Source organism: Amaranthus tricolor, chromosome 16, assembly GCF_026212465.1.
Source record: "Amaranthus tricolor cultivar Red isolate AtriRed21 chromosome 16, ASM2621246v1, whole genome shotgun sequence".
NCBI classification, from domain to species: domain Eukaryota; kingdom Viridiplantae; phylum Streptophyta; class Magnoliopsida; order Caryophyllales; family Amaranthaceae; genus Amaranthus; species Amaranthus tricolor.
In genome coordinates, this window is record NC_080062.1 from 10232603 (window position 1) to 10296237 (window position 63635).

General features: G+C 34.5%; 3 protein-coding genes across 3 annotated transcripts; 2 read left to right on the forward strand and 1 right to left on the reverse strand.

The window, feature by feature from the left end:
• Positions 1–12906: 12906 nt before the first annotated feature.
• Positions 12907–19173, reverse strand: LOC130803266 (probable potassium transporter 13). Its single transcript, XM_057667468.1, has 10 exons — positions 18718–19173; positions 16624–16855; positions 16288–16536; positions 16145–16195; positions 15640–15900; positions 15498–15550; positions 15213–15327; positions 14821–15075; positions 14225–14747; positions 12907–13613 (listed from the first exon to the last, which is right to left on the reverse strand). The coding sequence occupies exons 1-10, from the start codon at positions 18745–18747 to the stop codon at positions 13187–13189; spliced, it is 2196 nt and encodes a 731-aa protein (XP_057523451.1). The 5' UTR covers positions 18748–19173; the 3' UTR covers positions 12907–13186.
• Positions 19174–44076: 24903 nt separating this feature from the next.
• On the forward strand, positions 44077–47208 carry LOC130802527 (uncharacterized). The gene is made up of 8 exons (XM_057666541.1): positions 44077–44131; positions 44466–45115; positions 45198–45317; positions 45362–45518; positions 45669–45818; positions 45912–46102; positions 46175–47004; positions 47190–47208. The coding sequence occupies exons 1-8, from the start codon at positions 44077–44079 to the stop codon at positions 47206–47208; spliced, it is 2172 nt and encodes a 723-aa protein (XP_057522524.1).
• A 111-nt stretch (positions 47209–47319) lies between these two features.
• LOC130802529 (secreted RxLR effector protein 161-like) lies at positions 47320–48082 on the forward strand. Its single transcript, XM_057666542.1, has one exon. The coding sequence runs from the start codon at positions 47324–47326 to the stop codon at positions 48080–48082; it is 759 nt and encodes a 252-aa protein (XP_057522525.1). The 5' UTR covers positions 47320–47323.
• Positions 48083–63635: the final 15553 nt, after the last annotated feature.

A 63635-nucleotide genomic window follows, 5' to 3' on the forward strand; every position in this document is an offset into this window, starting at 1 on the left:
ACCAGCCAGTCCAAGAATTGAGGACAATTCTTTCCCAAGGGGGAGGAGTTGATGCAAAGGCATCAAAGAGCAAGAATTCAACAAAGGAGCAAAACAGTGCTAGTAAATGTTTATCTACGCCAAATAACCATGACGTAAGAAAAACTAGCAAGGACACATTGGACATGACCAGAGGGGACCTACAAATGCTCAAAAAGAAACTGAGGAAAGCCAAAACATCGCAAAAACCCACATTGAGAACACAAACAGAACCACAGAATGCCAGAACAGAGCAACAGATAATTCTGATGACCAGCTGACCTTGTTGACGTTACTGAACTCAGACCAGAAGCACCTGAACCAAGAGGAAGGCGGGAACACCATCTCTCTACATGGACCAAGGGATAGAGGCCCTAGGGTTGTGCTAACAAACCACCAGGAAGACCCTAGGACAAGCTGAAGTAGGCCTGGTCAGAAGAACAAGGAAATCAGGATTTTAACTAAGTGTTGGCTTTTGTTTAAGTTTCTGTTTTGTTAGCTTGGACACGTGTATTAGTAAAGCCTTGTAACGGCTAGCTTGAGATGTAGAAACTCTATAAATACCTAGGACACTCATGTAATTGAATTCACGTTTTGATATTGATAAAAATCAGAGTTGAGTAATTTCAGACAAAGTTTTTGTTTCTTAAGTTTGTTTGCAAACTTGTTCAAGGAGGGTTCCTCTTTGGCCGGAGAATTCATAGGTTTTCAGGCAAGCCTATATTCTCAGGGAACCATTCAAGTCAGGGATTCATCATCCTTGTTTTTGAGTCGGTAGAAACGTGCAAAGGAGTGGAACAAACGCCCACTAGTTCAGACATCAGAAAATCAAGAAACACCTTCTTGGTTGTTCTGAGCGTTCTGAGCGTTCTGAACACCTTTGCATTGATTGATCTAGGATTGTGCGTGAGTAATTGGACCAGGTATTGATTCCACATTGATATTTGCATAACGAAGGCCACATTCAGTCCTTGTTTTGCATCAACTTGGTATCAGAGCCAATTCACGTAAGGGACAAAGGTTGGTATAACAGAAGGATATTCAAGAACTTGTCATTTGTTCTGGGTTGTTCTGAGGAAAGTTTCTGAAGGCGATTTGCAAGGCGATAGGACTGGAGATTTGTGCATTTCCATTTCTACATCGTTCAGGGAGTCTCTTCCTTTACTTTGAGTTCATTATTAATTGTCATTACAGATTTCTTAATTCACTGCATTATTCATTTTACATCCAGACACGATTTGTTCTTTGCGATTGCGATTTTTTTTTATTTGATTGTTCTGTCTTTGAAAAAATTCTTGGGATATTTTCTGTGCTGGTTATCTAGCTGTGTGACTTAGAGACCATGGACCATGAGGAAAGGTTTGGAGCATTAGAAGATAAGCTGGAAAGATTGATGATGCATCTAGGGTTAGAAAATCAGACCAACAGACCACCAAACCCTAATTTTCGCCCATATGAGGATAGGACCATTAAAATTGATCTTCCTGAATTTGACGGCCTGTCTCATGACCCAGCCAAGTACCTGGAATGGGAAGGGAGGATGGAACAATACTTTGAGTTTAAAGAAACACCCCCAAACCAACAATACAAGATCGCAAAAATAAAACTGACCAAATCGGCTGCAGTTTGGTTAGAGGGCATTCAAAAACAAAGACTTAGAGAAGAGAGGAATAGAATTAACACTTGGGAAAAGCTTAGGAAACATATGAAAAGAAGATATGTCCCAACTACATACAAGCAGCAACAGATTGTGCAGTTACACGCCATGAAACAAGGGACTAGATCTGTGGAGGACTATATGAATGAATGGGAGAGACTATATGTTCTTTGTGACCTTCATGAGGCTGAGGAAATAAAGGTGGGAAGGTTTGTTGCTGAATTAAGGGAAGAAATCAGAGATAGGGTGATGAACACGCCTGACCTCACAGTGCATTTAGCTAGTTCACAGGCTAGGGAGATTGAGAGACAAGCCTACAGAACAGCAAACTCCCAAGTGAGGAACACAAGAGCCTACCCACCTAGGACTACCAATAGTCTAACTGTACCTAGGAAGGAGACACCCACCCCTGGACCCAGACCTACTTACACCAGAACAGAAACCAACACAAAGCTACAGGACATAGTGTGTTTTAAATGCAATGGGAGGGGGCACTATAAGAGAGACTGTCCTAATGCCAGGGCTTTCACAATGAGGGAATGGACTGATATTAGGCAAAATACTAACCCCAAGAGGCTCTTGGTGTTAAAGAATGGGCAGGAAGAAGAGTTAGACCCACCCAGTTTAAGTGATGAGGATGGTACATTCATAAGAGATGAGCAAGGCAGATTGCACACTTTTGAAGGGGATTCTGAGGAGGAGGGAGAGGGAGATCTAGAAAAAATTCCCCCTGAGGAAGAACACCTTAACCTAATCATTAGAAGGAGCTTTCACACCACACCCACGATTAAGAAATTAGATCAAAGAGAAAATATTTTCCAAACCAAATGCAAAATACAGGGGAAGGTTTGTGACTTGATCATTGATAGTGGGAGTGAGGCTAACTGTGTCAGCCAACGTTTGGTTAAGGAGTTACACCTAAAGACTAAACCTCACCCTAATCCCTACAAAATGAAGTGGTTAGACACCAAATCAAGTGGCATAGTAAACCAACAATGCCCTGTGACTATGACTTTGGGAACATATGAGGATGAAATCTTATGTGATGTTTTAGAGATGGATGCATGTCACCTCTTGCTGGGCAAACCCTGGCAATATGATAAAAAAAACCATGCACAATGGCTATGACAACACATATACTATTAAGCACAATGGGAAGAGGAAAGAGTTCTTACCCCTGCCTCCACACAGAGCCATCCCACCACCACCCACTAAGGTTCATGTGCATTTAATGAACATAAGGGAATGTGAAAGAGAGGTCCAGGAAACAGAAGAGCTATACTTGTTAGTGACTAAGGAAACACAGGAGCCCACACCAATACCACCTGAGGTTACAAGACTAATAGAGCAGTACATGGATGTTTTCCCCACTGACCTGCCTCCTGGATTACCACCATTTAGGGGAGTGGAGCACCAGATTGATTTAATACCTGGGGCCAGCCTACCCAATAAGCCTGATTACCACCATCTAAAATTTGTGTTATAAATGAAAAGATTTTTAGGAAATTTCACGTGGTAACCTTGAGGTTTTGGATTTTTCATGTGGTAATCAAAACTTTTTGAAAATTAGGATCAATTCTTCATTTACAATCAAATTAGGATTCCATTATGCTTAAAAATGATTTTTTTCGAAGTACTTCTTCAAATTTGCTTGGAAGCAACAATGAAGTGGTTTGGATTTGTTAAATTTTCGAATGCAACAACAATTAATTTATGGTTCATTCGAATGCAAATTTGCACATAAATTCGAATGAATTTTCATTTGTTCATTTTTGAATGCAAATACATCATGTCCACCAAAGTTCAAGAAGAAATTACTAACCTTTCTTGTTCTAGAGCTTGATTTTGAGATCCTTGTAGATAGGTTTTATGAACTTCGAAGTCAATTTTGGAGATATAGGGTTAGGACTTTAAGGAAATTGGGGGAATTGAAAGAATGAGAAAAAGAGTTTAGTTGGGGAAATGAAAATTCATCGAATACAATAGATTGGAGCACCAAAAAACGTTTGCTAACGTTTTTGGGGTAAAAAGGTTACGGAGAAGGCATTTGGTAAACCTCAGGGTTACTGATGCAAAGGCATCAAAGAGCAAGAATTCAACAAAGGAGCAAAACAGTGCTAGTAAATGTTTATCTACGCCAAATAACCATGACGTAAGAAAAACTAGCAAGGACACATTGGACATGACCAGAGGGGACCTACAAATGCTCAAAAAGAAACTGAGGAAAGCCAAAACATCGCAAAAACCCACATTGAGAACACAAACAGAACCACAGAATGCCAGAACAGAGCAACAGATAATTCTGATGACCAGCTGACCTTGTTGACGTTACTGAACTCAGACCAGAAGCACCTGAACCAAGAGGAAGGCGGGAACACCATCTCTCTACATGGACCAAGGGATAGAGGCCCTAGGGTTGTGCTAACAAACCACCAGGAAGACCCTAGGACAAGCTGAAGGAGGCCTGGTCAGAAGAACAAGGAAATCAGGATTTTAACTAAGTGTTGGCTTTTGTTTAAGTTTCTGTTTTGTTAGCTTGGACACGTGTATTAGTAAAGCCTTGTAACGACTAGCTTGAGATGTAGAAACTCTATAAATACCTAGGACACTCATGTAATTGAATTCACGTTTTGATATTGATAAAAATCAGAGTTGAGTAATTTCAGACAAAGTTTTTGTTTCTTAAGTTTGTTTGCAAACTTGTTCAAGGAGGGTTCCTCTTTGGCCGGAGAATTCATAGGTTTTCAGGCAAGCCTATATTCTCAGGGAACCATTCAAGTCAGGGATTCATCATCCTTGTTTTTGAGTCGGTAGAAACGTGCAAAGGAGTGGAACAAACGCCCACTAGTTCAGACATCAGAAAATCAAGAAACACCTTCTTGGTTGTTCTGAGCGTTCTGAACACCTTTGCATTGATTGATCTAGGATTGTGCGTGAGTAATTGGACCAGGTATTGATTCCACATTGATATTTGCATAACGAAGGCCACATTCAGTCCTTGTTTTGCATCAGTTACCGCGTGAATTTTTTAAAAGTTTTGGTTACCACATGCAAAACCCAAAACCTCAGGGTTACCACGTGGCATTTCCTAAGATTCTTTATGAGAACAACAATTGGAACACCTCAAAATGACAAATGGAATTTCACTAAGGAATAGAGTGAGTAAATTATTACTTCAAAAATAATTAATAGAATAATATATTAATATTCATATCAAAATAATTTATACTTTCTCGTATTTACTACTATTGTTGTATTTGATTTTTTTTGTACTATCTATCGATTATTTTTAATTTATATTTTATGATTCGTTTCAGTGTAAATTATATTCAACATTTTATAATTTTTATTCAATTAAACACAATGTGAGATATTTATGATTGAATATGTGTATTAGAAAACGTGCAAAAATCATATCATATGAGACAATAATAGCGAATAGAAAGGAATATTATCTTTTAAGATTTATTAAAATGGTCCATATTTTATTTATATTATAATTTTTACAAATTCTTAAAAAAGATGGTCTCATAGTGAGACTATCTGTATTAATTGGCTTAATGTGTATTTATTGTCTTAAAGTGATCAATTACAACCTTAAAGTGATCCCTAATAATTTTAAATTAATTACCTTTTTTAGACTTAAATTGATCACTTATTACCATAAATTGATCACTTTATCTTAAAATGATCAATTAGTTAGTCAAGTGATCAATTAGTTAAAATGATCAATTAAAGAAATAACCAAATTATATGATCCATCTCATGGTAAAACTGTCTCATACAAGACATTCTCAATAATTTTTTTGTTTTTGATTTATCTAAAAGCATATTAGGGGCTGTTTGGTTCGCATAAGGGAATCGAAATGGAATGAGGAAAGGAAATGAAGGAGAACGGAATGGATTCCCCTAAATTGGCCTAGTCGTTTGGCTGTGTTCAGGAAACGGAATGAACTGCTTATTGATTCCCTTTGTGGCTGTTTGGTTCAAGTTAAGGAATCAAATTATATTTTTTCCAAAAATAACTAGTTATTATATGATAAACTTGAAAAACTTATTTTTAAAAAACATAACTCTAAATAAAAACTTTCTAGCTCGATTGATTACATGAAACCACAACATAATTCATGCCAAAAGTAGTAGTTTATGAATAACACCTAATTCAAAATCATTCGTGAAACCACAACATAAGATCTAAGCATTACTATTTCCAATTCCTCCAAGAAAACTCTAAACATAAGCACTTTTCAAAGCTTCGGGACACTTTGAAAATATCATGAGCTTGTTTGGTTGTGCAGTTAGAATGTTAGCCACTTCAAAAACTTGGTTAGGAGTTACACCTTCTAAATTGAAAGAGAGTAGTTCCTCTAGCACTTGCTCAGTCTTTTCAACTATTTTTTGCTCACGATCATCAATGCGTGCCATCACATTTGCCATAGTGGAAAGATGAACATTCATGTCTTTCATGAATGCTTGTAAGCTAGCCAATTCATTAGAACTTCCATCACCACCAATTCTTCTCTTACTTCTTTTAGAAGTTTTTTCAGTCTTCATCTTTTTTGCAGGAGGAGAAGTAACAGTTTGAGTGGCATTACCACTAGCAGCAACTCCCTCATCATCACTTGAATCAAGTGTAACCTGTGGAGGGGCAACATTTTGCAAATTCTTGATTGCTTCAACATAATCTTCAGCTGGTTTTCCAGTAGCATAATCCTTGCCATAAACATTCATGAGTTCATGATAGTGCGGAAATGAAACTCCAAACAAGTTTTTGCAATTCGGATGATTCTGAAAAACCAAAAAATGCTCAAAATGATCAAATATACAACATCATCAGACTATCTCAAACATAATTAAAATGACCTTACAAAGGTTATCATACCTTGCAAAACTCGTTATAAACAGCCCGGTCCACAAAAACCATTTTTTTTCATCATCCCAAACGAATCCACTTGTATTTAACATTTGAGAAATAGCCCTAAACTTGGCTCCAAGTGTCTTAAGTCGAGAATCAATGTGTGCAAAGCCTTCAAACCACAACCAGGAAGAGCCTTACCTATGACCTCCTCTAAGCGAACCATGTAGCCACTTCTGAATCCATTATCACACCTCCAGTGAGGATCAACAGCTAGCTCTGACAATGCTTCCACAAGAACTTTATCTTCTTGAGCAGTCCAAAATCGTTTGTTTTTTCCCCTTCCGCCTCTACTTGCACTACTTTCATCCATCCTCTATAACATTTGAACCATATTGATCATAGTAAAAACAAAATTGCATGTATATAAATTAACCATATTCAATACAAGTACACAAAGGAAAATTTCCTCAAGTCTAATACAAGTAAAAAAAAATCAAGATTGAAATAAACATACAAGTCTCAAGTTCAAATACAAGAAACAATTTTTTTTAATAAAAAAGAATAACATCACAAAGTAAGTCTGCGGTGTCTAGCCCTCCAATCATTGAACATATATTGGGCCATTGTATTTCGAAAATTCGTCCATGGATCGGTTACAGCAATGGAGGTTATGTACTCCACATCATCTTCCTCATTATCATCACCATCATTATCATCACTATCATTTTCCTCAAACAAGTCCTCATCATCAAATTCTGCAAGCATGTATCTTTTTACTAAATCATGTAATAAGGCACAAGCAAGTACAATTCTACCATGTGTGTAACATCCCAGAAAAACTCGGATCGTTAGAAGGGAGATTTTTATATTTTAAAAGATAACCAAGCAGGACCCGAGTTAAACCAAGATGTCATAAAGGCACGAGAAAACAAAATTTTTAAAGTTAAAACTTGCGGATCGAGTTCTACTAGAGTTATTGAGATTAATTAGTGATATCGTAGTCTTAGCAGCGGATAAAAGATATGAAACCAAAAGTCCAATGAGTACATCTCGAGAGCGAAGTCGCCTCTTGAATAAATCCATTTCTAAAAAGCTAATAAAGTTCGAAATTAAAATCCTTCTGTACTCTATCTCTTTTATTCTTCAGATGTAATCCTCACTCCACAGCCTGCAACTTAACTCACTGCTAGTTATTAACCCCGAAAGGAAAAACAACATCATCGCAGGATCGTTAAGATCAAAGGTACACGTCAGCAAAAACATCTCTTATAACATTAACATTATAGCATAAAGCACAATGGCAACTAACCATATGTCGGCTACAGTTCAATATTTACTTTTTAATAAATTTCAAATGATTCATTGAGTTAGTCAGCCATAATGCTGTACTTTTCCGGCCATATTGCCGAACCAAACCCCAAACTTCCAGAGTAAGACAATACATTAGGGGGAGCTAACCCCTAAGCAAGTCTCTATCATAGGCAACGCGCCTTACTTCGGTGCCTATGGTTAAGTATGCATACCCACGCGGTGGCTCATAATGCCCCCACAAACGGCGAGTAAAATCTTTCCACCAATTGACGTCATATTACGTCTACTTTAAAGTTAGTGAGGTCATACTACCTCTACTCATCAAGTTATTGAAATTATATCTCTTGAATAAGAAAGCATAACATCACCTTCACACTTTATTCAATAAATTATTATTATTATTATTATTATTATTATTATTATTATTATTATTATTATTATTATTATTATTATTATTATTATTATTATTATTCCTTTATAACAACCAATCCACGATATATAAAATTTTACTGCGTGTACGTACCTTAAGAAAGCAAAATCAAATCTTAAATGAAACTATCAACTTTCCGTCACGAATCGACTTCCTACACGATTCAATCGTACATACGGGAAAAAGCATATATTCACACTTTCTCAAACCACAACCAAGGTACACACACACACACACACATCTAACATCAAGCCACACTTGCAAACAATTCATGATCACACAACATACTTCATCACAACATAACATCAAATAAAATTCAGATTTAGTATTCTGTCCAGAATAGTATGTTAACACTGCCAAACTGAAATTCCGACTTCACCGTTGCGTCCGAAAGGCGTCAAAACCCCCGGGTACTAATTTTCATAATTCATAATGTACTCTAAATATTTTTAACTTATTTTCAAACCAAAAAGTGTCCCAAAAACATATTTTTTTTACCATTTTTCTAACCCTACGGGATTCACCAAAATTCATCAACAAATGAATTCCAAATGGTACATTGCCTATCAAATATTAATGACCAAATTTATATAATTCTTATGAACCATCTTTGAGTTTAAATTCATTGTTCAACAATAATTTCTTTATACATATTTGTTTTTTTTTTCTCTAGCAAAATTATAAATTTCTCATATTAGCCAATAAAATAAATAACTTTTCCACCAAATATAAAAAGAACACACACACATTTTTTTACATGAACATTCATATTTATATATAAATTTCAAAATCATCCATCACAGAAACCAATCCTATTCTTCACATATATGCATATCTAAAAACTCTAAAAAGATTCATTCTTCATCAATTTAGATAGAAATATACATCCCAAAATCATACATGAAATTTTAAATTCATAAATTAAACATGAATTATAAGATAACACATATAATAATCATAGAATTTTAAATTAAAACTTAAGAATCAACATAGATTAAGAATTACACTTACAATTGTAAAGGAAAACACCAAATGATGATGGGTAATGAAGTTAGGAATGTGAATTAGGAGGAATTTTGAGAGGATATGTTTTTTTTATCCTTGAAAACTTTAGAAATGAAAGGATGTCAAAATGAAAATGATTAAGGAATTAAGAAGGGTTAATTATATGGGATTAATGCCTTGATCCTTCATTACCCTAAGGGAGTTACAAGCTCCACCAAGAGTCCCATAGGACCGGCCACCTTCCCTCCTACTTTTTTTTTAAAAAAATTTTTTTGAAAATAAAAGATGGGCTAAGGAAAAGTTTGGGCCCAAATAATTCTAATTGCCAAAAAGGATTACAAATCTCATGACCAAGCCCAATAATAAATTATATATATATATATATATATATATATATATATATATATATATATATATATATATATATATATATATGTATATATATATATATATATATATATATGTATATATATATATATATATATATATATATATATATATATATATATATATATATGTATATATATATATATATATATATATATATATATATATATATGTATATATATATATATATATATATATATATATATATATATATATATACATATATATATATATATATATATATATATATATATATATATATATATATATATATATATAATATTACTAGTGAATTATTAAATATATCAGAAAGAAAATATCGGGAAAATATCGGGGTGTTACAATGTGTTTGTAAACTAAACCAATAAGGACTTCTAAGAATCCCCCATCTTCCTTTGAGTAACCCAAAGCATCTCTCAATTACATTTCTTGTTTTTGCATGTCTTAAGTTGAAATATTCTTCGGCGGTTTGAGGTTGTTGGGGGTCATTATTCCATTCTCTAAGATGATAAAGATGCCTTCTATATGGTGCAAGGAATCCTTCTCCATTAGTATATCCTCTATCACATAGATAAAAACAACGTTGATAAATTAAAAAAAAAAATATTACTCTCTTACTAAGTTAATCTCAAATAAAATCTATTACGTCAATCAAATTACCTTTTGGAACTTTTAACCCATTAGGCCTAGAAATAGCATCTCGAAGAATCCGACCATCGTGTGCCAATCCCTCCCAACCAGGTAAGACATATATAAATTCCATCTCGGGTGAACATACTCCTAATACATTCATAGCAAGGGTACCTTTTCTAGTCCGATATTTGGATCGATCTTCACAAGGAACATTCACTAGAATCATTGTACCATCAAGGGCACCTAATGAATTCTACAAAACAAACAATATCACTTTAAATTATGTAATAGTCTCTCTATTTTATCTCAAATTAAAGTGTTGGTTTTTATTTACCTTGAAATATTTCCATCTTTCATCGTTGCAATCCTCTTGTATTGTTGTTGGTTTCTTAAGAAGAATAGCATGTAACTTTAAGATTGCTAACAAACAAGCATGAAATTGTCTACTAATAGTTTCACCACTTCTATAAAAATGTGCACCCATCATTCTATTTTCCTTATGGTGAGCTAATGTGTATAAGAAACCCGCAACCATCTCTTCCAAACATGTGTTTCTTATTTCATTTAATCCACCAATATCTCTAACCATCTCTGAAAGTACACCAAATGTGTATCGATTTATACGAAGATAGTTCCTACACAAAGTGTCACTTTCTCTAATCATTCTATTCAAGTTGTGCAATCTCATTTTTCTCCTAGTTTTTTTATCAAGCTTAAGATAATGGGAATCGTATTTAGTTATTCTCATCGAGTACAACATCAAATGTAGAAACACAACACAATTAATCATAGTAATTATGAACCGAATAAAGTCCCAATTTCTCTTCCTTTTCAAAGAAGTACCAATGCGAGCCATTTTCTGTAGAAATGAACATCAATAACACCATATCATTGACTAGTATAACTCATTTTTCATGTAGCAAATCTTTAATCATTAAGAAATCAATGAATCCAATTAGACCCATCAAAATACAATCAAGCAACAATTCATCCCAATTTTTTTTTTAAACCCAAAAATCCAATTAATCCCAGAAATCCAACTTGAACTCAATTAATCCCTCCTCCTTCCTTTAAACCCAGTTTTTTTTTTTTAAACCCAGTTTCAACAATTCTTCGATGGAACAATTCAACAATTCAAATGCTAGTATAAGTCATAAAAACAACAAGAACAGAAATTACAACAAGAACCGAAAACGCAGGCTTTCATCAATGGCGGTAGAACAGAGATTCATCAAGAACTAGATTATGAATTTCAATCCATCAAAAAAGCAGCGGAAATTAGGAAAAAGAGTGAAGAGAAAAGAGATTCAAATCAGTAGTAGTAGAAGAATAACTTACATTTGACAATGGCAGCAGCAAAATCGAGATTGAGAAGAAGAATGCTACGAACAATGGCGGCAGGCGCAGCAACTTGAGGGAGGAGCCGTGACAAAGAGAGGAGAATTTGAGGGGGGAGGCGCAGCAGCAGCGTACGTAGGGTTTGAGAGGAGAGGGTGATGAATGAAGGGGGGAATGGAATAGGAAAGTGTGGGGGGGGGGGGGGGGGGGGGGAATGAGGGTATAACAGTTTGGGGTAACCCAAAACTAAAATGGGGGAATGGGAATGATAGAAAGTGACAAACAAACAGCAACAAAAGGAATTGGATATTTCCATTCCCTTTCCTTTTGATTATTACCCCCAACCAAACGGCCCTTTAGTATTTATTTGAAGAGCAAGTGAGCACGTGGGACTGTGGGGGTACTTTAGGTTAGTGTTGAAGAAGATGTTAGTAGCACAAATAACCAAATTTAATATTTAGATTTAATAATTCTGAGTGATGGGGAGACTAACGAAGATGTAATGCACTGAATTCAAGTCAAGTGGGTTAAAGTAGCCACTAGGTTGTTGCTGTGTGATAAGAGATTTCCCACTGCATTAAAAGAAAAATTCTATCAATTTGTAGTCCTTTGAAAATAGTGTTGATCAGTTAAGAAAATATATGAGGATAAGAAGAAATTAGTAGAGGTGCGAATTTTAAATTGATGTATAAACACACCAAGATGGATAACATTAGAAATTAAGTCTTGAAATAAGACTAAGGTTGCACCTAATTCTATAAAGTTAACCAATAACGCACCTGTACGAAGGATGTAAAACATCAGGGTTGATATTAAGATAAATCAAGATAAGCCTAACAAAACGCGGGAGAAGTAACTTAAAAATGATATAAGCAAGTTCCACGTGTTGGTAACATCTAACTAGCAAGTGTTTGTGTTGACGAGTTTTTAGAAGTTTCTTCTTCCAACCTTAAAAAAATAAACCATTTTCAAAAAATAAATAGACTTTTTTGTGTTTGAGTCCCTGTTATGAAATACTGTTTCTCGATTAAACAACCTTAAATAAAGACCTAAATTCTCATAATATATATGAGACGCACTATTTAACCCATACATAAGACGCATCTCTCGTTGAAACCGTCTCATATAATAATTTGTGTTTATGTTTTGAACACCAACATATGTTTAATTCTTGTACTTTGTAATTTATCATCTTTTATGACATAGTTTCACAGTGTGATGTTGTTCCTTATTTGAAATTTTCTCACATACATGGATTAAATGACTCAATAAACACAAATCTTAGCATAGACTCTTTATTTGAAATTTTCTCATGGAAGACGGTCTCTCACAAGAATAACTCTAACAATATTTCTAATCACATAGAAATGGGATCACCATTCAGTGAAACTTGAAAGGGTCAACTATACTATCTTTCAACCAAGAGAGTTAACCTGTACACATACAAAAACTTTGTGCAACTTACCACATTTATCTCCCCCTTTGCTAATCTCTATTTTGTACATAAAATCATAAAATGTGTAAAAATCAAACTAATGTGTAGTGTTGATCAGATGTAGTATACCATTCCTACTTCAATTAGTGATGTATGTGGAATTCCGAGTGCGACTGCTGGTCGTTGACAGTTCTGCCTTAGGAACCTGTATATCAAGTTTATGGCAAATTTCTTAAGGAAAGATGATTCCTCTCTTGCTACTACACGAGTATTACCGATCATGTACGCCACACCCATTTGCTTTGCTTCCGACAGCCTCTCGACACCCACATTCCGCTCTGGTTCTCTGAACCGAACCCTTCTCCTACCAAGAGCCACAGTACCAGCCTCCGATACTGCATCTGATTCGGTACTATGGCTCACGGAGGAACTTGGTGCCTGGATTTCACCATCTTGGGCCTCATGTTGCAAAAACTCATCAATCCCATCCATCAGCTTCGCCTCAAAGGCATGCGAGTCTTTGCTATCCTTGTACCCGTACCTGTTTTCAGTGATATATGTCGTCTGTCAAGTTCTTTCGGGCCATTTGGTTATTAGTTATATGGCAATAATGGGAATGATGTTTTAGTCTTACTTTATATTTTCCATTACCGCCTAATAGTCTAACACGGTAACACCACATTTCTAAGGGGTAATGATTAGAAATGAATTTTATGAAGAAAAAGAATGATTAGAGTGGGGGTAGAGGTGTACAACGGGCCGGGCCAAAGCCTGTTTAAACCCAATCCACTTTGACCCGTTTTCTAAAATTCATATAAAAGTTTTTTTATTCTACTTTATGGTTCGTTGGGTCAACCCACCTATGTGATAATATTGTTTTCGCAACCAATTTCTATAATTATACGACCCAACAGCCCGATCCATTACACCAAGCATGTTAATGGCCCAACCCGTTATTAAAGCGACCCGCTAATGACCCGTTAAAATTTGACCCAACCCTTGACCCATTAGGTCGACCCGCCCCGTTAAACACCTCTAGAGTAGGACAATCATGATTATAAACATTATCGATAGTTTTTTATACGAAAAATAATCGAAAGGCTGTTTAGTCACTACATGAGCCTATGTCGAAAAAAGAGATAAAATTGATACCTTACAGTACAGCGAAGAATATGAAGTTCTGGAAGACCAACCCGGCTAATCTCAAGACGCTGATGAACCGGAACTTTAGGGATAAGTAATGTTTCGATTGTAACGAAAACCACAACTTGATGATACGCTGGGAAATTAGCGACAAAATGACTGAACATTGGGGGCACTCCAGAGGTGACATTAGAGTATATCAGACCGATTCCTGGAACCCTCAGGACACCAAGGTTCGGACCAAGACTTAAAAACCTATCCAAGGATATCCTATTTTGATTCTCAAACTCCAATTTCTTAACAGTTCCATACTTCCATACTAACATTAGACATAATATGACAAAGGTCGACACCAGCGGTACCCAGCCTCCTTGATGAATTTTCTCCACGCAAGCCGACATATAGACAAGCTCGATTGATCCAAAGAATAACACGAAAATGAGAGCCACAAGGGTATTCTTTTTCCACACGGTAACTATTACAAGAAACATTATGCAGGTTGTTGAAAACATTACAGAGATCACGGCCAGCCCTGCGTTGAACAAGGGATTAGCCAATAAAACAAAGCTGATCCGAAAAACATGAATAGGGAGACGAAAGTTTACCATAAGCATTGCCTATTTTGTCGGTGTCCCTAAAGCCCAAGGCAACAGCCAGGCATAGAAACATCAATATCCAATTGGCCTCTGGTATGTATACACGGCCATGTATATCATCGGATGTGTGCACTATTTTTACACGTGGAAAGCATTTCAAGGCCCTGCATTGGCTTATAATCGAAAATGTCGCTGAAATTATGGCTTGACTTGCAACGACAGTTGCAAGTGTAGCGATTACGAAAACCGGCCAAAATATGGGCTCTGAACAAACCAAACAGACAAAAATAGCATGAAAAAGTATCAAATGATAAGTGATGAGACTAGAAAGTTAAATCCATGAGCAATCATATGAACACCTCAGCAGTAAAAAATGCCATATTTTCCCCAAAAAATCATACCAGGAATTGCCTTGTAGAAGCTACTCTCAAGATCTTTACTGTGCTTGGAAAGATAAGCAGCTTCGCCCATGTACGCAAGAACTAAACACGGATACACAAACCCAGCAAATGCGATCTGCAAAAGTAAAAATAAAAACTACTGTCATGGGAAAATGGAATTTATGCTCCGGTGATTAACCAAGTATCCCCACATCATCCATCTGTAATCCTTCGTATAATTGTTTCCGCATTAAATCTCGATGCAAATGACATGATATTCTACTAAAGTAATGAAACTTAGATTACCCTCAAAGAAAGTTGTGAGAAGTGGCCAAGGTCAGCAAACATCGCCTCTGCGCCTGATAAGACCACAGGATGCGTTATAAAACTAGGATACCGACTACACTTGAGCAGTATAAGTCTTTCATAAAATCAGTGGTATCAGTACCTGTAATACATAGGACAACCCCACCAAGTGAACTCCACCCAACTTTTCCTGTAGCTTTAAAAAAATTGTAGATATAATGTGGCGAAACTGCACGGATGACCCCAGGATTCCAGTGAACTATGTTGTATAACCCCACTCCACCAACACAGAGGAGCCAAGCTACAAGAATAGGAGCAAAAAGAAAGCCAACTCTGCTGGTTCCGCACTGCTGAAGCGAGAAAATCAGCAGCAAGATTATGCAGGCCACACAGACGGTGTAATCTGAGTCATAAGAATACAAGAAGATTAAAGTAAATCAGAATGCGGCATTAGGTTGCCATTGTGTTACATGATTCGCTAATCTCCTCGCGAATCGCGAATCGAAAAAAGCGAATTATGTTCACTTGCCAACACATAATGCCCTCGAGTTTTGACTCATGTAGTGAAGAAAAAGATAGTGTTCTCATAGAGATTAAAATTCTATATTCCTTCAAATTCTATAAAAATCATTCAAATAAATACTTACATTCATTCAGTTGAGGGATCTTAATTTTTAAGCCGGAGACTGCAGATAAGACTGCAAAACAACACAAGACAACAAGACATAGAAAATCATATCTATCGTGAATTGGCAATAGCTCCAAGATCCATTAGCTTTCTAGAACATACCGGACATTGTTGGAGTGAGAATCCCATCACCAATTACCAAGCTAGTCCCCAGCAGAACCACTAGCAGCAGAACTAAACGTGAGTAATAATGCTTCTCAAAGAATTCTTTAATAGCCAAGCTGCATTTGGTCTCTTTCTTACAACTTCCATTTTCAAATAGAGGTCGATGTGCATATCCCATTCTGGAAGGATTAAACAGCCCCATTTTGGAAGAACGACAAAGCAGTGAATATAAGGCGAAGGTTCCACCTGAAGAAGATCAAGCATTGTCTTATTCAGGGATTATCAGTCATGAGCCTTGGACAAGAAAAAGACTTAATAAGATAGTCTAATAACCTTCTCCTTCGTCGTCTGCTGATAAAACAAAAATGATGTACTTGAGAAGAGGGATTAGGGTCAGTGTCCAGAATATCAAAGAAAGTACACCAAGAATCTCAACATCTTCTTCATAAAGCCGTAAACTTCCAGAGAATGTACTCTTGTAAACATACATAGGGGATGTGCTTAGGTCACCGTAGACAACCCCAAAACTTTGGTAAGCAAGCAATAATGTCCTCTGATACAATTCCTGTAAACAACCCATACGATTTTAGTTTGAACAACTAAATCAATGAAGTAAAAAGAACCAGAAAGGCTTTTGCTCAAGATAAGGGTATTACAAACAGATTATCCTGTGCTATATTGGCATCCTATTGTAGGTGACATTTGACAAATGACAAATGACAGCCTACGCGATGAACGTAATGCTTAGACTAGACCAAGGTTATCTTTTTGTCCTCATGGCAAGTAAATATATACACCAACAAAGACCCATCTAGTCATATTCAATAGAATTAGAGCAACTTCAATTTGATCCAAGGAAAAAGTTTTTTATAGATCTAAGTTGATAAATTGGTAAAATTGTCACCTCCCATCACCATGAGTAAGATCAAAGTCTTTGCAACCACTTTCACTACCATTCATCTAATACAAGGTCATACAGCAAAAGAATGGCAATGAAAACGAAGATAGTTACATTACAATGTTCCCACATACGCGTCCTAAATAAAGCAATTCCAATTCCAATTACATGTTTTAATTCGTCATTTTCCATCATCAAACATACCACGTCTGTTGTGACACCCCTCCATTGATTATAGACTGGCCTCACAAACCCACATAAGCCATTTCCAACGCACATTATCATCACTTGTGCGAGAAGTTACCAAGATTTCAATCATCCTACTACACCCTAACAAACGCTCACTTAACGTGACTGTTAGAAAAATAACTCACATGTGATCCCACATCAAAGAATTGGAGCGAGGTTGACTAATATAAGTTTGATGGGCAACTCCTCCTATTACCAATTAGTTTAAAGATGAGATCTCATTGGGTATGTGTGCAGTCAACTCTCCAATTATGTTCTTTCCAAACAAAAAAAAGACTCTCCAAATATGCGGGTCATGTCATGTACAAAACAACAACCTTATAACAAATTGCCCATAGGTTTACATTCATAAATAATATTGGGGTCAAATGAAGACAGGGATTTCATCCATCCTTGCTAAAAAAGGAAAATAGATGCATTATAGAATTGTACATCCAATAGTAGACGCGTCTACTCAATCTCTAAATAAACAGTTATTCAAAAAATACATAAGACAAGAATACCATCATTTATTCATTTTCCATTTTTGGACTTTAAATACGTTAGCAGTAATACATTTCCGTCCAAAATCCGTGACCCAAAAGCCTAAAATTCTCAATTATTCGCCTAAATTAACTACCCTTTCTTCTCAATTCAAACATCGTCACCATAAGAAAAAAAATACTAAATAATGCAAAATATAAATAGGATTTTGCTAATCTATACACTAATACAGGATTTAGACAATAAAATTAGTAAGAATTTGAAATTTAATTTAATTATTATATATAATTATTTTAGAAAGATATTTTCTATTAAATTCAAATTAATTATCCAATTTATTGTGTAAATTTATTTAATAGTCGATAAATAATGTTCAACATTACATAACAGAAACATAAAGAAATCAAGAAACATAAATCAAAATAGTAAGTTCTTGAAATTCAATCCTCTATTCCATGAATTTGGATCACATGTAAATTTCTTTTTAAAGAAAAAGGTGCGAATTCAATACTATATATGAAGATAAAGATTAAACTCATATTAAAAAAGAATTAAATATATATGAATATGATAAAAAAAAATAAATAAAGTTCATTTCCAATCAAAGAAATAATGTAAAATGACTCAAAATAAAAAAAAATGCAAATTAAAAAGTATGCATAAAACAGCACTACAACAATCCCTTTTACCCTTCGATTCTCACCGCCTATCGTCAAAGAATTGAATATGCATAACACAACATTACAACATTAAAACAATAAAAAGGAAAAGAAGAAAAAGAAAATGGAAGTACATACAAGACGAGATTGAGAAGTTGATGTATCCATGGCGGTTCCAAGTGAAACAAAACTAAACCAATGCAAAACCCAGAAAATGTGGGTTACTAAGAGGTGAAGAAAAAGATGAAATGGAATAGAAAAAGAGAAGAAATAATGGGATTTTTTTCCGAGAAATGGGGGATTTTATCGTAAAAGTATTAGATCCGGAACAAAAAAAGGGTCAAACTCGAACAGGAAACATCAAATATTAATGGGTAAAATCAAGAAAGTATGAATTTGAGAGGGAAATTTGAAAAATGAGAGTAATTTGTAGTACAAGTTTGATTAGTGATTAGTGATTAGTGATTAGTGATTACTGTTCTCATCCAAATCAGTGGGAAAGAAAGTGTAAGAAAGTTGTGTTTTGGGCGTTTTCTCTGACGCTTTTAGTAACTACAAAGAAAAATGATTGAATAAAGACACTTAAGAAATTCGTCGTTTTCTTTTCTAATGCGTTTACTGTAAAATCCTTCTATTAAGATTTGAGAATCACAAGAGTCACGGTTTTTTTTTAAACCATTTCTAATTAGATTGACTCATTATATATTTTTTAAAATATTATAATTAGATATTAAGAATGATGTAGGTAAATATTTAAAATATTGAAAGTTGACAATATGGATACAGTAAGTAAGCATTAAGGATAATACTTCATAAGTATGCATTAAGAATACGGTAAATAGGATTAATCTTTAATGAATTGGACTTAAGATATGTCTCTCAAAGACACGGTATCTTAAGAAACTAGCTGTTTAGAAATTACTCCCTCTGTCCCCTACAACATATGTCATTTTGGTCCGTCCAATTTAATTTGCATCGTTTTTATTTTTGGACAATGAACCACTACTTACTTTTAAATTCATCCATATATTCTAACTCTATTTTAATTTCATCCATACAATTCATTTTCTCTCTTCATTTATTACCATTATCTACACTTTTCTTAAAAAATATCATTTTTCTTTTTGATGCAAACTATAAAGGACGGAGGGAGTACTATTATGGGAATTTAGGGGTAGTAGTAGTTTGTCCATACTTTTTCAATGTACCCTTCTTTCAAGTGTATAAGTTATTGTAATCTTTCTCTTTCCAACCCTTGATTATAGTTTTTATAAGCGGAATATATTAGGTATGATGATGGCAACGACTAATTATGTCTGTTTTTATTTTAGATTTTAATAGTCTATTCTTTTTTTTTTTTTTTTTTACAGCTAGCTTTGTATGATATTGTTTTATGAAATGTACTTATTTCCCTAATCGATTATTTTAAAGTTGTAATTAATCACTTTAATATATTAAATGTATAATAATCAATCCAATAGAAAAATTCCCATTATAACACCATCTAATTTAAGAGCTTATGTTTTTTGATGTATCTCTTATTTTTAGTTTCATAAAACTTTTTTTTTCCCTTTTGATGTCTTATTCAGGTTTATGAGGTATGTTGTTTTTCAATTCTCTTCATAGTTTGATTATACTCTCATTTATTCCGCGTATTAGTTTTATTTATCTATCTTACACTTATTGAGATAATATTTTAACACTTAATATATCCATATATGTATAATTAAAAAATTATGAAAACTTAATATTAATTAATGATCGTTGCATTAAAACTAATCAAACAAGATCGCACTTAATTAAAAATGATAAGTGAATAGTGACCATAGAGTAAATAGAGCACTTAGACAATACATGACGGAGTACTATCAGGGATATACGTTGAATATAATGATAATAATAAAAATATAAAATAGCAATAGCTCGATGGGAGTTGTTAAGGTGCATCGCTTTAAGATATCAATTTGTTTTATTTATTTCATTCAATTCATCCATCGGTAGTTATTTTAGTGCCTAATTTTTTTGTCAATCAAATATTAAATTTACAACATTTTGAAAACTACCTATTAAAAATGTTTTTTGTTTAAATATACCTTAAGTCACTTATTTAGTAATTTATTAATTTTTAAAAAATTGTTAAAGGTATCTCAAAACTTTTCTATGTTAAAAACTATGTGGTCAAGCCTTGGAAATCAAATTAAAGCCCCCACCATAAGCAAAATGAATTGAAATATGATTTAAGGTAGCTTCAATAAAATCAAAATCATGAAAATTATTTTTTCACAATTTTACAACTTTTAAAATTAGTTTTGTTATCCATCTCATCTACATAATTAAACTCTCTTTAAAAATTATCCATACAATTCAATATCTTTATTCATATAGTATCATATTTATTAAATAAGACAGTCTTATGGTGTGACTATTCTATTGGATTGGTCCAATGTACACTTATTATCTTTAAATCATCACTTATAACCTTAAAGTGATTATTTACTATTTTAACATCATAATTTTTTTTGGGCTTAGAGTGATCACTTAAAACCTTAAAGTAACCACTTACAATTTTAAAGTGATTAAATAGAGAAATAGACTAATTATATGGCAGTGGGCTTATCTCACTAAAAAACAATCTCATGCAAGAATTGTTGAATATTAAAATAGTATTTTTATCATTTATAAAAAACACGAATTCTTGTGTGATATGGTCTTTTTGAGAGAAAGAGATCATCTCTAATTGGGCCGGCCCGTTATATATCTTTTAGAATATTGTAAGTAGGCATTAAAAATGATATAAGTAGACATTTAAGATATTAAAAGTAAGCATTTAGGATACTATAAATAAGCATTAAGGATAATGTAAATAAGTACGATAAATAAATATTAATCTTTCACGGGCTGAGCTTGAAGTACTTTTCTTAAAAAGAGTAGTTGTATAAAAATTATAATTGCTAAAACATATATTGTTTTACTTTAGTTAATTATTACAATTAACTACTTATAAGAAACTAACTCCTAAAATAATATCTACAATCATGACAAAATAAAAAAAAATTGAGCTATTTCTGTAAGAGATCGTTTCTCACCTCTCGATGAAACGACTTCAAACAAAGAATTCATATTCTCATAGTATGCTTTAAATGGACTATTAAACTCATGCATGAGGCATTTCTTTGGGTGAGACCGTCTTATACAACAACTTGCGAAAAACTTTACTAAAAACTTATTAAAATAGTACTTATATCCTTTTTTTCCTAAAATATGTTAATTATGTTATTTAATTATAAGTAACTACTTAAATTAGTTTAACGCTTAACTAATAACCATATTTATAGAAACAATCTCCTAAAATTACTCTAACAATATAATAGAAAAAACACTTTACTATAATGGTATATATAATAATATAACATTGTACAAAAATTAATCCTAAAATAGCACATTTATTCATTTATGATATACTATCTCATATTCAATCCATTAATCTCATGTAATTTTTATAATTGCCGAGGAAACATTTAAATTCTTAATATCTCTAATTGTTCTTAATTAAAAATTATAAAAAGTTATTACTAATTCTTGTATTAAGACGAATTAAATAAGATCCTACATGATCATATATTAATTTATAGATTAAAAATAAAATACAAATTGTGATAAGTGAATAGTGACAAACTAATCAGTAGAAAGGAGGGAGTAATATTAACTCTTTTTAAAAAAAATAAAATAAAAAATTAACTCCAAAAATCAGTTCTATAATCGATTAACCATTGTCCATGATTAAAAAAAATCCTATAATACTACATTTTGTATACAAATAGGTGTTCAATACCGTTAAACAATCACAAATTCTAAAGACTTGCTGTTAAACTATTCTTATTAATAAAAAAACAACTTTACCGCTTATTAAACCTGAATATCTATTTCATATAAAATATACTTTTTTGTTTCTTTTTTATTTGTCCATTTTACCTTTTACATGGATTTTTTTTCAAGTTTTAAGCCTTAATATTTATAAATACGCATTATCAAAAAATTATAAAAATTATATATTAAAAAACTTTACGTCAAGACAAATCTAACAAGATCTCATATGAATATATTTTTTCTTCAATATATACTTCAAAAATCTAATTTAAATTTCTCTGTCTTAAAGTGGACAAACAAACAGGAAAAGGAGTAGTATATTTATATTTGTAACATTTTGCAGATCTATTTCTCTATTCTCTAAATGTCACCATATATTTATATAGATTAAAACATTCTAATGAAAATTCAAAAATTAAATTTGATAAATACTCCATAATTTATACTTGTATCATTAAAAATTAAAAATTTTAAATATATTTTAAATTTAACTTGATAAATATAATTTATACTTTGTATGAGTGGCAGGGGTTCTTCCGATCGTGCTCAAAAATGTAATTCAACTAGAATCCATTGCTTTCAGAAAGAAGAGGCGAAAGTACTGTTCGAAAGGGTCCTAACACATGGGAGAAGTTCTACGGTTGTCGTTTTTCAGCCTGTAAGTTGTTCTTTTTTATGTTTTCTCCAATTTAGGTTTTGTTAGTTTTTGATAGAAATTGACTATCTTGACTTGTTTTTTCGATTTGCAGAACGATGATTCTGGGTTTTTTGAATGGAAAAGGAACTCAATTTTCTTAATAACCCTGTCCCTGACTATATGCTCGGAAAATCGGCAGAGCTTGAGGCATTGTGCAACTTGTTGGATGAAAAGATGAAGAATTTCAATGCAAAGAAAGATAAAATGAAGATGGCTTTGTTTATGAAGCCAAATGAAGATGTTAAGATGGAATTGGTTTAGGCTTGAAATACACTCATAGTATTGAGGATATGTGTAGGATATACTTTGATATTTGATAAGCTTGATAATTATTTGTTTCCTTATCTTGCGTGATAGTTTTCCTAATCCGAGAGTTACCATAATTAAGTACCTAGGGTTAACTTGTATTATATATATTGGTTTGAGATAATGAAAGAGAGGGATTCCCATATTTCAATTTTGTCATGGTATCGGAGCCACGTTAAACCCTAATTTTTTTTTCAAGCATTTTTTCCAGTGAATATGGTAGACCGTGAAACACCTCCACCGCCGCCTCCTTTCCCCAAAATTGAATCCAATTCGCTATTCTACCTTGGTCCTCATGATAGGCCAGGCGATTACATTACTTCTCAACATCTCAAGCTTGATAATTTCAATGATTGGGCACATGCTATTCGAATTTCTTTATCATCCCGACATAAATACGGCTTCTTGTATGGCACAATACAGAGTTTTCAGCCGCCTGCTACCATGGAAGATTGGGTTATCGTACACTGTATGCTTGTCTCTTGGTTGATGAACACCATAGATCCCGAGGTAAAATCCATGCTATCTAATTATGATAATGCTAAGAAACTTTGGGATGATTTACATGAGCGTTTTTGTTTGGTGAATGGCTCTCGTATACAACAATTAAAATCAGAAATCAATCGATGTGAACAAACTAAACTAATGCCGGTTGCGGTTTATTACAGTAAATTATCAGTTTTGTGGGATGAACTTGATAAATTGGAGCCTCTTATTGTGTGTGAATGTGGTAATTGCACTTGTGATTTGGGCAAAAAGCTTATTGCTAGGCGTGATGGTGATCGCCTTCAACAGTTTTTACTCGGACTGTATACCGAGTATTACTCTTCAATTCGCTCTAATCTGCTTAATCGAGACCCATTGCCATCCCTTAATCGTGCTTTTCAATCTGTTGCACAAGAAGAGCGTGTTCGTGGTCCTTATCACAGTAAGGACGAACACCAGTCTCCCTCGTCTGCACTTGGTTTTGCTGTTCGTACAGGGGCAGGAAGGGGTCGTGGTGCTTTGTCGGAAAAGCCTACGGATAGGTCTGGTAGACTGTCGTGTGATAAGTGTAAGAAATTGGGCCATGATACTTCTAGTTGTTGGAGTGACAAAATATGCAACCATTGCAAGAAGAAGGGCCATGTGGAGTCACGTTGCTTCGAGCTACATGGGTACCCCGTTAATAGAGGTCAGGGGGGGCAGCTTTCTGCTGGTCGCGGGCGTGATCAACCTCGAGCGAACGCAGCAACTTCCGGCATAGTTGGCGAGTCTGCCACTCTCCCCTCGCATCAATTGTTCACCAGTGAACAATGGAAGGTTTTGACAAGTATGATGGGTAATTCAAAAATTTCAGAAAATCGTTTGAGTGGTAAGTTTGATTCCACCTCTTGGATTATTGACACCGGAGCTACACATCATGTTACTGGAGATATTTCTTGGTTATTCGACACTAAAACTTTTCATTGTCCTGTTGTGTAAAGGCCCGATTTAAGTGACCCGGAAAATCATATGAAAACATGATCCCGGTTCACAAACGGACACTAAAAATTCATTTTTCACTCGGATCGTCAACGTTCCAATGGTAAAGGAATATGGTCAACGCAGGAAACAATGCCAAACAAAGAAAACAAGTCAGCGGAAGTCTTTACATACAACTCGAGAGCCTACCGGCCTCTAGACTAGCTAAAAAGTTGTACGAAATAAAAAGAAAATTGTCATAATCTTTCGTTACATAAACCGAATTATTTCGACTCATAAACTTATTACAAAATATAACTTAGTCATGATGTTTACGGGTTCTAAGCCGAGTCCTCACTCCAGCCCCCACCTGCAGTCAACCTACTGCACGTCGTATGACAACACGTAGCAGGTTCCAAAGAACAATCAATACACGTCAGAGACTTCATACATATATCAAATAGGTTGAATACAAGCATTGTGTTTATCCTAGCATGCATAGGCTCTAATATATATTCATTATTCAATAATTCCAACTTGTAATGTTGCCCGTCCTGTTCGGGTCGTTCAAGTATAAACCATTCACTTTTAGATAATTTCAACTTGTAACGTTGCCCGTCCTGTTCGGGTCGTTCAAGTATAAATTCAAATATTTTTGGAGGAATACACTTGGGAGAGCTAATCCCAAGGCAACCACCGACCTAAGAAGTTGCCCGTCCTGTTCGGGTCGCCAAAGGCTAAAGTATGCATACCCCCATTGTGACCGTAATGATCCAAAACTGCCATGGGAACAATAATTATAATAATCCAAACCAATCGTTAACCCCTTTGGGTAACATAACCAAACATCAACCCCTTTGGGTGACAAACACATAAATTCTCAATTTCCAATTAATTATTTCATATTATTTGAGGTGTCTAATCCTTATGTGATTTACAATGCCTCGATTAGAAATGAAACAACACTACTTGCACAACCATATAAACAGTATGGTCTAAGCGTGTACCTTTAAGCACTGCAACTAAACAACGTTTAAGCACGATAAGAATTTCGCCCTCTAATGAATCGAGGTCCTAAATAACACACACAAAACGGTCATGTATTAGAACGTGTTTACACATTTAATCCACTCCATACTACTAAGATATTACCAGGACTTGATAATTTTAAATGTTTTCATCCAATTTCCAAATATTCCAAATTTAATTTCTGACCAGAAACTTTATTGGCCATTTTAGACAGTTTACAAAATTCAAATGAAAAATTCGACTTCACCACTGCGTCCGGAATGCATCAATTACCTTGGGTACCAAATTTCATAATTTCTAACATCCAATTACTATTTTTAATTATTTCAAACGTTTAACGAGTTTTTTTAACACATCGAATACATAAACCAATAACGGAAACGACTAACGTTTTTCGAATCGGCACCAATACCGAGACAACAGCTGCTGTACGGAACTCCCATTACGTTATTATTGTTTCTATTATTATTATATATATATATATTCATACACAAAAACCCCATCATCAAAGCATAAGAGGCATCAAAATAAAAAGAATAGGCCCATCCATAAGATCTTCAAGAGACTTAAAACTCCACAAATTATGATAATTAAATTAAATACTTAATTCTCTTAACAAATTAAAATTTTGTAGAGAATCATAAAACAAAAATCATCCTTCTTGAATCAAGACATATATATAAATACACAATCCTTCAAGCAAATCCAATTTTGCTAAAGGATTTATAACTCTTAGATGACTAAACTACTTGATCCATACCATTTAAATTCCTACTAACAAATTGTAATTTAGTTAGAGAAATGTAAAACATAAAAGAAATTTATTTAAATATCAATATTAACTTAATTCTTTTAAAAAATTAAACTTTGCTAAAGAATATAAATCAGAAACATAACTCAATCCTTTTAACAAATTTGAAGTTTATTAAAGGATTAGTAGAGAAAATTATATATAAAAGAAAATATATTCAATCCTCCTAAAAGTCATAGGATATCATCATACATAAAATATATTTCACCTTAGAAATCTTATGAATAAAATTTATAAACAACAATTCAACTAAACTTACCCTTTGAACAAAAGATTGGATTGAACAACAAAGTTTTTTTTTTTTTTTTTCTTGAGAATGCCGAAAACAAAAGGGAGCAAAGGAGAAGAAATTTTTCTGAATTTTTTTATGTTCAAGAGATGATTAAAATGATGATTAAGGATGCTTGAGAATTAATGAGGAATTAAGGACCCATCCTAATTAAGTCTAAAACACAATTATGAGAGGAGTTACAAAACTCCTCCCATACTTCCCCACAACCGGCTGCCTTCTCAAATTCCCCTTTTATATATATATATATATATGTATATATATATATATGTATATATATATATATATATATATGTATATATATATATATATGTATATATATATGTATATATGTATATATATATGTATATATATATATATATATGTATATATATATATATATATATGTATATATATATATATATGTATATATATATGTATATATATATATGTATATATATATGTATATATATATATGTATATATATATGTATATATATATATGTATATATATATGTATATATATATATATATTATATATATGTATATATATATGTATATATGTATATATATGTATATATATATATGTATATATATATATATATATATATATATGTATGTATATATATATATATATATATATATGTATATATATATATATATATGTATATATATATATATATGTATATATATATATATGTATATATATATATATATGTATATATATATATGTATATATATATATATATATACATATATATATATATACATATATATATATATATATATACATATATATATATATATACATATATATATATATATATATATATATATATACATATACATATACATATATATATACATATATATATACATATATATATATATATATATATACATATATATATATATATACATATATATATATACATATATATATATATACATATATATATATACATATATATATATATACATATATATATATACATATATATATATATACATATATATATATATACATATATATATATATATATATATATATATATATATATATATATATATATATATATAATAATTATTCTATTTATTATAAGAATGTTAAATCGGAAAAAGAACCCTACGCGATAACAACGTACGCAATAAAACTTGTCACCGTTAGAATTAAACCTACTTTATTATTCATAATTAACTATATAAAGTAGTATAATTTAATATTACTTATTTATTTTATTTTGTTATACTTTATTTTATTATGTTTTACTTATTTCAACTCGATAAATTACGGGGTGTTACAGACTACCCCCCTTAAAAGAAATTACGTCCTCGTATCTTGTATGGCAACGGAAAACATAGAACACACATGTTATCATAACTCAATATCATAACTCAACATTTGCAAAACAAAACTACCAACAAAAGATTTAACATTCCTCGCGCGAAATTCTTATCGCCCTCTACCCCACTTAAGAAGTTACGTCCCCGTAACGCTACTAACCTGAAAAAGGTGAGGGTACTTTTCCCGCATGGAGTCTTCAGTTTCCCATGTGGCCGCTTCGCGCTCGTGATTTGACCACAGGACTTTTACCATAGGTATATCCTTCCGTCGAGTACTATGGAACTTCTTGTCCAAGATTCGAACCGGTTGCACAGGGTAAGACAAGGATGCTTCCAATTCTAAGGGTTCAGGATCTAATACATGAGTGACTGCGGCATGATACCGTTTTAGCTGAGACACATGGAATACATCATGTACCTTCTCTACAGAGTTTGGAAGGGCTAACCGATAAGCCACTTTACCCACACGTTCCAAAATTTGGTATGGTCCTATAAATTGAGGGCTCAACTTTCCACGAGCACCAAAACGTACTACTCCGCGCATGGGTGACACGCGAAGTAATACCTGTTCTCCCACGGTGAACTCTTCTGGCCGTCGCTTCAAATCAGCGTAAGACTTTTGGCGATCCTGTGCCGCTTTCAAATGATCCCTTATCAATCTTACCTTCTCAGTCATCTGAAACAATAGTTCAGGTCCCAAGGTTACTGCTTCGGTGAAATCGTCCCAATAAACTGGACTACGGCAACGACGCCCATACAAAGCCTTGAATGGAGCCATCTGTATAGATGCCTGATAACTGTTGTTGTAAGAAAATTCAACTAGATCCAAGTGTTCATCCCATGACCCTTGCCACTCCATGGCAATAGCGCGCAACATATCTTCCAATATCTGATTTGTTCGTTCTGTCTGTCCATCCGTCTGCGGATGAAATGACGTACTATAAAGCAACGTAGTACCCATTGCCTGTTGCAAGATTTGCCAAAACTGTGACAGATACCGTGTGTCTCTATCGGACACAATAGTATGGGGCACACCGTGGAATCGCACGACATACTTAATGTAAGCTCGAGCCAATTGTTCCATCTCCCAACGACAGTTCATAGGGATGAAACGTGCTGATTTAGTCAAACGATCAACTATAACCCATAACGCATCATTACCTGCTTTCGTCCGAGGTAAACCCACAACGAAATCCATAGAGATATCATCCCACTTCCATACTGGTATCTCTAACGGTTGTAATAACCCTCCTGGTCTCTTATGCTCACTTTTAACCTTCTGACAGGTCAGGCAGCATGAGACATAATCTGCAATATCCTTCTTCATTCCAGACCACCAAAACATTAACTTAAGATCTTGGTACATCTTGTCACCACCCGGATGGACTGAAAATTTTGTACAATGCGATTCATCCAGGATACGTTCCTTCAAAGATTCCTCCTCCGTCGGTAAACACCAACGACCTTTGAACCTCAAGCTTCCATCTTCATGAATAAGGAATCCCTTCGCTGTTCCTTCCCGTGCCTGCTCCTTTAACTTCAACAGTTTCGGGTCTTTACCCTGGGAATTCAAAATTTCTTCAAAGAACGAAGGTCGAATAGCCAAGGCATTCAGACATCCCTATAGTTCACCTTTACGTACCACTTCCAAGTTCAGTCTAGCAAAATCCCGATGCAACTCTTCAACTCCGTCCAAGGCAGACAACGAGTGACTAGACTTCCTACTCAAAGCATCGGCCACCAAGTTCGCTCGTCCCTCATGATATATGAACTCCAGATCATAATCTGTCATCAACTCTAACCACCGACGTTGTCGCATGTTTAAGTCAGGTTGTGTATAGAGATATTTCTGACTCTGATGATCAGTGTAGATCCTACACTTAACGCCATACAAGTAATGCCGCCATATCTTGAGAGCAAATACTATAGCGGCTAACTCCAGATCATGGGTAGGGTAATTAACTTCATGTACTTTCAGTTGTCGTGATGCGTAAGCAATCACCTTACGGTCTTGCATCAACACACAACCCAACCCTTTCTTCGATGCGTCACTGTATACAGTATAATCCAACTTAGGGTCAAGTAGAGTAAGAACAGGGGCCGTAGTTAACTTTTCCTTCAAAGTCATGAAGGCCTGTTCGCATTCATCAGTCCATTCGAACTTCTTCTCTTTCTTCATTAACGAAGTCATGGGCCGAGCAATACGCGAGAAATCCTTAACAAAACGATGGTAATACCCGGCCAAGCCTAAGAAACTTCGTACCTCGGTGACGTTCTTGGGTGACGACCAACTTCGAACTGCCTCCACCTTCACCGGATCCACCGAAATACCTTCCTTAGAAACCAAATGACACAAAAATGATACCTTTTCCAACCAGAACTCACACTTTTGACAATTTTGCGTACAACTTGTTTTCTCGCAGGGTTTGCAGGAACCAAACGTAGATGTTTCTGATGTTCATCTCGGTCCTTCGAATAGACCAATATGTCATCAATAAAGATAACGACGAATTTATCCAAGTACGCACTAAACACTTGGTTCATTAAGCACATGAATGCAGCTGGAGCATTTGTCAACCCAAACGGCATCACGGTGAACTCATAATGTCCATAACTTGTTCTAAAAGCGGTTTTATGTATATCCCCTTCAGCTACTCTTAGCTGATGATAACCCGATCTTAAGTAAATTTTGAAAAGATCCTGGCTCCTCTCAACTGATCAAATAAGTCATCTATCCGGGGCAACGGGTATTTATTCTTAACAGTTACCTTGTTTAACTCTCTGTAGTCAATGCATAACCTCAAACTACCATCTTTCTTTCTCACAAACAGAACTGGAGCACCCCAAGGTGAAACACTAGGTCGAATATAACCCTTATCCAACAATTCTTCAAGCTGAGACTTTAATTCCTCCATCTCCTTTGGAGCCATGCGAAAAGGGGCCTTAGAAATCGGTCCCGTTCCAGGCACCAAGTCTATTGTGAAATCAATTTCCCGTTGAGGTGGCATACCGGAAATTTCGTTTGGAAAAACATCCAAGAATTCATTCACCACCGCAATATATCCTTTGGATCCTCCTTCTTCTTCCCTTCCTGGTGGATATGACATAGGTACAAAGGGTGTCCTTGCCTCACGAGCCGTTGCAATTCCAAAGTCGACACCAAATTCGTTCTGGGCCCCTTGGGAAATTTTCTATATCTAACGCTCTCCCCTCGTGGTCCTTCCAACAAAACCCTCTGCTTTCTGCATTCAATAGTGGCCTTATACCTTCCTAGCCAATCCATCCCCAAAATTACCTCTAAGCCTTCCATATCTAACACATACAAGTCACTAGGAAAGACAACTTTTCCTATCCTTAAGGGTACATCCTTATACAGTTTCTCACAACTGTACAATTTTCCCGATGGAACATCCACCGTATAAGGAACTTTTTCAAAGGTTCCCAAATTCAATTCGTTTACTTTACTCTTTGCAAGAAATGAACATGTAGCTCCCGAATCAAATAATACATTCACAACTATAGAATGAATGGCGAACGTACCTGTAACCACATCCGTCGCCTGGTCAGCTTCTCTTGCACTGACCGCAGATACCTTTCCACTCGCCGGCTGTACATTATTTCCTCCCACTTGATTTCCCCCGTGATGCATTTCCAACCCTTCAACCCGGTTTCCATCTACCCGGCCTTGTCCCCCATAAAAAGGTCGCTGGAACCTCTGCCCAGCATTACCACGATTTCCATTTCTCTTTTAACATGATATTCTGATCTAACAAATCAAAAAATCTACTTTGCACATCAATCCTAAAGGTATTTAGATATGAAATATGATCTTTATTCAACTTAAAGTCTTTCTCTAATTGGAGACACTTAGCTGTTTTTTCTTCCAACTTCTCTTGTGTTTCCAAAAATAACTTAATTAATTTATCCTTACTTAAACTGAATAGATGTTTAGGAGAAGAACTAGAAGACATTACCTCTCTTTCTTTAGTTTCTTCATGAGATGCCATGAGACACAGATTTGCAGTTTCTTCCTCTACTGGAACTTCAGTTTCAGCTTCGCTTTCAGTGTCACCCCAAGCTGCGATCATTGCTTTACGAAAATCTGTTCTGAAGTTTCCCTTCTTTGGCATTCTTCCAGCTTCCCTTGTCTTCCCTTTGCCCTTCTCATTCTTCCATTGAGAGCAATCCTTGATGAAGTGATCAGTACTTCCACATTTGTGGCATTCAAAATTTGTCTTCAAGTTAGCAGTTCCTCTTTCCTTATTATTTCTTTGGTTTCTATATCCGCTGTTCCTGAAGAATTTTTTGAATTTACGTGCCAACATAGCAGCTTCCTCATCACCAGCTTCTGATTCTTCACTATCATCCGCTGCCAGAGCCAGTCCTTTATTTCGGGAACTGTCAGCTGTTCCCAAATGCAGTTCGTGTGTCATGAGAGTAACACCCCGGCCCCTCGGACTGCTGGTGATTACTCATGCAGACTGTAGACTAGCCCCACAAACCAACACAAGTCTTTCTAGCGCACTTTGGCCTCACTCGTGCGCACCCGGGAAAACTTCCCAGGAGGTCACCCATCCTAAGATTGCTCTCCACCAAGCACGCTTAACTGTAGAGTTCTTAGCAAATGGGCTCCCTAGAAAAGAAGATGCACCTTGTTGATATGAGTAGTCTATCAATCCTTTTTCAAGCTAAATCTGGGGTATTACACTCACCCCCACTTAAGAATACAACGTCCTCGTTGGACCATAACTTCATGATCTTTTCCCCCGCTAGGTGCACTGAACACTATCAGCCACGGTCGCAGGGTTGCTCTGATACCATTTGTAACACCCCGGCCCCTCGGACCGCTGGTGATTACTCATGCAGACTGTAGACTAGCCCCACAAACCAACACAAGTCTTTCCAACGCACTTTGGCCTCACTCGTGCGCACCCGGGAAAACTTCCCAGGAGGTCACCCATCCTAAGATTGCTCTCCACCAAGCACGCTTAAATGTGGAGTTCTTAGCAAATGGGCTCCCTAGAAAAGAAGATGCACCTTGTTGATATGAGTAGTCTATCAATCCTTTTTCAAGCTAAATCTGGGGTATTACAATGAGTGAACCAACCAGCTCTTCCAAGTTGAACTTGGTGAATTTTTTGGACTCCTGGATGGCTGTGACCATAGCTCTCCAGCGCTCATCTTGTGGAAGACTTCTCAATATTTTCCTGACTTGTTCATCAAGGCGAATGATCTTACCAAGAGAGACTAATTCGTTCGTGATATTTGTGAACCTGGTGAACATCTCTTGAATGTTCTCCCTAGGTTCCATAACAAACCTTTCATATTTGGACATTAGGAGGTCAATCTTGGAGCGCTTTACATCACTTGTACCTTCATGGGTAACTTCCAGCAGGTCCCAAATCTGCTTTGCCGTTTTACAACCCATGATACAATTATGTTCATTTGGCCCGAGACCACAGTGAAGTAGCTTGATCGCAAAAGCGTTCATCTCCATCTTTTGAAAGTTTTCTTTTTCATACTCCGTGATTGGTTTTAGAATTGATTCATTGTTGGAGTTGATGATCGTCACTTCGAAATCTCCTATTTCAATTACTCTCCGTACCTGGTAATTTTCGGCCTTTATAAAAATTTCCATCCTATTTTTCCAGTAGGTATAGAATTTCCCATCGAACATAGGTGGCCTTTGCGTAGAGTACCCTTCTTCCATGCCTTCGTTCATCTTCAACATCTTCCCAGGGAACAGGATACTGCTCTAAGGGTTTCCTGATTAAATGAGGAACAGGGCTCTGATAGCAATTGTTGAAATACACGAAGATGGTCGAATGCAACAAGAGGGGGGGGGGGGGGGGGGGGGGTGAATTGTTGTGTATCTAACTTTACTTCGTTTTTCTTCTAATTTGCGAAATTTTAACAAACAAAATAAAGTTTAAACGTAAAAATCAAAAGATAAAAAGGAGACAAAGATTTTACGTGGAAAACTTCTTGGCCTAATAAGAAGGAAAACCACGACCCCCCGGGATTTCAAAATTCTCACTATGTTTTAGGCAATTAAATACAATTACATAAAACAGTTTGCTTCACTTGAAGCTTCTCTACTCTAGGCCTAATTCTCTTTCTCTATTCTCCCTTTCTCTTTCTCTATTCTCACGATTCTCTTTTCTATACCCTTAGACTTCTCATGAGTCTAATTACAACAAAAACACTCAATTACCCTTACAAGGCCAATTCTTAAGAAGATTAAAATTAAGTAGTTGCTCAAGAAAAATATAATGAATTAATTGGCATTAAAATAACTTTGAATATTTTTCTTAATTGATCTCCCTTAATGGACACTCTTAATGCCCTCTTCGCTTGAGCGTATCTTCCCTCGTTTATAAAGGGAACAGCCATCAGTGCACTCAACCCACGATTTCCATGTAGTGCACTCACCCCATGACTTCCACTTACTTACTTGCTCCCAAAGAAAATTGGGAAGTTATTGAAAGTAGAGGTGGAAAATGACTACGGTTCTCTTGTACGGTTAATAGTACATGAGTCACTAGGAAGATCCTAATTTATAGGAGACTTGTTCAAAGTAGAGAATAAATCTCTTGGGTGTCCGAATTTATAGGAGACTAATTCAAAGTGAGGAATAAGTCTTCTCCATATTTTTAGGCGTTTAAAAAACTTTTTGCCAATTAATAAATTAATTAAATTAAGCAACTAATTAAACTTTTAACCTTTTATATTAACCGAAAACTAAAAACGTAATTTTTGTAACTTCCAGTCAATGTCTTCTTCAGACCTGTATCGTGGGGAACAGCGCACTGTCTCCATCTATAACTTTCGTCAGGACTTTAAATCTAGGAACAGTAAACTGACTTCTAAAGCAATTGTCCAACTTCTTGGATATTTGAGACATGTACAACTTCCACGAACCAAGTCATAGGCTTCATCAACGATTAACACAATCGGATTTTTACCTACAAAACAATCTCTAAAATATGTTTGTTTATTTAAAAGTGAAGTCATCATCAAAACCTTAAGAGCCAACAGTAATGATCCAAAACTGCCATGGAAACAATAATTATAATAATCCAAACCAATCGTTAACCCCTTTGGGTAACATAACCAAACGTCAACCCCTTTGGGTGACAAACACATAAATTCTCAATTTCCAATTAATTATTTCATATTATTTGAGGTGTCTAATCTTTATGTGATTTACAATGCCTCGATTAGAAATGAAACAACACTACTTGCACAACCATATAAACAGTATGGTCTAAGCGTGTACCTTTAAGCACTGCAACCAAACAACGTTTAAGCACGATAAGAATTTCGCCCTCTTATGAATCGAGGTCCTAAATAACACACACACAAAACGGTCATGTATTAGAACGTGTTTACACATTTAATCTACTCCATACTACTAAGATATTACTAGGACTTGATAATTTTAAATGTTTTCATCCAATTTCCAAATATTCCAAATTTAATTTCTGACCAGAAACTTTATTGGCCATTTTGGACAGTTTAGAAAATTCAAATGAAAAATCCGACTTCACCACTGCGTCCGGAATGCATCAATTACCTTGGGTACCAAATTTCAAAATTTCTAACATCCAATTACTATTTTTAATTATTTCAAGCGTTTAACGAGTTTTTTTAACACATTGGATACATAAACCAATAACGGAAACGACTAACGTTTTTCGAATCGGCACCAATACCGAGACAACAGCTGCTGTATGGAACTCCCATTACGTTATTATTGTTTCTATTATTATTATATATATATATATTCATACACAAAAACCCCATCATCAAAGCATAAGAGGCATCAAAATAAAAAGAATAGGCCCATCCATAAAATCTTCAAGAGACTTAAAACTCCACAAATTATGATAATTAAATTAAATACTTAATTCTCTTAACAAATTAAAATTTTGTAGAGAATCATAAAACAAAAATCATCCTTCTTGAATCAAGACATATATATAAATACACAATCCTTCAAGCAAATCCAATTTTGCTAAAGGATTTATAACTCTTAGATGACTAAACTACTTGATCCATACCATTTAAATTCCTACTAACAAATTGTAATTTAGTTAGAGAAATGTAAAACATAAAAGAAATTTATTTAAATATCAATATTAACTTAATTCTTTTAACAAATTAAACTTTGCTAAAGAATATAAATCAGAAACATAACTCAATACTTTTAACAAAATTGAAGTTTATTAAAGGATTAGTAGAGAAAATTATATATAAAAGAAAATATATTCAATCCTCCTAAAAGTCATAGGATATCATCATACATAAAATATATTTCACCTTAGAAATCTTATGAATAAAATTTATAAATAACAATTCAACTAAACTTACCCTTTGAACAAAAGATTGGATTGAACAACAAAGTTTTTTTTTTTTTCTTGAGAATGCCGAAAACAAAAGGGAGCAAAGGAGAAGAAATTTTTCTGAAAGTTTTTTTGTTCAAGAGATGATTAAAATGATGATTAAGGATGCTTGAAATGCTTGAGAATTAATGAGGAATTAAGGACCCATCCTAATTAAGCCTAAAACACAATTATGAGAGGAGTTACAAAACTCCTCCCATACTTCCCCACAACCGGCTGCCTTCTCAAATTCCCCTTATATATATATATATATATATATATATATATATATATATATATATATATATATATATATATATATATATATAATATATATATATATATATATATATATATATATATATATATATATATATATATATATATATATATATTTTAATAATTATTCTATTTATTATAAGAGTGTTAAATCGGAAAAAGAACCCTACGCGATAACAACGTACGCAATAGAACTTGTCACCGTTAGAATTAAACCTACTTTATTATTTTTAATTAACTATATAAAGTAGTATAATTTATTATTACTTATTTATTTTATTTTGTTATACTTTATTTTATTATATTTTACTTATTTCTAAACCCGATAAATTACGAGGTGTTATATGTTGGATTGCCCAAAGGTGACATTGTTACTGCTTCTTTAATTGGTTCTGTTCGCCTGTGGGATAAAATCACTCTCACAGGAGTTTTATTTGTTCCTAATTTGAGTTGCAATTTGCTTTCTGTATCACAGCTTAATGACGATCTTAATTCTATTGTTCAATTTGATAATCAAATATATGTCATACAGGACCCAACGAAGGAGCTGATTGGGACGGGAACTAGAAGAGACGGATTATACTATTTTAGCAATACGGAATTTGTTCCTCAAGTGGCTGCAATTGAAGCTTCGTCCTTGGAATTATGGCATCGTCGTTTGGGTCATCCTTCCGAGACAGTAATAAAGTTGCTTACTCATCTTGGTAATAATAAAGATGTTTTAAATAAGGGGTGTGAAGTATGTATGCGTGCTAAACACTCTAGAGATAGGTTTCCTTTGAGTAATAATAGAGCTTCTAGAATTTTTGAAAAAGTGCATTGTGATTTGTGGGGGCCGTATAGACATGTCTCTTCTTGTAAGGCTCGTTATTTTCTGACAATTGTGGATGATTATTCTAGAGCAGTTTGGATTTATTTACTACTTGATAAAATTGAGGTATTTAAAATGTTTATGATGTTTGTTGCAATGGTTGATCGTCAGTTTAATCAAACAATTAAAATCGTTCAAAGTTATAATAGTAATGAATTTAATTGTTTGTTTGAGTTTTTCAATGCAACTGGAATAATTTTTCAACATTCTTGTGTGGGTACGCCTCAACAAAATGGAAGAGTGGAGCGTAAACACAAACACATTTTATCTGTTGCCTGAGCTTTGAGATTTCAGGCCAAATTACCTATTCATTTTTGGGGGGAGTGTGTCCTTGCCGCTGCTCATTTGATTAATCGCACACCAACTCCAATTCTACAAAACAAAACACCATTTGAAATCCTCTTTAACAAACCCCCATCCTTTGATGCCATACGTACTTTTAGGTGTTTGTGTTTTGCGCATAATCAGAAAACTAATGCGATATATCAGAAATAGAAGGAAGATCAAACATCGTATCAAATATCAGAAATAATAATACCTGTCGGCAGCTATACTAACCAAATAGGGCAACCTATTCATCACCCTTATACTTGGATCACAACAAATATTAGAGCTTCAATTTCCTCGTGTTTCACTTTACATGATTTAGCATAATTCAATAATTAGTCGCGAACATACAAACATATAATCAAACATACATTATTTATTTTATTATATGATCATACACTTTCTCCATAAAATATATCTCAAGAATATCCAACTGAAATCTCATTAGCCATATCACCATTTTAACATCAATTGGTGGCAACAACAATTAATATCATAAATATTTTTCTCCCAAATTCAATCGCAATTAAAATCATTATTAAAATAATAATATAACTTTCATCAAAATAACATATTATAAATTAAATATATAACAAAATAGTAGTAAATATAATTTTGAGAATAAAATATAAAAAGTAAAATATCATATAAAATCACGTTTCCCATTTAAACACATCAATTATCACTTAACACTTAATACTAACGGGATAACCCTAATTGAATGGACATTGAAAATTACCTTGTAAAATAGCCCTAGAATATAAATGTACGCTCCTATCAACTTTTATTTACGAACTTGATGTTTGAAGTATAATTGTTGTTTGTAATTTGTAGATAGAAGATAGCTAAAGATTAAAAAATACTATCAAGGTGAAAAAGAAATTGATAAAAATAGATGTAAAGAAAGACAAATGGTTGATGATAGAAAAAGAATAAGAATAAGAAGAAGAAGAAAGAAAATTTACGGTGAAAAAATTTAAACTGTAAATTTTTTAAGTTATAATAAAGAAATAGTGTTGCTTAGAATTAGAGAGAAGAGCGGAAAGAATAATGGAGTTAAATGAGGAGTTATTTTAGAAAGTGGGGGAAGTAAGTTTAATTTTCATTTTTTTTTAAGTAACCAAAGAGTTTTTCAAATTCAATTATTTTTTTATATTAAAACTACTCCTAAATTTTTGGGTTTTTTTAAATCTTATTTTAATTTATTTATTTAAACCTAATTTGTTTCTTTTTTTTTTTAAGTTTTAAACATATAATTTTTTTAACAAAGTTATTATTTTGTTTAAAAGTTTACATTATTAATTATTTATTTTCATATTTTTATTTTATTTTATTTATTTTAATTTTTATTTTTATTAAAATATCTCGGATATTACAAGGCTAATGCTAGTGAAAAATTGTTTGTATTTACTTTGTTGGTTTCGTGGGCTTTGTTTGCCCTTATGGTTTTAGCTATGGTAATGGCTTAGGGCAATAATAATCATTGCACTTTTGTTAATAATTTGTCTTAGAACATGATAGTTTTTGCTCCTATGTTAATGGTTTAGGGTAAGGATCAAGTTGTGTGCAATAATAATTGTTGTAATTTTTGCTTAGTATTAAATGTATTAACATTAAGATAAATTTTTTTTCTTTTTTTTCTTTGATGTAGGAATGCTTCTTAGTACAGAGGCTTTGATGTATTGACACTATATTCACAATGACAATTATATTGAAGTAATGAAGGTGAATGTCTTTTGGTGTAATTCTATTACTTCATCATAATTGTTTTGATACTAATTGCCTTCATTCTAACTGGTGAGTCTTAGTAAGCTAAGTAACAACATTATTTGCGATTGATGCTTAAGTTGGTTGAGATACAATCTCTGCAAAGGTGTGAGTGATTGACCTTGGTCTACCGACTTGTCCGGGCAACTGTACGAACACAAAGAAAGTCTAGTTAACTTACACAATGGAAAAATGATAAACATATGAGCTGATGACAATAAAGTTAACTTACATGAGTAAGACTACTTCCATTAGGCGTAGAAATATCACCGAAACCTTAAGGATTCTTGGAACCTGTATTCTTTCACCTCTAGACCCTCTTACACCTCTGGACCCTCTTCCACCTCTTGACCCAACACCATAATGAATTTACCTTCCATTTACAACTTATCTTGTTGGCTAAGTTGCTCTTTCTATTACATTATCAGGTACTGCAGATGTGGATGCCCCATCCTTTCTGGGTCTGCCTCGTTTTTTGTGGTTGTTGTGGTTCTTAACTCATTGGCACATTATCCTTGTTTGAACATTTTCTTTTATTATGTCCCTTAAATTACAAATGCTGCAAATCATTTTCATGCCATGCCTACTCAATCTTTCAGTTTTCTGGGGACTTTCATGGGATCTTTCCTCCTATTCATACGAGGTCTTCCTGGTCCAACTTTGCTAGGTAGTGTAGTTTTTAGGGTAACATCAATTCTTGGCAAAAATCTAGGGTCTTCTATTGGTGGAATGGAATAAGAGTATCCCCGTAAGTAGTTTTCCTTATTATACAAATGATTAATATATTTAACTTTCTTATGCACAAAAGTACGCAAGCAATAGCATGTCTACGTGGAATTCTAGTGCAATTCCACTTTGACACGTGTAAGTCTAAATCTTTAGATTGACACATTCCTTCCTTTCAGAATCCCATACTTTGCAACATCATTCTTGAAGTTTGCCCTACAAGTAAACCTTTGCCCAACTGCCCATTTGAAGCTTTTGAAATCAGTATTATCACCTATCAAAGGTCCCCTTCTCTTAATTGAAGGAATATGTCCGTAGACATTTCCGACAATTACTAAATATAAATATATAGGATATTTATCAAGATAATAAAGTTAATTATTATTAGTAATTGTATTTACTTGCTAGAGAATAAATATAATTGGTGGGTCAATAATAATTGGACCACGACTAATATAATTAATCCTATAAGGTCTTACAAAAGAATCAATTGAACGATAAATGACTCAGGCCCATTAGGAGTATGGGTTTGTGATCCAATTAGGTTAACAAAAGAATCAGTTTTTTTTTACCTAGGTTTTGTAATGGAAAACGTGGGATGATGGGGTGAGCATTAAACAGTTTTTTTTAGACTTCCTCTGTCTATCATTCTCATTGCAAAAAAACATTGAAAAACCAGAAAAAGCAAGAGAAACAATCTCTTCCGTTCTAGCAGACGTTGGTATTCAATTGATTCTGGTAGACTGAATAGAGGAGCAACGTTTGAGGCTCTATAGATTATCTTACCGCGCTAATTCTTGAGGATTTCACGCTACAAAGGTAATATAATCTTATCCTTTTATATGATTCATGTGTCTGATTATGTTTATGATCTTGAGATAGATGTTAGGGAAGCGTTTCCTGAAATTCCGCTTTTAAGCATCTAAGGTGATGCGTGTTTGGGTTGGAAATCTTCAATTTAATGTGAAGATTCAAACCAGTCTTCAAATCCACGCACTGTAACAACCAAACAAGCCCAAAACACACACGAAACAGTGATATGATTCACACAAACAGAACAATGTTTGTAAGGTGAATCTTGAATTGAAAGACTAGGAGTTTTAATCCTCCAAGGCCAACAGTTCCCTAAGTACAACCAAGGACTACTCTCAGTTGCAAAAGGTGATGATCTTGCACTACTCAAGATCGTTGAATGTTCTTACACATTCAAGGAGAAACAAAGGAATGAAATCCAATGCAATCTTATTTCTGAAATATCAAACTTAAAACTTGTTTGTTACAAGGCTAATGCCATCTATTTATAGACTAATGGGACGAGGGAAATACAATGAGAAGGCTAATGAGACGTCTAACTAATAATAACGGTCATAAACGAACACGTGCACCACATGTGCTCATTTAAAAGAATGAAAAACACACTATACTAAGCATTCTGATTTCTGACAGCAACTTGCTGACCAGGTGACCTTCCATACACTTTCTTGTGTCCTTCCAAAGGTTTATAATGGTCACTAAGAGTCTTGGTAGCAAGTTCCTAGTGCAAAGATTCCATTTCTACCCTTGTTGGCACAAGATACCATGAAACACGATCGGGCCAAAGTGTGCTAGGTCAGCTGGTCAGAACATTTCTGAAGTGCTGATCTGTTCTGTTCTAGCAACCTGTTGACTGGCTGACCTTCATAGCTGGTTTCAATGGGTTGTCCATCATGTATAGTAATGTCCTTGGGCCAAGGCATGAAGTTCCATGTACCAAGATTCCATTTTCATCTTCCATGGCCTCTGAATCCCTCTTGGTTAGGCTGTGTAAGGCGTGCAAGGTCAGCTGTTCGTCAGTTGTTGCTTTGCCCTGCTGTGCTTCTGTTTGGTGCCTTGTTTCTTCTTCTGTTGATGAATCAGTATCCTTGATTGACTTTGACTCTTGGTTTAGCTCTTTATCCTTGTTCCTTGTGTGAGTCATCATTGAACCATCCCAATATGGTTCATAAGGAGACCCAACAGTGGTATCAGTTAAGCCTAATTCATAATATTCATATGATCTATATTTCTCTGGAAAGTTATACAACAGTTTTTTTTGATTTTGTTTGCATGAAAATTGGAAATTTTATGTTAACTGTCTTGGGGCTTTGATCAGTTACGAAACCCACACACAATGAATTGTTAAAACACAAAATTTGTTCATTGTTATTGTGTTTTTCGTTAAGGAATTCAAGTATTTTGGATCGAAAATGCTTAAACCCTTTTTTTTCCTCCAATTCAATTTTAATTGCTAAAACACAAATTTGTTCAATTGGATTGAAATTTAAAAGCGAAAAACTTGTTTTTGCTGAAATTTGAAGCAATTTATTCACAAAGATTGTATATCAAGTCGATTTTGTTCGAATTCATCAAAAAAAAAAATAAAAAAAAAAATAAAAACAAAACACAAACCAGAGATGAATGCGTGACCACGGGCTGCTATGGTGGCTATGGTGGCCGGAGGGAGGCGCAGCTGCATGGCGCGGCATTGGTGAAGGTTGTAGAAAGGCGGGCTGGTGGCGCAGAGCAGAAGCCGCTTCTGTTTTGCCTGAAACGGAACATTTGGGCGGCTTCTGATTCTTTTCTTCCCTACCTGCTGATGATGATGAACCTACTGGTCCTTCTTCTATACAGCATGATGATGCTGGAAGATGAATTGGTGACCAACCCCTTTTTTTTTGGAATTATTCAATATGTGCAATAATCATTCATTGAGTCTTATTGTATTTATATAGTTTTTTTCTTCTCCTTAATATTGTCTCACTTAAATTAGTTAAGTTTGACTAAAATTAAAGGATATTTTATATGCTCTTAAGATAGTCTCACTTAAATTAGTTAAGTTTGACTAAACATAAAGGGTATTTTATATGTTAATTGTTATGACCATTTAGTTTGATATATTGCATTGTTAATGCCAATTATATTATTTGATATTATTTTGACATGTTATGACTAGTATGGCCCAAAACAAATATTTATATATAAAATTAGGATAGTATATACGATCTGCGAATCGTTTGTTTTGAATGTAATTATATACGATCTGCGTATCGTTAATTTTGTATTTTTTTTTATTCAAAGTATGTAATCAGAAATGAAAGGAGTTTCAAGGAAGGTGATCAATGGAGATTCATGGAAGCTTCATGAAGATTATTTTTTTTAGGGGCCATACTAGATCATTTTTTATTCATGCTTTTATTAGCTTTGAGCGTTTATTTAATTTTGATCTTTGCTTGCATAAGTTAATGTATTGGTTAAATATGCTATATGTTCACTTAATATTAACCATGTTAATTAACTTGAATCCCCATAAATAATATTGAGTTTTATTGTTTTTCCAAACAACACCTATAAGCCTTTGATAATGAGTAATACATTCTGCCAAAGCGAGGTATTGCTCATAATTCTTGGGATATGGGGTAAATTTTTTTTTGAAAATTTACAGGTTCATGTTTGGTTTCACTCAACAAAATCATCAAAAGACAAAGTTTTGGGTTTTGAAACTAAGAGATAGGATTAAACAAAATTATTAATCTATCTACTAAGAGTTATAATTAGTTATAATTAGTAAAACGTTTACTTACCTTAACTACTATAGTTAAAGGCAGGGCCAAAGTCCGTTTGACTGTAGTCGGAAAGGATCTTAGTTATTATTTATTCAAAAGGGGATTTTAAATTTTGAATAAATTATTAAACTTGTTTAATTACTGCTTATTGATAGACTATTAATTTTGCTTTATTACATTGTTGTAGAAATCATGTTTGGTTCGACTAACAACAACACTCCTGCTTTTAATTTACGCTGTGTCTTGGAAAAAGACAAATTGAATGCAAAAAACTTCCTTGAATGGGAAATGGCTGTGAGAATTGTTCTCAGACCTGAAGGAAGGGAAAGTGTTCTTAACACTCCACTCCCTGAACCCCTGCCAGAAACTGCAACAGCTGCAAAAAAAAGAGCTAGACAAACTCTCGAGGCCAATTCTATGCAAGTAACATGTCTGATGCTTGCTTGCATGGAACATGATTTTCAAAAACGTTTCAACAATCTTGATGCCTACACAATAATCCAGCAACTTAGAACAATGTTCAAAAAGAATGCTCGATTAGTGAGATTTGAAGCTAATTGTAAACTTTTGGAATGCAAACTGGGCAAGGGAAAACCCTTCGGACCCCATGTGTTCGCCTTAATAGGACATTTTCAAGTCATGGAAAAGTTGGGTTTTCCTTATCCCAAAGAGCTGGCCACTGATATTGTAATCAGATCCTTGCCAGAAACTTTTGATGCTTTCAGGTTAAATTTTTATATGCAAGGAGGGGAAGCAACCTTGCCAGAATTGCATGGTATGCTTGTTCAGGCTGAAAGGAGCTTACCCACTGAACCTGCACTGAAAGATGTGCTCATGGTCAGAAAGAATAAAAAGTTCAAGAAGAAAAGGGCTCCTAAATGGAAAGGTAGTTGCCACTAATGACTCCTCCAAACCAAAGGCTACTCCAAAGGCTAAAGTAGCAGCACTACATGAGTGCTACCACTGCCATAAGATTGGCCATTGGAAGAGGAACTGCCCCGCTATCTGGAAGAAAAAAGGTCTGGTGCGTCATCTTCAGGTATATATGTTATTGAAATGAATTTGGATACTTCTGCTTCTTAGGTATTTGATACTGCCTGTGGGTCTCACATTACCAGTAATGTGCATGGTCTAAAAAGAAGTAGAAGCTTGAGCAAAGGTGAGGTGGATCTCCGAGTCGGCAATGGAGCAAGAGTTGCTGCTTTAGCTGTAGGAGTTTATATTTTGACATTACCCTCTGGTTTAATTTTAGAACTAAATAATTGTTATTATGTTCCTGCCATCACCAAGAACATTATTTCAATTCCGGTTTTGGACACGGAAGGTTTTTCATTTACTATTAAGAATAATTGTTGTTCTGCGTATTTAAATGATATGTTCTATGTTTCAGCTAAATTATTAAATGGGTTATATGTGCTAGACTTAGAAACTCACATCTATAACATAAACAGCAAGAAACGTAAAACAAATGATTCAAACCCCACTTACCTATGGCATTGTCGATTAGGCCACATAAGTTCAAAACGCATAGAGAAACTTCGTAAAGATGAAATTCTAAAATCATTTGATTTTGAATCATTTGGTGTTTGTGAGTTTTGTTTGATGGGAAAAATGACAAAGTCATCTTTCACAGGTACAAGTGAAAGGGCCAATGACCTCTTAGCTCTCATATATACTGATGTATGTGGACCTATGAGTACCGTGGCTCGGGGTGGTTACAGCTACTTTATAACCTTTACTGAAGATGTAAGAAGATATGGATATGTTTACCTCATGAGACATAAGTGGGAGTCCTTTGAAAAGTTCAAGGAATTTCAAAATGAAGTAGAGAACCAACTTGGGAAGAAAATAAAAGCATTACGATCCGATCGTGGTGGTGAATACTTGTCTCACGAGTTTGATGATCATTTGAAAAATCGAGGCATACTATCACAATTGACTCCACCAGGAACACCACAATTAAATGGCGTCTCTAAGAGGAGGAATCAAACTCTATTAGATATGGTTCGGTCAGTGATGAGTCTTGCTGATCTTCCTATTTCATTTTGGGGATTTGCATTGGATATAGCTGCATTCACACTTAATAGGGCACCTACCAAAGCAGTGGAAAAGACATCATGTGAGATGTGGACGGGAAATGTTCCGAAGTTGTCTTTTCTAAGGATTTGGGGTTGCGAAGCTTATGTAAAACGTTTAATATCTGATAAACTAGCACCTAAATCTGACAAATGTCTTTTTGTGGGTTACCCAAAAAAGACAAAGGGATACTACTTTTACAACGAAAGCGAAAACAAAGTATTTGTTGCTCGCAATGGTGTTTTTCTAGAACAGGAATTTATTTCTAGAAAAACAAGTGGGAGTAATGTATATCTCGAAGAAGTTCGAGATGAGCAACAAATGGATAAGGTTAACACCTCATCAGAGGCGCCCCAACATGATAATGCCCAGGAGGAAATGCATTCAACACACTTACCTCCTACCGCCCCAAGTGGAGAAAATCCACGCGAAGTCACTCTACCTAATGAGGCAGAAACTTCTCTTGTTGTTCCCCTACGTAAGTCTAGTAGGACAATAATTCCGTCAAGAAGATACATTGATTTCCTTTTGGCAGAAAACTTTGAAATAACCATGTTAGAATCAGAAGAGCCTACTAGTCACAAAGATGCTTTGGAGAGTCCTGACTCCGAAAAATGGCTTGAAGCCATGAAATCTGAAATGGATTCCATGTCTGAAAATCAAGTTTGGGACTTGGTTGATCTGCCTGATGGGGTAAAACCCATTGGATGCAAATGGATTTTCAAACTGAAAACAGACAAGGATGGAAACATTAGTGTTTTCAAAGCAAGGTTGGTAGCAAAAGGTTTCAAACAAATTCATGGCATAGACTATGATGAAACCTTTTCTCCAGTAGCCATGCTAAAATCCATTAGGATAAAGATCTATAGGGATAGATTGAGGAGACTTATTGGACTAAATCAAGAGACTTACATAGATAAGATTCTCACAAAGTTCAAAATGGAAAACTCCGAAAGAGGGTTTATTCCTATGCAACATGGCATTAAACTTTGCAAGACTATGTGCCCATCGAGTTCAGAAGAGTTCAAGCGTATGAATAATGTTCCTTATGCTTCTGCAATAGGATCAATCATGTATGCTATGATATGTACTCGACCAGATGTTGCATTTGCTTTGAGTATATGCAGCAGATACCAGTCCAATCCAGGAGATGCACACTGGATAGCAGCGAAAAATATCCTCAAGTACTTGAGAAGGACAAAGGATAAATTTCTGGTATATGGCGGAGCTAATGAGTTGTTTGTCACTGGATACACTGATGCAAGTTTCCAAACTGACAAAGATGACTTCCGATCCCAATCTGGTTTCATATTTTATCTGAATGGAGGAGCTGTGAGCTGGAAGAGCTCCAAGCAAAGTTCAGTTGCAGATTCAACAACGGAGGCTGAGTTCATAGTAGCAGCTGAAGCAGCAAAAGAGGCTGTTTGGATTAAAAAGTTCGTTAGTGAACTGGGTGTAGTTCCTAGCATTGAGAATGGCATGAAGTTGTATTGTGATAACGAAGGTGCTATTGCTCAATCCAAGGAACCTAGATCTCACCAAAAATCCAAACATGTTGAAAGAAAATTCCATCTTATTCGAGAAATTGTTGGAAGACAGGATGTAATAATAAGTAGAGTTGATACCACGGATAACATAGCAGATCCGTTGACTAAACCACTCCCTCAGCCGAAGCATGAGAGTCATACTAGGTCTATGGGGCTTAAGCATATAGGAGAATGTCTTTAGGTTGTTTACATCATGTTTGCAATTATAAAGAATTCTGTTTACCATATATTTGGAATGTTTATCAATAATATAAATAGTTTGTTTCTTATTTAATTGCTTGGTTTAGTATTAAATAAAATGTCTATGTAATTTGTGTTTTCAATAGGATTATCGGAAACGTTTCGATAATGGAACCCTATAAGTGAACTGAAATCACAATTTATCTAATGTCCCTAATCTAAATCACTAAATTGGACATAAGTGATTTATTAAAGATTAGCATGTAATTAATTGATAGCTCGGTTCCATGGGCTATGGAAACATAGAGATGTTTAATTGATTACATGGATACATACCTGATGCATTGAGACTTAACCTAATCTGATTCGAAAGGGTAGAATCAAATCCTTATATTTAGTGGATTCCTTAGACATGAGTATGCCTTAATCACTACGAAATAATTAGTTTAACCTTGACGCTGTTAAACGTCGTGCTGTAATAGGAGGCTATAAAGGCAGTTATCAGGTGGGCTAAGAATTGAGTGGGAGTTATGGTCATACAAGAATGAATAAGTCCTCCTATGTGATAGGATTGGTGTGTAGGCCTCTTGATGAGCGAGAATTGAAAATTGCATGGCCATGCGGAATAAGATTAAATGGTTAATCCTCAGTTGAACAATTCGAACTCAGAGATCAAGAAACATAATTTGAGAAATAACACTGTGTTGTCAAATTTCACATGAAGTGGCTTAAGGAATTTATAATTGTGCAATTGTCTTCGGACAAGTGGGAGATTGAAGGAATATGTCCGTAGACATTTCCGACAATTACTAAATATAAATATATAGGATATTTATCAAGATAATAAAGTTAATTATTATTAGTAATTGTATTTACTTGCTAGAGAATAAATATAATTGGTGGGTCAATAATAATTGGACCACGACTAATATAATTAATCCTATAAGGTCTTACAAAAGAATCAATTGAACGATAAATGACTCAGGCCCATTAGGAGTATGGGTTTGTGATCCAATTAGGTTAACAAAAGAATCAGTTTTTTTTTTACCTAGGTTTTGTAATGGAAAACGTGGGATGATGGGGTGAGCATTAAACAGTTTTATTTAAACTTCCCCTGTCTATCATTCTCATTGCAAAAAAACATTGAAAAACCAGAAAAAGCAAGAGAAACAATCTCTTCCGTTCTAGTAGACGTTGGTATTCAATTGATTCTGGTAGACTGAATAGAGGAGCAACGTTTGAGGCTCTATAGATTATCTTACCGCGCTAATTCTTGAGGATTTCACGCTACAAAGGTAATAAATATGATTCATGTGTCTGATTATGTTTATGATCATGAGATAGATGTTAGGGAAGTGTTTCCTGAAATTCCGCTTTTAAGCATCTAAGAAGACCCAACATTAATCTCATCACCACCAAACGCTTAATCACTGCCAAGGGGTGTCTTAAGATCATAAATATAACCATAATTAGAAGTCAGTTCACCATCTTCAGTTTCAGATCTATTTTTTGGTTTCCATGTCTACCCAAAGCAGCTTCTTTTACACTCTAATTGATGCATTGGCAAGTTTAGCAACAGTACCTTTAAAGTTATCTCTAGTTACTACAAACTCTTCATCACTTGAACCCTCAATATCTTCTAATTCATCAACTAGATTAAATTCCTTTAACTCATCATCTAATTAATTCATTATTTTTCAATTCATCCTCTTACTCAACATCTTCACTACTCACACTATCATTAGGGTCTATTTCATAGTCCTCATCTTATGAACTTTTATTAATAGATGCATTACCCTCAGTTGCTTTATCCACAAGCTTAGACTGTATTACAGGCACAAATGTGTTTGAGGCAATACATAAGACTATTTTCAAGGATTTTTTTGTGGGTTTTCATGTGGTTAATATGATCATTAGTGCTTACAGTTGAAGCTCCTATATTTAAATGTGTTATGACAGGAAGTTCAGGCTCTTTATTGTTTTTTTTGGGTGTTTTTGTGGTCAACAATAGTATCCAACCATATTTCCCCTTTATTAGTAATAGGTGGGGTTATTTGGTTGGGATGGAATGGAAAATTGTGAAGCACATACATATCCAATACCCTATTTTGAACTACTACATTATGCAAATAGACAACATCATTCTCCCCAATTATTTTCCTTAATCCATCCTTCAAACTAAAGGCTGAAAGCAAATAAAAAAGCTCATCTATCCCTTTATCTTTATTACTCTTGGTAACTAAATTCAACAAATAATCCATGAGCAAAAGAAAAATGCAAATCTTGGTAGATGAACTTCACGAGAGATCCTCAAGCCCTTAAAACAGAAGCCGCCATTGAATAGTGCGAGAATTTGATTGCAAGAAAATGGGTTGAAGAGTATGTACAATTGCATGAGAGAAGTGGACGTTAGATGAATAAACATTAACTGTTTTGAAAGGAGTAAATAATAGCAGTAACTGATAAACTGAAAAAAATAAGTGTTTTCCCGGTTGCCAGTCATTTAGCCCTTGTTTTTTTGCAAATAGGCATCAAAGGTTAGCCCTTTGTAGAATAAATTAAAGATTGGCCCTTTATTTGCAGATGGGCTAAAAATTAGCCTTTTAAATGCAATTTTTCCTATTATGTTATAAAAATCGTAAATTACTCGATTCAATTAACTTTTAGAAAGGCTAAACATGACATGTTGATTAATTTTATTTACATGTAAACCAACATCAACCAATAAAATTTTATCTCTAACGGGGCTTTGTAAGGATGACACGTGAAATTTTTCAGTCTTTTTATTATATTGTATAAAAATTTCCCTCTAACCGGGCTCTATAAGGATGACACGTGGTATTTTTCAGTTAATTTATTGATATTGTATCATATGATGATATGATAAGTGGGTTTATTTAAAAATAATCTATAATTAGGTTTATTTTTAGTGGATTGAACAAATATTAGTTTATTTTTGACAATTTACCCTAATAATAATAATAATAATATAGCTTCTAAATGGCCAACCTTTAGCTCGTTTGCAGATAAATGACTAACCTTACATTTATTCTACAAAGGTCCAACCTTTTTCTCATATTTGCTACGAAACAGCCAAATGACTTATAACCTGTTATACAAGTTACTTTTGACTTTTTTGCCTTAATTTTTTAAATCTAAAAAACACAAAAATAAGGAAAAAATAATTACCCAGCCTATCTACCAAACAACCACTGCCTACTCTACCCCTTCAACCACCACCACCACCGCCGCCTATTCTAATTTGCTTTTTTCGATTCACGTTTCACGTAGAGATTAGCAAATCATGTGACGCCGTAGACCGAGCATGACAGTTACCCAACTTAAGAGTAATTGTTATGGAAAGTTCATGTGCTAATTTTTTGCTTGGCTAGAACTAGACTGGAAATGCGTTGTAGATTTAGTTGTCCTATCAGTAACACAAGTCAAAATGTCTTAGTCATTTAATAAGAGTTGTTCTAAGTGTGATGTTGGTTTAAGGGATTCTGTCTTCTTGCTCAAGGAAAACCTAGTGTAAGTTATTGACAGTTTTGGACTTTTGGTCATAAAATGTGTTCAAACATGAGTTATGGGACTGTTGTTTTGCATTATTCTCGTACTTTATTTATTGCTACTATTTACCATGTTAGATTGCAACTCATTCACTTGTCATCTTATAGGTTTGAAGCACATGTGGAGATTCATGTTGGGTTTATTGATGAGGAGGATGATGAGCAATGGATTGAACATATGTTAGAATATGTTGCATTTCTTGGTAGTATCACTAGTGGAAAAAAACGTATTTGCTGCGTATCATTTGCTGAGGTTTTTGTATATACGCAGCAATAAATAGGAAAAAGAATTAGAAAAAAAAACAATTAATTGCTGCGGTTTTAAGGTGTGACCGCAGCAAATACTCAGTAGCACAATTAATTGCTGCGGTTATGCTATGGCCCGCAGCAAATAAGTGCATATTAAACTAAAAAAAAATAAAATAAAATATAAGCATTATTTGCTGCGGTTATTGAATGACCGCAGCAAATAAGTATTAAAAAAAAATAAAGAAAAATTTTAAAGGCAGGCAGAACCAGCTCTGCAGCTCGCCTAAATCTCCGCGGCACGCTGAGTATCTCCTGACTTAGCAAAAAAAAAAAAAAACAAAAATATTATTTGCTGCTGTTTTTTAAGAAGCCCACAGCAAATAGTTAGTTTAAAAAATATAAAAAACGCGTTTTGACGTTCAATTGCTTAAACCCTAAAATAACTTTCTTCAAAAATCCACGACGACGACTGTCTTCTTCTTCAAGCTCTTCAATTTCAGAAAATTTCTTCAAAAACCCACGAAAAATCTCTTCAAGTTTTTCAAGTCATACGACTCTACTGTGTTTTCATTTAATTTTGTTCATCATCTTCCAATCCCAACGACTTTGTTTAAGTTCTTCAAGTTCTTGTGTTGTTGAAATTTGTTGCTTCAATAACCACCCATTGTACGAATTTCCTTCTCCATCTTTGTTTATGTTCTTCAACCCACCATTGTTGTTTTTCCATCAAAAGCCACGAAATTAGGGTTAGTCTTGTTCTTTGTTGAAATACACGAAGATGGTCGAATGCAACAAGGGGGGGGGGGGGGGGGGGGGTGAATTGTTGTGTATCTAACTTTACTTCGTTTTTCTTCTAATTTGCGGAATTTTAACAAACAAAATAAAGTTTAAACGTAAAAAGCAAAAGATAAAAAAGGAGACAAAGATTTTACGTGGAAACCTTCTTGGCCTAATAAGAAGGAAAAACCACGACCCCCCGGGATTTCAAAATTCTCACTATGTTTTAGGCAATCAATTACAATTACATAAAACAAATATGCTTCACTTGAAGCTTCTCTACTCTAGGCCTAATTCTCTTTCTCTATTCTCCCTTTCTTTTTCTCTATTCTCACGATTCTCTTTTCTATACCCTTAGACTTCTCATGAGTCTAATTACAACAAAAACACTCAATTACCCTTACAAGGACAATTCTTAAAAAGATTAAAATTAAGTAGTTGCTCAAGAAAAATATAATGAATTAATTGGCAAATTCATGAACAAAATATTTTTCTTATTTTGATCACACCTTAAGGACACTCTTAGATGGATATCAGTTTAGCGTAGCTTCCCTTGTTTATAAAGGGAACAGCCATCAGTGCACTCAACCCACGATTACCATGTAGTGCACTCACCCCATGACTTCCATTTACTTACTTGCTCCCAAAGAAAATTGGGAAGTTATTGAAAAATAGAGGTGGAAAATGACTGCGGTTCTCTTGTACGGTTAATAGTACATGAGTCATTAGGAAGATCCTAAATAATAGGAGACTTGTTCAAAGTAGAGAATAAATCTCTTGGGTGTCCGATTTTATAGGAGACTAATTTAGTGAGGAATAAGTCTCTTCAAAAACTTTTTGCCAATTAATAAAATAACTTAATTAAGCAACTAATTAAAATTTTAACCTTTTACATTAACTAAAAACAGAAAACGTAATTTTCGTAACTTCCAGTCAGTGTCTTCTTCAGACCTGTATCGTGGGGAACAGAGCACTGTCTCCATCTACAACTTTCGTCAGGACTTTAACTCTAGGAACAGTAAACTGACTTCTAAAGCAATTGTCCAACTTCTTGGATATTTGAGACATTTACAACTTCCACGAACAAAATCATAGGCTTCATCAACGATTAACACAATCGGATATTCACCTACAAAACAATTTCTAAAACATGTTTGTTTATTTAGAAGTGAATTCATCATCAAAACCTAAGAGGCCAACAAATTCCCCCTTTTTGATGATGACAAACTTTATAAACAAACTTAAGTATACTAGAGTAAAGCAAATGTTGAAGAGCATGTTAGAGATTAAAACAACTCTTCTTAACTTAGTAAATATAATTTACCAAGCATATCATAAACCAACTTACTCTATAAAACATAATATCAAATATGTTTTAAAATTTTCAAAAATAATTAAACTAAGAAGAACTAATATAAAATAGACTAACAAAAAGTATTAAGTATTTTCAAGAGAAACAACTTTAAAACAGTTAAACCAAAACAAACAATTAACCAAAATAACCGTAATGTTAAAAACACACTTAAAAAAACAGAATGTTTTAGCATAAACATAATTAGCATGTAGCAGCATAATCCTTGCACACAACACAAACACATTATCTCCCATAATTGAATCAATTGAGATATGTAACTGTCATTTCACACAGCTCCTCTTAAGTTTGTGCATTCTCTTCCCCCTTTTGTCATCAATCAAAAATAAGATAAGGAATATCAATCCTCAGCACAAAACATATAGAATTTTCAGTGATGAAAGCAAGAAACCATAATAAAAGTAAGTGCCATGAACAATAATCAAACCTGCATATAGTTAGACGTCACAGACCATTAATAAAAGCAAAGAAAAGTAGCAAATGTTCAACGTAACAACAACAATGTACCCCAGATGGTACAAAGTAAAAAGTGAAATTGTTTGTGAAATGCAACAGCCATACAAATCTTAAAAAAAATATAGGGAGAGGGTTCAAGGGGCAGTCTCTTCTTCATCCACATATTCGGTCTGCACTTCTACGGTATCCAACTTTACACCAAGACGATTTTCCATCATGGTAAGTTGATCAACAATTGAAGCGAGTGAGACACGAACTTCATCTTGAAAAGCACTGAATTGAGACTGTAGGTCAATGAGCTTGGAGAGAACAGAATGTGAGGAAGCTGTAGAGATAGGATCAGCACAACCAATACCAGGAGATGATGGAAATGGTGGTGGTGTAAAGTGAATAGGTGATGGTGGTGGTGATGGAGTTTGATGTGGTAGTGGAGTGGTTGGCTTGGGAGAGAGAGGTTCATTTGAAGTAGGCTCAGGAATGGTTTCAGAAGTGGTATCATCAACCATTGCAGCCTTTCGTTTTGAAGCAAGCCTTCTACTCTTCCTTTGAATAGCTTTACCCTTCCTCCTTAATGCAATCACAACCTCTTCATCACTGGAACCATGACAGAGATCATGAGGCACTTCTTCTCCTAAAGCTTCTTCCTCTCCTTGTTCCCCCTCTTTTCTTGCCCCCTCTTCCTGTTCCCCTTCTTTTCCTTCTTCTGTGGGAACAGGCCCTTGTTCTTCCTCCTCTACTTCCTCTTCCTTTTCTTTTTCATTTTCTGTTTCGTCTTCATTTTCTTTTTCTATTTTTCTTCTTTTTCTCTTTCTTCTCCATTTTCCTTCTTTACTTTTACTTCTTTTTCAATTTCTCCTTCTTCTTCATCCATTTCCTCCTCATCAGATTCTACATCAATTATTTCTTCTGATTCATTTATTAACACCCCTTCATCATTTAATTTGAGATGCAAATTCTTCAGACATCGTGCACCAATTTTCATATTGGGACCCATTGGGAACTCCAGCCCATCCAATGGTACCCCAAACTTGCGAAAAATCCATGTTAACAGCCCCCCATAGCCAACAACATTCCTTTTCTCAATGCAGCCAGATAAATGTGATATCATCAAAGATGGAAAATTTATTTTTATTTGATTATCCATGCAATAAATCAAGGTTGCATCACGTAGACTCACCTTACTCCTCTTAGAGTTTCGGGGCAAAATAAATCTTCGTGCAACATTGTAAAGTAATTTATGCATTGGAGACAAGACATTGTGACTGATTTTACCCTTCTTTTGTGCAACCCCTAAAAACTTAAAAATCGTTTTTTCATTTATTCCTGAAAAAACTATCTTTGCTCCAACACAATATGTATCAAACCCAACATTTGGAACATTGAACCATTCCCCCAACAATGCGCTATTAAACTCTAATTTTATGTTCCTAACCATACTAGAACACATTCCACCGTTATTGGAGAAGTTTGAAATAAACTCTCGCATAATGTTTGGAAAAATGGGATTACAACTAAACTCAGTCATCAAAACCTCCCATTCTTGAAATTTTAAAATAGTATGAAGTTGAGGAAAGTGTGTAGAGTCATACCAGTACTTATCTACCCCAAATCCGACAGACATTTCCTTTGCAATCTCTTCAGCACTGTTAGGATCAACTTGCTTCAAACGCTTGACCGCTTTGGAGGATGATTCACCTTTTGGTGAAAGTATTTTTCGTTTTGTTCCAATATTTTCAGTGGTTTCTTGGGATGGTGATGGTGCAGCGTTCAGTAATGGGGGTGGATGAACAATTTTTAAGGGTTTTGGCTGGATATTTTGGTGGGATGTAGAGGCTTTCTTTCCTGATTTAGAAGTTTTCTTGCTTGATTTTGGTGTTTTCATGTTTGAATTTTGAAAGGTTGAGAGAAGAAGAATGACGGTTTCTTGAGACGGCTTTGAAAAGGGATGAAGATAGTTTGAGTGATTTGATGTGTTAGGGCCTTTTTAAAGATGGCTGACGGTTACCTCACGTCCCATCTCATCAATGCCATTCATCATGGCTTTTGATATGGAAGGATTGAGTAGAGTTGGGATAGAATTTTGGTTTAAACCGTTTCCCTTAAAATTTTTATTTATTTAAGTTTAAAATGGCTAAACATTTTTCAAACAATATGATAATATAATTTATGATATCAAAATAAAATACGAAATTAAAATAAAGTAATTTAAAAAAATGAATTATGATATTATGAAATATTATAAAGAAAATAACGAACATATTGCTTTGGTCTGATCAAATTAACAACATGCAAACAAGAGAATATTCATAGTACAAACTTTATTACGTGTTTACCTGATCCATGCAATAATTGATTCTCAATCAAAATATTGAGGTTGATTCCTAACCCTTTTTTTTTTCATGATGCTTCATTGGGAATTTTATGCAACCATCTTTAGTGGAGCTTGATCATACCAAGTTCCAATCTCATCTTTTCATATTGTTCCCTTGGAAGCGGTTTGGTCAGTATGTCTGCAACTTGTTCATTAGTATTGACATGCTTTAATACAATATTTTTATGTTCTACGTTATCCTTAAGGAAATGATGTCTAATATGTATATGTTTAGCTCGTGAATGATGCACTGGATCTTTAGATATACATATGGCACTGGTATTATCACAATAAATAGGAATACATTCAACTTTAATACCAAAATCTCTTAGTTGCTGTTTTATCCAAAGCATTTGGGAACAGCAAGCTGCTGCTGCTACGTATTCAGCTTCGGCTGTGGATAATGCAACCGTGTTTTGTTTCTTGGAACTCCATGAAACTAAACATGAGCCAAGAAATTGTACCATACCTGACGTGCTTTTTCTATTAACTAGATCACCTGCATAATCTGCATCACTAAAGCCTTTTAAATCATAAACATCACTTTTAGGATAAAATAGGGACAAGTCGTCTGTTCCCTTCAAATATCTTAAAATCCGTTTTACTGCTGTGAGATGTGATTCTTTGGGGTTGGACTGAAATCTAGCACACAAACCAACACTAAATGAAATATCGGGTCTACTTGCAGTTAGATATAATAAGGAACCTATCATGCCTCGATACATTGTTTGATCTACGTTAGTTCCTTTTAGGTCTTCATGTAATCTAACATTTGTAGCCATGGGTGTATGGTTGGTTTTAGCATTGTTTAGCCCATACTTCTTTAGAAGTTCTTTTATTTATTTTTGTTGATGAGTAAAAATACCATTTTCAGTTTGTTTAATTTGCAAACCAAGGAAGAAATTTAATTCTCCCATCATGCTCATTTCAAATTCTGTGCCCATAAGGTTGGCAAATTCTTTACATAACAAATCATTGGTCGCACCGAAAATAATATCATCAACATAAATTTGAACAACTAAAATATCATAACCTTTGTTCTTAAAGAATAAGGTCTTATCAATTTTCCCTCTTACAAAGTCATTTCGAATCAAAAACTTTTATAGTCTTTCATACCATTGCCTTGGAGCTTGTTTCAACCCATAAAGAGCTTTATCAAGCTTGTAGACATGATCAAGACAAGAGGCATTCTCAAAACCAGGAGGTTGTTCAACAAACACTTCTTCATCAAGAAATCCATTTAAGAAAGCACATTTCACATCCATTTGATATAACTTAACGTTCATAAAAGCAGCAAAAGAAATTAAAATTCTAATAGCCTCTAACCTTGTTACCGGTGCAAATGTCTCAGTGCAATCAATACCTTCTTGTTGATTGTACCCTTTGACCACGAGTCTTGCCTTGTTTCTTACAATTATTCCATGCTCATCTAGCTTATTCCGAAATACCCATTTCAAACCAATTACCTTCTTGCCTTTTGGTTTGGGTTCTAAGTGCCACAATTTATTCCTTTCAAATTCATTTAATTCATCTTGCATGGCTACTATCCATTCGGAATCCTTTAGAGCTTCTTCGTGATTTTTGGGTTCAAGTGATGATAGGAACGCAAAATGTGCACAAAAGTTTCTCAGTTGGGATCTGGTTTGTGTTCCCTTATTCATATCACTTATAATCAAATCAAGAGGATGATAACTTTTATATTTCCAAGGTTTGGGCACAAATTCTCTTGAGGGAACAGTAGCATGTTCCTGTTCAACATCTTGATTGACATTTTGTTCAACTGCTGGATCATTTTGGTCATCTGCGGGAACAGCTGGATTGGGAACAGTCTGCTGATCCTGTTGTGCTGGCAGTTCCTGGACTTGGTTAGTTTCTCCTGCATCTTCTTGTATTGGCTGTTCACCTGCTGTTCCTTGATCTTGCACTTTAACTCCTTCATCATCATCTTCTAGATTTGCAAGACCTATTTTGACATTGTTAATTTCCTGTTCACTTGTTGAAAAGTTAGTTTCATCAAAGATTATGTGAACGGATTCCTCCACGCACTTTGTTCTCTTATGATAAACTCTGTAAGCTTTGCTATGTGATGAATAACCGAGAAATACTGCTTCATCACTTCTTTCATCAAATTTACCTATATTTCGTTTTCCATTTATGTGAACAAAACATTTGCATCCAAGCACACGAAAATAGGAAATATTGGGTTTGACACCTTTGAGAAATTCATAGGGTGTCTTAGAAGTGATTGGTCTTATTAACACACGATTCAAAATATAGCATGCAGTATTGACGGCTTCTGCCTAAAAACTTCTAGGTAGACCACTAGCAATCAACATAGTCCTAGCCATTTCTTCTAGGGTTCTATTTTTCCTTTCTACCACTCCATTTTGTTGTGGTGTTCTAGAAGCGGAAAATTTGTGATTTATACCATGTTCATTGCAATAATTCATAAAGTTTGAATTTTCAAATTCTTTGCCCTGGTCTGATCTTATGTGAACAATTAGATTATTGGTAGATTTTTGTATTTTGTTAGCAAAAGAAACAAACTCATCAAAAGCTTCATCTTTGCTTACTAAAAATAATGTCCAAGTGAATCTACTATAATCATCAACAACAACAAACACATATCTTTTGCCACTACGGCTTTGTGTTCTCATAGGTCCACATAAATCCATATGAATTAATTCTAACGGTCTAGTGGTAGTCACCAAATTCTTTGATTTAAAAGATGACCTCACTTGTTTTCCTTTGGCACAAGGATCACAAATTTCTTCCTTAAGAAATTTTATAGCTGGTAGTCCTCTAACTAGGTCTTTTGATCTTAATGCATTAATCAATGAATAACTAGCATGACCTAGTCGCTTATGCCAAAGTAGTGGGTCTTCTCTATGACACTTAAACACGTTAGACTGGTTTTGGGAACAGTGTCCAGGTCCACTACATAAGTGTTCCCTTTTCTGATTCCCTCAAGCACAGGGTCTCCTGTGTTGTTCCTAGAAATTATACATCGTTCAGAAGTAAACTTAACAGAGTTACCTTTGTCACAAAATTGAGAAATACTTAAAAGATTGTGTTTAAAATTCTCGACTAAAAATACATTGTCAATGGCATGGGAACTTGACCTTCCAACCTTTCCTTTGGCGATTATCTCACCCTTCATATTGTCACCGAAGGTTACAGTTCCCCCATCATAGGCTTCAAGTGAGAGAAATTTAGATTTGTCACCCGTCATATGCTTGGAACACCCACTGTCGAGATACCATGAGTTGTTCCCCCTCACTTGAACCTGCAAAGCAAATTAATGGTTAGGTTCAGGAACCCAGTCATCCTTGGGTTCCCTGTCGATAATACTTGAATCACATTTCTTAATCCATATGCGTTCGACATAATTTTTATTTGCTTTGATATGTTGTTCCCTTTTTACACATTGATTTTTCAGGTGTCCAGTTTTGCCACAAAAGGAACAGATTTTACTACTAGGGAGATCAACATAAACCTTTTTCTTTTTATTATTTTTATCATAACCTAGACCTTCTTTACTTTTTGGTTTAGCATTTAGAATCCATTTGGGAACTTCATTGATTTTCACTTTTCCTTTTAAATTAAGTTGATCTTTTAGATACTTATTTTCTCTTTCATATGATTCTAATTTTAATTTCAACTTTTGAAATTCAGTGCTAACCATGTGAGTAGATATATTGTTTACATCTTTACTTAATCCTAACAATTTATTTTGATTTATTTCAATATTAAGAAAAATAAATTCCTGTTTCAATTTTTCAATTGTCTCTTTCAAAACAATATTCTGATCTAGCAAATTAAAAAATCTGCTTTGTACATCTATTCTAAATAAATTTAGGTAAGACACATGATCTTTGTTTGAGTTGAGGTCTTTCTCGATTTGGAGACACTTGATATTCTGTTTATCTAATTTCTCTTGTGTCTCCAAGAGCAACTTAATTAATTTATTCTTACTGAGTTTAGATGGATGTTTAGGAAGTGAGTTGTAAGACATTACCTCTTTTTCTTTGGACTCTTCATCCTTGCTGTGATGAGATGCCATGAGGCATAGGTTTGCTGTTTCTTCTTCCACTGGAGCTTCTGTCTCAGCCTCGCTCTCCGTATCACCCCAAGCTGCAATCATTGCCTTTCTAAAATCAGTTTTGAAGTTTCCCTTCTTATATTGTCTTCCAACTTCTCTTGCTTTTCCCTTGCCCTTCTCATTTTTCCATTGAGGGCAATCCTTGATGAAGTGATCAGTGCTCCCACACTTGTGGCATTCAAAATTTGTCTTCAAGTTAGCAGTTCCCTTTTCTTTGTTGTTTCTTTGGTTTCTATATCTGCTGTTCCTGAAGAATTTTTTGAATTTACGTGCCAACATAGCAGCTTCCTCTTTACCAGCGTTTGACCCTTCACTATCATCCGCTGCCAGAGCCAGTCCTTTATTACGGGAACTGTCAACTGTTCCCAAATGCAATTCATGAGTCATGAGGGAACCAGCCAACTCTTCCAAATTAAACTTGGTGAAATCTTTCGATTCCTGAATGGCTGTGACCTTCGCTCTCCAGCGTTCGTCTTGAGGAAGACTCCTAAGTATTTTCCTAACTTGTTCATCAACGGGAATGATCTTACCAAGAGAGACCAATTCATTCGTGATATTTGTGAACCTGGTGAACATCTCTTGAATGTTCTCTCTAGGTTCCATAACAAACCTTTCATATTTGGACATTAGGAGGTCAATGTTGGAGCGCTTCACTTCGCTGGTACCTTCATGGGTAACTTCTAGCAGGTCCCAAATCTGCTTGGCAGTTTTGCAACCCATAATACGATTGTGCTCATTAGGACCAAGTCCACAGTGAAGTAATTTAATAGCAAGAGCGTTCATCTCCATCTTTTGAAAATCTTCCTTTTCATATTCAGTGATTGGTTTTGGAATAGCTTCATTCTTGGAGTTGATGGTCGTCACCTCAAAATCTCCAATTTCAATGACTCTCCATACCTGGTAATTTTCGGCCTTTATAAAAATTTCCATCCTATTTTTCCAGTAGGTGTAGAATTTCCCATCGAACATAGGTGGCCTTTGCGTAGAGTATCCTTCTTCCATGCGTTCGTTCATCTTCAACATCTTGCCAGGGAACAGGATACTACTCAAAGGGTTTCCTGATTAAATGAGGAACAGGGCTCTGATACCAATTGTTGAAATACACGAAGATGGTCGAATGCAACAAGAGGGGGGGGGGGTGAATTGTTGTGTATCTAACTTTACTTCGTTTTTCTTCTAATTTGCGGAATTTTAACAAACAAAATAAAGTTTAAACGTAAAAAGCAAAAGATAAAAAAGGAGACAAAGATTTTACGTGGAAACCTTCTTGGCCTAATAAGAAGGAAAAACCACGACCCCCCGGGATTTCAAAATTCTCACTATGTTTTAGGCAATCAATTACAATTACATAAAACAAATATGCTTCACTTGAAGCTTCTCTACTCTAGGCCTAATTCTCTTTCTCTATTCTCCCTTTCTCTTTCTCTATTCTCACGATTCTCTTTTCTATACCCTTAGAGTTCTCATGAGTCTAATTACAACAAAAACACTCAATTACCCTTACAAGGCCAATTCTTAAAAAGATTAAAATTAAGTAGTTGCTCAAGAAAAATATAATGAATTAATTGGCAAATTCATGAACAAAATATTTTTCTTATTTTGATCACACCTTAAGGACACTCTTAGATGGATATCAGTTTAGCGTAGCTTCCCTTGTTTATAAAGGGAACAGCCATCAGTGCACTCAACCCACGATTACCATGTAGTGCACTCACCCCATGACTTCCATTTACTTACTTGCTCCCAAAGAAAATTGGGAAGTTATTGAAAAATAGAGGTGGAAAATGACTGCGATTCTCGTGTACGGTTAATAGTACATGACTCATTAGGAAGATCCTAAATAATAGGAGACTTGTTCAAAGTAGAGAATAAATCTCTTGGGTGTCCGATTTTATAGGAGACTAATTTAGTGACGAATAAGTCTCTTCAAAAACTTTTTGCCAATTAATAAATTAACTTAATTAAGCAACTAATTAAACTTTTAACCTTTTACATAAACTAAAAACAGAAAACGTAATTTTCGTAACTTCCAGTCAATGTCTTCTTCAGACCTGTATCGTGGGGAACAGCGCACTGTCTCCATCTACAACTTTCGTCAGGACTTTAACTCTAGGAACAGTAAACTGACTTCTAAAGCAATTGTCCAACTTCTTGGATATTTGAGACATGTACAACTTCCACGAACAAAGTCATAGGCTTCATCAACGATTAACACAATCGGATATTCACCTACAAAACAATTTCTAAAACATGTTTGTTTATTTAGAAGTGAAGTCATCATCAAAACCTAAGAGGCCAACATTCTTTTTCAAGTCATTGTGTTTTAATAAGGATTTAGTCTTATTTTATACTAATTTTGATTTTGTTTTTCATTGTAGGTTACATAATCTTATTGTAGAAACAAAATTATCATATCTCATTACCAAGGTATGTATTTTATATTTGAATATGAATAATTACTTATGTATTTTATCTTGAATATTTGAATGTGAATAATTTTAATTAATTAGGATTTTTAGGGTAGATTGAATGTGAATAATTTAATTATGTATATATGTAGTTGTATATTTGAATGTGAATAATTACTTATGTATGCGGTATCAATGGTTCAATGGGTAGTTGTTCTTGTAAATGACATCATGTAAGATTATAATCATG

What these genes read in the sequence shown, in the direction of transcription:
- LOC130803266 (XM_057667468.1), bottom strand. Translation starts at nt 18,747, where the DNA reads ATGGATACATCAACTTCTCAATCTCGTCTT. An exon ending in GGTTGTCCTATGTATTACAG is followed by an intron (nt 15,551 to 15,639) that starts GTACTGATACCA and finishes TGGTCTTATCAG; the next exon opens with GCGCAGAGGCGATGTTTGCT. An exon ending in CTTCTACAAGGCAATTCCTG is followed by an intron (nt 15,076 to 15,212) that starts GTATGATTTTTT and finishes TGGTTTGTTCAG; the next exon opens with AGCCCATATTTTGGCCGGTT.
- LOC130802527 (XM_057666541.1), top strand. Translation starts at nt 44,077, where the DNA reads ATGAGTAATACATTCTGCCAAAGCGAGGTATTGCTCATAATTCTTGGG. An exon ending in GTCTGGTGCGTCATCTTCAG is followed by an intron (nt 45,318 to 45,361) that starts GTATATATGTTA and finishes TCTGCTTCTTAG; the next exon opens with GTATTTGATACTGCCTGTGG. An exon ending in AAAACGCATAGAGAAACTTC is followed by an intron (nt 45,819 to 45,911) that starts GTAAAGATGAAA and finishes CATCTTTCACAG; the next exon opens with GTACAAGTGAAAGGGCCAAT.
- LOC130802529 (XM_057666542.1), top strand. Translation starts at nt 47,324, where the DNA reads ATGCAACATGGCATTAAACTTTGCAAGACTATGTGCCCATCGAGTTCA.